Source organism: Megachile rotundata, chromosome 6 (assembly GCF_050947335.1).
Source record: "Megachile rotundata isolate GNS110a chromosome 6, iyMegRotu1, whole genome shotgun sequence".
Lineage (NCBI taxonomy): Eukaryota > Metazoa > Arthropoda > Insecta > Hymenoptera > Megachilidae > Megachile > Megachile rotundata.
This window is the reverse complement of record NC_134988.1, coordinates 11457706-11529794: the sequence shown is the minus strand read 5'-3', so window position 1 is coordinate 11529794 and position 72089 is coordinate 11457706. Positions and strand designations below refer to the sequence as shown.

The 72089-nt window shown below is 41.3% G+C and overlaps 1 protein-coding gene across 1 annotated transcript; it reads left to right on the top strand.

The window, feature by feature from the left end:
* The first annotated feature begins 30941 nt into the window (after window positions 1-30941).
* dpn (bHLH protein deadpan) lies at window positions 30942-38772 on the top strand. The gene is made up of 3 exons (XM_003703121.3): window positions 30942-31411; window positions 32255-32350; window positions 36855-38772. Exons 1-3 carry the CDS (start codon window positions 31319-31321, stop codon window positions 38019-38021), a joined length of 1356 nt encoding a protein of 451 aa, XP_003703169.2. The 5' UTR covers window positions 30942-31318; the 3' UTR covers window positions 38022-38772.
* The last annotated feature ends 33317 nt before the right edge of the window (window positions 38773-72089 follow it).

The following is a 72089-nucleotide window of genomic DNA, read 5'->3' as shown; positions in this document are numbered from 1 at the left end:
GGCGAAAAAGCGGGCAGCCGTGTAGACAGGAGGCTCGCGCGAACGGTAGAATGAGATTTGCATTTTTATGCGGCTGTACGCGCGATGTCGTCCGTCAAAAATCGGGACCTCGGCTTTTTATCATCGCTGGCCCGGGCCAATGGGTGAAAAACCCTTGGTACGGTCATTTTAAATTCATTAGGCGATTCTGAACGCGAGAGCAAGTGAAACGCAGCCGTCGCTGGCACGCAGGAAGACCGATTTACCGCCGCTTTCCGGCCCGCCCGGCGAGGAGGATTCTTTGTAATTATTTTTCAGCCTTGTTCCTTCGGTGCGGATCAAAGCGTGCGCGAACGGTGTGAAGTCTTCAATACCGGACTGCATAATGGCTCTAAAATTCGCTGGTAATTACCCGCCAGTTTTTCGGGGGGAGAAAAAATTTCAATTTGCGGAGAACGAGAAAAGACGATGTTGAAGGGTAATTGTTGCGATGGCGACTTTGCAACAAGGAATATTCGGGGAGCTTCCTTAAATGGGCTGTTAAAGGAAAGGTTTCAAAGAATTGCCTCTCAAATCCGAAAACCACCTTCAATTTTATAAGATACACGGGCTGATGTTCCAACTACACTGACATCAAGTAAACCAATATTAAACGAGCTGTCAATTCACAGATACCGTAATCATAAAATGTAAAATCTTCATTTTTAGTTACGTCAAGAAGACGTATTGTATAATCAAGCAATGTTACTTTCTATAAAAACGAGTGTACTATGATTTCAGAAGAGTCGAATCATTTGCATTTTGCAGAATTAATTCCGTTAACCGTATGCAATTAAGTGAACAAGCAACAGACAGCAAGATGGATCTGATAACAGTCCGATATAAAATGTTCGTGAGTAGAGTATAACGCAGTCAGCGTAAAACGTGAAAGCTCATGGACGCGTAATTGATTTAATGCCATCCCAAGGGACAGCAGATGTTGCAACGAAGCTTTCGTTCGCCATCTGTATTCACGGAACCGCGATCACCAAGGGAACGTTAATCGAGTCGACCTGGAGAATCCAAAGTACTGCTTTCTGCCGAACTTCCTAACGTTTTCCTCCGAAGAGTCCTCCTGGCATTCTTCACGAATGACGTTTCTTTCGCGCGTAATTCGCACACTAAAATTGCCCGTTCTGATTCCAGGATAATTGCTCTTTTCTGTTCCTTGAAAGCCACCGAGGTCCCCTTTGCATTCCGCTAAAACTGCGCTGGCCAATTAAACGCGGCCAAGGGGGACGCTAATTGAGACATAGTTATTTGAAGGAATTCGGAACAACCCCGTTATTACCGCGGCCAAATGCACTTATAATCGACCGATTTTAATTATCGCGTGGAACATCGGAGCTGGGCCGCGATTTATCATCTACGGATAACGTGTGATTCCGTTCGGATCCATTTTGAATCTCGGATACCATCTTCGAGCGGGGTTCGACTGCCATTAAGAGGTCAGACCACCTGGCGCTGGAGAACATTGCAAGCGACAATGGCTATATTTTAAGTTGGATTGTAGGAATGTAGTAATATAGAGATCTAGAGGTCTAGGTATCTATAATTTCAAAGATATGAAGTTCAAGTGAGTATAGGGGTTAAGATCTGTAGGTGTTTGGATCTACGGGAGTTTAAGCATCAAAGTATATAGACCTGTGGCAAGTTTATATGTAGAGAATTTAAGGATCTGGACATATAGGAACCTAGACCTACAGGTATGTAGACCTACAGGTTCTGGACCTATACACATGTGGACCTATAGGGATTTAGACACATATGAACCTGGGTCTACAAGAATTTGGAGATCCAAGAATTTGCAGCTATAGAGATCTGCGTCAATATGCTTCTGGAGCTATGAGGCCCTAAGTCCTATAAGTCTATAAGAGATACAGGTATACATAAATCTAGAAGCATTTGAAATATCCAGGAATCTAGGGTCTTCCGAATCTAGGTACATAAAATTCCAAAAATTTAGATCCTATGTCCCATACAACCGACACACATTTCACTATCATAGAACAAACTTTAAAAGAAAAAAATTTCAAACTACATGGAGTTCATCATTTTAATATCACATTCGGTTGAACTTACTCTTAGCCCGAAAGGCGGGCAATGACGCAACGAGAAACGTCATCTGCGAAACGTCGAGCAAGAAGATCGACTCCTGTGGTCTCCAAGTAAAAACTGTCCAAAGAAATTTCTCCGAATTGGTCCGCTTCTGCCCAGCGTCCATAGTTACATAAATCCGTTGATCCCCGCCGAAAGTTCGAGGCACGCCCGATATCGTAGTCCCGTGAGGATCATTTGTCTGCGTAACTCATTTTGGCAAGTTCCTTGTAGAGATTACGGCCGCGCGTATCGGAGCGTAGTCTGCGAGCGGAATCCGCGACGTGGTAGAAATTATACGGTCTGCAGGCGGCGTGGCGCGGTGGGCAGAAAAAGAAAAGGCGAGAGAAGGGGCGAGGGACAGTGATAAATCACAAATTGCACGAACTCGTTGCGGTCGAAGACAAATTGGCTCCGGAGTCATGAGCTACGCAGCGGGTAATAATATAATTATAGGACTGCCAGGCTCTTTCGACGTTTCAGTTTCAGCTTCTTGCCTCGGTCTACGCGAAACGCCGCGTCGGCCTGGCTCGCGTAAGCGCGTTTGATTTACGGCCGGTTCTTTTCTCGACAAGCCCCGCCGATGGATTTCAATAATATCCATATCGATGGTGACCGACTATCGAGGCTCGTCACGTTTCACGAGGGTGTAATAAGCGTGGAACTGGAGACGTAATTGTTCTGATCACTAGGCTCTTTCATTACCCCTGATTGGAGGGGTGAACGTGACAGGGTGGTTAGCTACTGATCAAGTGACTGAAGAACTTGATTGCTGGGTCAGGTAAAATCGAAGATGTTATACATGAAGTTACCCTGGTATTAGCAGCTGACAATGACATCGTCTCTTCCACTTTAACCACAATTTATGAACAACTAAGATTTTGATACCAAAGTATCAAAACATTTCAACATAGTGTCATAACATCAAAATTTACTCTGACTCAAAAGATATTCTTGTCCAAAGTAAACAATTAGATCAATCCCAAAATATGATCTCACCTGTGAAATTTCACATACCTCCCTCGTTTTGTATACTTAGAATTTCACATACTAAGAATTCGTTTCTAATTCAGACACCAAATGTCCAGATAACTATAATTATTACGAGTGTACCGGTTAAGTGCGATCGTAACGGGGAATGTGGGCAAGTTGGAGGCCGAAGATTGCCACACAGGAGGCTGCGTAGATAAGGGCCGAATGCAAAAGTGGATCATTACACGGGCATAAAGGCGAGGCAGCCGGGCTACCGGCAATAAATACTTCAATCAGTGGCCTCTAAGGCGTCAGTTAGCATCGCGGCGGTGCGTCGGAGACAGCAGCGCGGCGGCGACTCGCAAAGACCCTTGGATCCTTCCACTTTGGTCTCAACTGGTTAAAGTATGCCCGCCCTCTCTGACAGCCAGCTGCAGCCGTTCTCCAAACGGGCAACCCTTTGTCGACGATCTGCATAACTTTTGCCCGTCACGACTAGCCAAACGCCAATTTTGACGACGCGGAAACACCAGGTACTTGGGTGGGAGGCTAGCGTAAAAACTGGCCGGGTCCAAGTGATGCTGGACGTTTTTGTGAATTTTCTGAACCCTAGATCTTTTGGTGGTATCGAGTTTGGTTTGATGACTTTTTTCTGGGTTTTCAGTGGACATCTGGGTGAATGTGTATTGAAAGTGAATTTTAATGTTTGGATCAAACTTTGATTTTAACTGAAATAGGTACTTGAGGCACTTGGGTCAGACATGACATGTGTTCATTATCAGAATTATGACATATGTGTAACATAACCTATATGACTCTGAACCTGCAGTTCCCTGCGTGAAACTATCACCTTTCCTGTCATAAGCAATACGTTGTAAGGTTCTAAACGAATTTGCTAACTGATCATAAACAATAAACAAGTTGATTAAACTGCAGTCGACTTGACTTCAGAAATTAATCTACACCGCATGTGATAAGTGTATAAATAGCTCCCCAGTGTACTACAATACCAAGTCCATTACAACTGCTGCAAAGCGTATCTATCGTGCAACCAATCAAAGAACCGACCCGACAATGCACGCTGCCGATAAAGTGTACTATCGAGTAACCGCTAGAAACTCCCTAGGAGGATGGTATCGAGACCATAGCGAAGCTGCGGAGATAAGCTATCTGTGTCGATCACTCGCGTGACCGTTAAGATAGCACTGCCAGCCGATAAATCATGTCAATTATATATTGTTTATGATCCGTTCACCGTTGCTCGGAGGTTCGCGAAGCAAAAGGCAAGATCCGATCGGATCGTTGCGGTAGCTGGACTCATAGCGAAGAAAACGCTTCTCTGGGAGCAACGGACAAGAGGGCTAAGCTCGTTGTCAGGCCCGTTGATAATTGGGTGAGCAAAGCGACACGACACCCTTCGAGCACGCCGCTGGATCCGCTCCGTTGTTGCAGGACCAGCAGCAGCATCGTAAAGAGTGGCTGCCACCATCAGGGGCATCAGGATCCCTCAGTCAGGTCCTCGTCCGAACAATAAATCTGGCCGTTCGGTGGGTAATTGGGTTCACTCGGTGAGATCAATCCGATACTGTCTGCCTCGTGTCCGTCTGTCCATCCATTCGCCGCTTGGCTCTTCTCTTTCCTCCATTCTGTCGTTTTGTGGCTGCTCCTCTTCTTCTTCCCTCTGTTTCGCTGCCCAAACCGAGACCGCGTTTACGTGAACGCCGCGGCTGGAATTCCAGGCTGGTTGTCACCGGCCGTTCCTCGCGATTGTTTAATTATTTTTATTGGAGCAGGCCGGATTCAGCCTCCAACGTTTCGTCGCGATTAGAGGGAGAGCCCGAGGATTTAACGAGTTCGATAGGGTGCTTTCCATCGAACGTTTAAGCCACATAATGCTCGAATATCTCCGGGTTTTAGTCGAGGGATTATCGAAAGTCTGGAAACGTAGCGTGTTCGTGGTAGGAGATATCTGGGCTCGTTTGTTCCGAAAGATCAGAGACGCGTGTACCGTGCAAGAGGCGGGCACAATGCTACCGAGGCGAGTCGCTTGTTATGCGCCGCTTTCATTCGAATCGAAGCGAAGATCGTGTCGTATGCAAAACGTCGAATTTCCAGGCTTCTCTCTGACCACTTGAAGGGCTCTCGCGGCCACTCCACGACTCGCAAAGACCTGCCGATCTGTGGGAGTCAGCTCGAGTCTGGCTATAAATCTGAATAATAAATGAGTCCCGACGGCCTCTAAGAAGTCTCCGACTCAGCGAGAAGACGTTCCTGAGGGTTTAAAAGATGAATTTACGAGTGTACCGTTCATGAAGCCTCGATACGAAATAAAAAGCATCCTTCACTATCTCTCTCTATTTCTCTCTTGTTGCGAAAAAAGTTGCGATTCGATTCGAACATACCTCCCGGTGGCGTCCTATATTTTCAACTATTTTTCCCTTCTCAAATCGAATAAGTGAACTACATGCTAAATTAGCTGCACGTAATCTGAACAATTTAAATTCAACTGAAGATATAATCTTTCTAACACCGAAAGCAGATTTGCTACAATAAAAGAATGCTATATACCCTTCACGTTGCACCATGTAACCTTGATTAAATTACATCGACAAAATAAAAAACTAATACTGTAAATAATGATTACTATGTTACAGCAACATCTTCATATCAGAATGAAGCTACATTTCTACACATCGTTCTCCTGTTTCCCTTTTATCTCTGTTCTCGTTGCAGTATCAATGTCCACGGTCTGGTTAACCAGTGTTTCAAGGAATTCCCTGGATTCCACTAAACGAAAGACTTTCTCCTCAAAGATTCCCGAAATTCTAAATCTATCACAGAGCATATCGTTGTCTGAACCCAGCCGACACCTGCCTTCGAATGGGCGTGGAAGGATGTACGAATTTATTTATGCTCACGGACCTCCCTAATGAATTTTTGTGGACGGTGTGAAATTTCGTCGATTCCGTAATTGGCTCATTCATCTTCCCCGTTAAAATCGGCGAAAGTAAAAAGAGAGTTAGTCCATTATTCTCTATCCTCCTTTGAACTCCCTTTGACCCTCGTAGATCGTAATTAACCCTTTGCTAGAAGTGTAAAAATATTGGAGTCCCTGGAGAAAAATGACCTCGGGCAGGTGCAATTTAGTGGAGCTCGTCAAATGACGTAACCCTTTCTAGGTTTCTCTAATATTCGAGCTTGCACAAAATAATTACTCGTTCAGGCTTAATTATATCCATTCTTCTAGAACTTGCTGCAAATTGAATAATTTCTTAATTGTTGGTAGCATTTTTATTGTGGCAAAATATAAAATAATATTTAAAGAGTATGTTCACAAATTAAAGATTATATGACAATTAAAATTTACAGAGGATTAACAAGTACAGTTATCCAATATTATCAGAAAATCCTGTTACCAAACACGTTTATTCTAATAATGAATATTTTCCTGTATTAACGAAAGTTTCGCAATTCAAAAATCCCACTCGTCATCCTCCTCTCGTTACTCTCCTAAATATTCGTCGCATGCCGATCGAGACTCATCCCATCGCCATTATACTTCCAAATGTCGAACGAGCCCCTGTTTTTCCATTCAACCGGCAGCGTTTCCCGGCAAAACGAAACGCGGATCGATTGAAATTCATCCATAGCCATCGATCGGTCCGCGGTGAAATTCTCACGCGTGCAGCCCCAGGGGCGGAAAGTGTTCCATGGTGGCGGTAATACGTGCATGGCACATCGATCACGTTACACGCTTCCAAACTGAGGGTCACAGCCGTTTAACTTACTCTGTAATATTCTACCTTTGCAATTACACAAAACTATATATCCACACGAACATAATTTCACATATGATATACATGTGTGGACATAATCCCATTGGTCGATTAGGTACACTAAATAAGAAGAATGTTAATGTACCTTTCTCGTGTAGCTAATAAAAACGAAGGTCATAATCATCAAATAAAATTTTGGTCATCCTGACATAAATTACAAAACTTCTTTGTAACATAGATATGTTGAAACATTCATAGTCATACAGGTTATGTTGGTAGACCTAATATGGCGCTAGGAAGCCATATGTGATTCATGTGGACATGTTCCCAAGACGTGCATAGTTTCTGTTAATAAACTCAGCTAACAAGTACATATAAGGCACCGTTCTAAAGTAACATTTGGAAACCAAATCAGCAAAATTCTCGAAGTGAGAAAAGTTAACGCAAATTCGGACACCGCAAAGATTCCGAGTCCGGTGTAGGACGCGGTGTCGAGAGGCGCGAAAGAAACGAGAAGGCAAGGCCAGCTCGCAAGGTGTATAAATATGATGAAGCCGACGATACGGTGGCCATGGTGATCGTGCGGCATGGGGCTCCTGAAGCCGAGCATCAGCGTACTTTTGTCTTTCGCCGACAACGGTTACCCACGTAACTCACGTCACCGGTGTGTCCGCGATTAGATCTTCACCGTTCCTTCAGCTTTTTTCTCTCCTCTTACCGACCGTTTCTGTGAGGCCGGGAAACGCCGGCTAAGTCGCCTTCGTATACGTATGCCGCTGTTGTCGTTCGTCCTTGTAGATATTCATAAACGATCGACGATCTCGTAATGCATCGACAACGAGCGGTTTATTATTCCTGGCTGCCGCTAAATTCGAGCTCGTATTTTAGAGGATGCCGGGCTTCCGTGAATGGCAATCGAATGACGCATCGACAGGGGAGGAATTATGAAGCACGATTAGGTACGCTCAGGAATTTTTATAGATTCTACGTTCTTAAAATCTGGAATTACCTTATTTACAAATTTTGACATTTCTGAATTCTCTAATTGCACGAGCTTGGGTTATGAAATTAGATTTTTATAAAGATATAAATTTGAAAGTTTTCAGAATTTAAGAATTAATTTTATGAAATTGCGGTGAGTATTCTGGCCGTGAGTAATTCGTATAATTTCGGCACTCGGTTTATCGCACGGCAAACACGCCAGCAAAGCAACGGAAGTTATCTGTCCGATAATAAGCGGAATTAGCCTGGTGCTTTCATCCCGATCGCGAATACATAGTTACCTAACCCAATTAGTTAATCGAAGCGGGTGTAATCGTATCGTAAACCGGTAACCGAACGATATGGCGGATCGTACCGGCGCAAACGCGAAAGGATGAGCGTTGAAATCGAAACGTCATCGGGGCCAAGTATCGTTTCGCTGCGCATTTTCGCATTAACAAGCAAATGTTCAGTGACGGCAGGCATAACGATAACATTAACCGTGGTAATTGGCACAATTATCGCGATCGTTACCATTCTCATTAGTTGCTTCTTGGGAGCCTGGTACAAGCTCGAACATTAACGCGACAACGTTTATCGCATTTCGACCGAACCACCGGGATACCGAGTGCTGGCAAAAAGAAAACTCGAGGCCGATTTTGTTGCCGGGTTTCTACTCTTTTCACGGTCTTTGGATAGCGGCGAGGCGCTTTCTTGCGGAACCACGAATATCGCCGGCTCGTGCACGCCGCTGTTTTGCTCTTTAGGAATCATTAGCCTCGGCTTTCGCGGCTAATTCAAATTGCAATTCCCTGGCCGGTCGCTGTTCCCGCTCATCAAAATACCGGACACACAGCGAGCCGCGCCGTGGACCCGACAAAAAGGTCGAATTAACTTTTACTGCGGGAAAAAGCGAGCCGGGTCATTTTGCGCGCCGCATGCCTCCTCCGTGAACCAGTTACGGCTACCTACGGACCACGGCTAACCCTTTTTCATCGTTTATGTCGATACTTGCGGGTGAATGGAGTGGGCGTTTGCGAAAGTTCCAGCAATTTTATGCCTATTTGCAAGAATCTAGAATCATCAAATTTTTGTGAGGATCTTTATAATAATTATAACTATATACAGTTATGATATACCTCGTATAAGTTCATGAGACTGTACACTTTCATTATGTCCATATTAATTAAAAGTTCATGATTGTTTTTTGATAAATTCAATTCAGTTCATTGATACACTCCTAATGATGACAGGATGAAAGTATTAGAATGACCACCTCTGATTGTGCTCAAAGAAGAATCATTTGTTTAACTATTTTTATTATGTTCATCAAAATTGGTCCAAACTGTGCAATAATTATACTCGTATATTTTTTTATTAAATAAAGTGTCATATACTTCTCAAATTTTTAATAAGATCAAAGCATTCGTTTGCGGATCACTGTATGAAGATCACTAATGGTACAACAATCAAACTATGTATCTTTTCATATGTATATTTTACTGTATATATTTTCATAATAAAAATAATATGAAGTTCTTTTCGTGCACTCCTCAAGTTATTCACAGAATTAAATCTTCTATAAAATGTTCAAAATTTCTGGCACTTATTCATGGGATATCTTGTTTTCGCAATGAAATACAAATCTTTTGTTCTGAAAGTTGCGAAATGTCTTGATTAGTTTATGCAAATCCCAGCAGAGGGAGCCTGAAGAACGCGGTGAGTCCCAGTTCGGAGGGAAATGGATATCCCCACCATTTGGGCCCATCGGTGGTATCCCCACCAATAAATACCGGTACTCACGCGCGGCACGCTCTCCACACGTGGATCGTGCGCTTCCCGACTCGTCCGAGCTCGGTCCCTTTCGGACTTGCTCGTGAACCGATGCCTACCACGTGTTCCGCTCCATCGGAGCGAGTCCCACGCGTTCGTCCCGTGCGATCCTTGAACGAAGGTGGATGTACAGTCGATAGCAAATCTGGATTCCTTCAGCAAAAATATGACTAAAGAGTGGCGTAGGTTTTATTCATTTTTAGAGATTTTGAAGGTTTGATGATGGTTTTTGATGGTTTGATGATTTGGGGATTGGTTAAGTTGAGGTGCTTGGAATTTGGGAATAGATTAAGAAGTTGAGGTTCTTGAGATTTGGGTATAGAGCAACTAGTGATTCTATGGATTTGAAAATAAGGAACTTGGGGTTCGGATTTAAGGATAGGGTAAGAATTTCTTGAAATATGAGGACAGGGTAAAAAATCTAAATACTTGAAATTTGAGGGTAGGTTAAGTTGAGATCTTTGTGATTTGTAGACTTTAAAGTTTGACAATCTACAGATATAAAACTGTACATATCCAAGTACATGTAGCCCCAAAATACGAAACACTCAACGCTACATTAGTAAGTTTCGCATAATTATGCTACCTTAGGTGTTCTTTGTGCAAATCACAAACCGCAAGGCTAGCGATTTTTCAAGTTCCTGAAAGCAATTAACGACCTCTCGTTTTCTTTTTGAAGAGGTTCAATGCAGTCTATTAATTTCGTACGTGTCCATTTGACTAATGAACGATGGTAAGTCAGACCTAACAAGCTTCTTTATATTCAAGAACAGGTGAATGTGTTAGTCGATTAATCATTCGAATCCGAAGATCCAATATATACTTTGCCAACAACATTCCCTGCAATCATAAATTAACTTCTATACCCAGTAACAAATTTTACAACAACCAGCAGATTTCATATAACATTTGAACCCTTCATAATAAAAACACTTCAACAATACTTTTCAAAAAAACTTTCACATGGTAAGTTAAATAATATACAAAATTCTTAATAAATGCAATTAGTCTTCTTAATAAACGGAATTACATTTTCATGATAAATAAATCACATAACGATGTAAAATTCAAAATTGAAAAAAATTCATGTGCAAGCTGGGAACAGTAGATAACCACATAGTTGATGGTGCATTTTTGTTTGATTTTTTTCGGAACAACACGTAATATCAAGCAGTTTGTAATTTGCTCAGTTATTAGAATCAATTTCGTTGATTTGATAGCGCGGTTATGGGTCGGTTAGGGGTGCATGCTTCGTATAGTCGTAGTCCATAAAATCCAGGAACCAATGTAATTACCCTGAGCGGCGATGTTTTAAAGCATCGAAACCATGGTGGCGTAATTGCATCGGAATTACGAAAAATAACGGTTGTTGGGGCTAGATCGTAAAATTGAGCTAACGAGAAGCGAGCGGGCTGTTCATAGCACGCTATAAAAAAGGGGACCACGAGTGTGGCTAAACGCGATGGATATTCACCGTAGATGGAGATTATTATGTGTTTAATTTCCGACCACACACGTGCCGGTTACTTTGAGCTTCCGAGAACAGGGTGCGAGAGGTTCGCGTGATGCTTCGTGGAAAAAATTATGGGGACTTTATATTTAAGTGGAGAACGCTGTTACGTTCTTTTCCTTGTAACAAATTTATGGATTTGGGTACTTTTTGATTGAATTTTGGGAAGAAGGTTTGGGACTTTGGAAATTGAGGGCGAAGGAAGTTTGGGACTTCAGAATTTTAGGGATTTGGAGATTTGGGTGGTTTGAAAATTTAGGGCGAAGGAAATTTGGGATTTCAGAATTTTGGGGCGAAGGAAATTTGGGACTTTAGAAGTTTAAAGCTTTGGAACTTTGGTTAGCTTGAAAATTTAGGGCAAAGGAAATTTGGCACTTTGGAGTTTTGAGACAAAGGAAATTTGGGCCTTTAGAAATTTAAGGCTTTGGAATTTTGGATAGCTTAAAAATTTAGGGCAAAGGAAATTTGGCACTTTGGAGTTTTGAGACAAAGGAAATTTGGGACTTTAGAAGTTTAAGGCTTTGGAATTTTGGATAGCTTGAAAATTTGGGGCGAAGGAAATTTGGGACTTCAGAATTTTGGGATTTTAAAAATTAAGAACTATGGAATTCTAGTGCTTTGGAGATTTCGAAAGTTTGAAAATTTGGAACTTTAGGGTTTTGGGATTTTAGAATTCTGGTGCATCGGAGATTTGGAATGACTGAAAATTTGGTGGATGGGTATCTTTCATTTTATAAAGAATTAAAAACTACTGTTCTAAAGTTTACTGTAAAATACTATGATGCTATAAGAACAGCATAAAAGTGAAAATTTTTTAATTAGAAATTTGTCCATCACACCTGATTGGATAATAAAAATCCAACGGGGGTTGATAACGCTTAAGAAAACTACAATGAAAGAATTTAATATAGCGAACGAAATTTCAGAAAAAGCGTCCACTTCCTGCACACATGTCACAACATAATAGATTTCGATTACTAAAGGGATTACAGCAGGTGGAAGATTTCATAAGAACCTAACTGTATTGCATAACAGGACTTCGCTTCAAAGTGCATCCCGGAAATTGCAGCATGTTTTGAACGTGTTTTTACGTAAGCTATAAAGAACGGGTCGTTTCCGGTGTTGGAAGTTTCTATTTTCGCGTGTTTCTGGTTTAGGTGATTTGTAACGAGCCTTCAGGTATAAAAGTGCGAATTGAATGAGAATCTCTGGTATGAACTCGAGTCGACATCTATTGGAGCGTTCTTCAAGTTTGAAGAAGTTGTATTATGTGAGGTTCGGTGACTAAGAAAGGACACTGAATTATCGATAGAAGGCAAGACAGATATCTGTAAAAAATTTAATTTATATTATTTCATTTATTTGTGTATTAAATTTGTGAAAATGTAAACGTTCTCGAAATTGAAATGTTTCTTCAAATTAGTAAAATTTATATTATTGTAATGATATAAAATGTAGAATATTGTAGGACAAATGATAAATACATACTGAAAAAAATTTTTGGAACGCATTTATGCATTTTAGGCATTTTTTATCATGTGTTAGTAGTAGACATTGGAAGAGACTTTTCCTTGGTGTTTTAAAAAGCCCGCCACTAGAATTAAGTAGTACAGCCATCTAGTGATAGTCGTTCACAATTAACGATACTATCTATATACTTTTCTACTGTTTCACAAATCCTTTACCATATGAGAAGCATTAAATCAAGTTTACATACTATAATTTTCTCCTTATAATGACGTGAAAGTAAGGAGAAGAATGTATTATCAATTTCGAATTATAAAATGGCATTCTCTTTAAGAATAATTTTTTCTTTCATTAATTCCTTCGTTTACCTCTACATGGCGCTACTGGAATTATTTCCAAAGCGCGCGTTAATATGAAATAAAAAAAAAAGAACAATGAAACTTGTACTATTATTTGCTTCATTTTAAAAAATTACAGTGCATTGCAATTTTCTTTTGTACCACGTTGTACCATCTTATAAAAGTATTCAAATTATCAACTACCTACTGCACTTCAAAATAAAAAGCTTCAAGCTTCAGAATAAAAATTATCAACCCTGTTTCTCGTAAAAAAAGTAAGTTCAGAACAAGATTCCTATACTCAGAACAGATTCCTACACAAAATAATCGAAGATATTAAAAACCTATACTCGCTTCACGCATCATTATATCATTAAACAATAACGCTCCACTTCTAATAACATCTGTCACAACGAGTTAAACTATTTGCCATGTGCGTCACCGACCCACCGGACGTTATTAACAGACAATTATTGTCTACAAGAACGGACGTTTCAACACGCATTGCGACCGGATCTTGCCTTTTTCACGGACAAAACTTTTCCGACTGCGGTCGCATTCTGCCAGGTGTTGAGGCATCCATGGGAATTGTGCTGATAACTCATCACGCATTCTCACGGTGGTCCAACATACGACATCATATGTGAATGCGTAATTACTTCTCGTTAAACATAAATTAAAAGCCTGCCTGTTCCACCTGTGCTCATCAAACTGATATTTTTCATACTCTTCAATTACTTTCTGTACTTCAACTACTGATTCAAGCAACTGTACGTTACGGATTCTTATTTATGCATTTTTATTCAATGTTTAGGGGAGTTTCAAATTTTTAGTTTTAATTAGGAGTTTTAAACTACTACTTGTTTAGGAGTTTTAGGACTATCAGTTAGGACAAAATTGTTAGACTAGGTAGGACTACTAGGTAGGGCTACTAGGTAGGACTACTATTAGGTTCACTATTAGGCTACCTATGAGGCTAATTATTAGGCTAACTGTTAGGCTAACTTTATAGTCTATATTCAGATATTAAGTTCACTATTAAGTTCACTATTAAGCTACCTATTAGGCTACCTGTTAGACTAACTATTAGGCTAACTATTAGGCTAACTTTATGATTCATATGTAGGAACGTCGATTGTCCAAATTATTCACATAGTCCAATCAGTAATAAAATTTGGATTTTACCACCGCTCAAACTCATACCTCAACCCTAACCTTCATAACCTCAAATCAAATTATTCCAAGTCCAATTCATTCTACTTTTCATTATCCATTCCCTAAAAAGGGTCATAAAATGCAATTTATTTTTGGTCAAACCACATGTCAGATAACAGAAACAAAAGCGTTGCGTACAAGAATGGTATTCCCATAATGATAGCGTTGTAATCGCACATGTCACGTATACCGGTGGATAGCACCTGGAATTCATTTCTCATCGATTCCCACACATAACAACATACGGGCAAAACAGATCTTTCTATCATTATTATTTTCAATTTGTCTACTCTTTGGTAACATTTGGAAATAGTTCATTGCCAGTAGAGAATCTTCTAATTACTAGGCAAAGGACAAGACCTCGTCTTCAGATGCAAATGCATGTCCCACTTAAGCAAACTGCAGGACATTCCGGAATATTTTGCATAATCCTAAATTTAACAATAACAAGTCGGCTGCCACAGCTGCCGTGTGTATGTTGAACACTGCGGAAGATTAACCTAGTCTTGAAAAGTGCTAGGGCACGCTGAACAAGGTAAGACCTCAATAACCATGTAAGTAGCTGACCGCAATTTAATTGTTCGAGAAACGAGTACGCAGGGCACAATAAAATCTTTTAATAACTTTGTAGATCGTTATCTGGCATAGAACAGTATGGTCACGAGGCTAGTTTTTTATAATTTATTCCTAAGTTGCAAGGATGAAACGTTCGAAAATGATTTTAAGTTTGAAAGGTCTAATGTCCTACATTTTTGAATTTGCAAAGTGTTAACAAATCAAGGTTCAATATATTGAAATGCAAATTCGTAAAATTACAGAACTTTCATTTACAATTCTGATGTGTTAAGTGTCAAGGTTTGGAATTTTCAAAATTATCGAAGTCCCAAGAGTCCCAAATTTGTAAAATTACAGAACTTCCAATATTTTAAGAATGTCACAGTCCTGAATTGCTAAGTGTCAAGGTTTCAAATTCTCAAAATTGTCGAAGTCACAAAAATCCTAAAATCCAGTTCAATAAGTCCAGAAGTTCTAAGGTTCAAAAATCTCAAGATCCCAAGAATCACAAAGTTCTGAACTCCTTAGGCTCTAAAATCCCAATGTCCCAACGCTGCAAAGTCATAAACTCTAGGACTCCAAGATTTCAAAATTTCAAAACTTGCAAAATCCCAAGAATTCTAAAATCCTAAACTCTCAAGGTTCCACGATTTCAAAGTCGTCAAAGTCTCTAAATCCAGAAGTTCCAAGGTTCAAAAATCTCAAAATCCCAAGAATCATAAAGTTCTGATCTCCTTAGGCTCCAAAATTCCAAAGTCCCAACGCTGCAAAGTCCTAAACTCTAGGACTCCAAGATTTCAAAATCTCAAAACTCGCAAAATCCCAAGAATCTCAAAATCCTAAACTCTCAAGGTTCCACGATTTCAAAGTCGTCAAAATCTCAAAGTCCTAAGGTCCCAAGCTTCCAAATCCTCAAAGTCCCAAAATTTGCAGAGTCCCAAAAATCTGAACGTTCAGATATTTAAAAATTCCTTAATTCTAAAGTCCCCATCCCCAGAAGATCCAAAACTCCCGAACCTTCAAATTCCAAAAACCGATGTCTCATTAAATCGTTTAGCAGACTTGTGTCGCAAAATAATCGCACCCTACTCGAGAGCCCCCGTCTCTAAAAATACAGAAAAAGACACGGAAAGGATGAAAGGGAACAGGAACAAGAAACTCGTTCTCTTCTTTCATCCGTTCTTCCCGTCGTCCGCAAATCCCTAAATATTTCGATACCACACGCTTCCTTCGTGCACACACGTCCAGGAAAGCACTCGTCAAGAAACACACGTGCTCCTTTTGCATCTGTCGAAAGTTGCATCTGCAAATTTCACGATCCCACGACCCCCAGGACCATCCACAGGACGACTTACCTAAGGAAACAAAAAAAAAAAAAACAGGGAACAAGACAAGGAAGAAATCATTACCCCGTGCAACTTCCCCTTCTTTACGTCACGGGGGTTCCCGAGGCACATGCTCGTGACGTCACGAGATCCACACGTCATGGGACGTGACGTCGAGCCTCAAGGGGGCCGAAATATTGGGCGAAGCATCTGTAGGGTGCTTGAAGGGATCTTGAGGGAACTGGAAATGTTGTATACAGGGAGTGTCAAAAATAATAACTTAACTGAAATTAACTTGAAATTTTTTCAAAACGTATGGTGTATTTTAGAAGGACCTTATATGATATATTTTGCAAGGACCTTATATGGTACATTTTACGAGGACCTTATATGATACATTTTACAAGACAAGGACTTTATTGTACTCAGAAGCACTTTTATTGTTTCCTATTTGATGTTGTAATGATTTACAAAAGTTTCATGAAACTTGAGATTAATTTTCCTAATCCACATATTTGTCTTCACATATATTCTCTGCATCATACTACATAAAAAAAATTATACTAAAATACTATATTAAGAAGATGAACAATTAGAACCTCAAAGTATACCAAGAAGACCAGTAACTGTTCTATTAGAGTATCTTACAAAGTACACTATAAGACATCTTAAATTCAAAACCAAAATACATCATACAACAATTTGAAACTTTACAAAAGATAGTATCTCATAAGTAATTGATTTCTTTCTTCCAACAAATACACCTGAAAATTTTGTTAAGTAAAAAGGTTATAAAGTTATATTATATTTATTAAGTTACAAAGAGTCATAATCCACATAGTCCACATACAAAAATAAGTAGAAGTATAAATGAGACTAGCAGTGTTTATGGAACACAGCGTATACCAAATCGGAGGAGAAGATGAAGAAGAAGAATGGTAGTGGGGAATCATGCAAAGGAGAATGAAGTGGAATTACGCGGGACGCATGCGAAGAGGGGTGCACACGTGGGAAAACGGCACGCGTCCCTCTTGGCCCGGTGTCACTTACACCTGGAATTTTTCGGGCATTTATCAGCACGCCGTTCGACTTGCTGGAATTCCTTCGTGTGACTTCGCGTGGCGACCTAAAATCCCCGGGAATCGATCAAAGAAACGATTATTACGGTCCGCGAGGGACCCATTTAAAATGAGTCTTTCTTCTCTGACGCGGAAGAAATTTTGATGAAGCATCTGGAGAATTAATAGGGAAGGATGATATCATGGGGAGTCTGTTTTCCTTGTGATGTGAACATTAAGGTTGGGACTTGAAGTTAGGACTCAGGATAGGATTGAATCTCTCAGGATAGAACTCAGGATTGATTTTAAAATTTTATGTGCGTGAATTTGTTGATCGTTAGGTCGTTCATATTTGGACAATTTATATTTACAGAATTTACATTTGAGATTTCGAGGTTAATATCAAATCTGAAGACTTTGGAAGTTCAAGATGGAGACTTCAATATGGTACAAAGGAAACTTGTGCTCATTTTTGTTAAATATTGGTATATGAAATATTGCTAATAATTCCATTTGTGAATTCATGAAAAAAGTCAGTTTCGTCTGAACTTCTGCTACCATCCTCCACATTGGACCTCATACATTTCACTGTTCATACATTTCAACTTTCTAAATCATATTTGACCTAACACATCCTCCATCATTAATTCACTATTCAACTAAATCATAGAACGAATAATAATAAACTTACAAACCACTTTCCAATACACAAACCAATCTATCAAAACTCTTCAGGCAAGACACCAAGAAAGATCTCACATAAACCAAGATTGAACAAACTAAAAAAAGTCAAGCAGATTAACGTAACAAAAGATAACAAAGTAAAGAAACGTTTAATTAAACCGTTTGGAATATAGGTGACCCAGAAAGCAGTAAGTTCGAAAGCAAACAGGTAACAGGTGCACGGAAACGCCATCGATTCGAAGCGAAGCTAACACGAAATCACTCGGGTAGTGGCATAGAACGAGGAATCTCAACGTTTCTGCCATATGTCGCGGCAAAGATAACGACACGAAGGTGTCTCGGTCTGCTGATCGACTCAAGAAAGCACGACATTGCAGCTGCATACAAGAAAATCGATACAAGGACTTCAGTGGGTCGTAGAACGGGGCAGGTGACGTTGGTCGCGTGCCAAGCTCCCCTTCCTTAACCGGCAAGAAAAGCATTTTGCGCAAGCCATTGTCCTTCTTCCCTCCTTGCTCATGGCTTGTGGTCCCTTTAACATAGGCACCAAGAATGCCGGCACCCTTCAACAAACGTCGTCAAGGGATTTCCCTTCGGATCAGAATAAGACCGATCTAACCTTCCAGGGTATAATATCTGCTTCTTGAAATTATACCAGGGGCCTGCGCTTCACCTTGGAGTTTTAGCTAACTTTTTTATTTCGTGTGAGTTTAGAGGTTTTCATCTAAGTTCATAAATTGATGGACTGTTGAATTTCAAGATTCTGACGTTCCTAGATTCCAAAACTCTTAATCACCTGAATTTCTAGACTCTGACTCCTAAAACCCCAGATTTCCAGGTATGCAATTTTTTGGACCTCCTCCATTCAATTCTCAGATGCCTAATTTTTTCAGATCTTCACGTTTCTAGACCCTCAAGCTCTTACATCCCTAAGTATCAAAATCTTCAAGTTCTTAGATGCTTAATTTTTTCAGATCTTCACATTTCTACAACCTGAAGCTCTTAGATCCCCAAGTTCCTAGATCCTCAAGTTCTTAGACCCTCAAGTTTCTAGTAGATCTCCTGGTTCGTGGACCTCCAGGTTCCTAGATCACATTCCTAGATTCTGAAGTTCATAAATTCTCAGATTTCCACATTATTAAATTTCTAAACTTTCAATCTCTGAATACCCAAATTCTCAAATCTTCCAATTTTCCAAATTTTTTAATCCTGCAGTCCTCAAATCCAAATTTCCCAAATATGTAATGTCTGAAATTCCAAAGACGCAACAACTTGAAAATACGCGGCAACTAAAATATTTCAGTTTGTGACGCAATCGAACCTAGCCACCAGCTGCTTTCAGCAAATCGATAAATCGGTTGTAGACAGACGTTCGGCGCGTGCCGTTATTTCTGGCCATCAAAATCGAAGACCGCTTTAAGAAAGGCCCCCTACGATTCGTACTGGACCAATTCATTGTTCAACACCCCACTTCCAAACGTAGCACGAGCACATTTGCTCCAGCTGATGCAACGATCTTGGTATCAAGGTGCCCTTTCATTGTGTCATCTGTGCTAATGCATATCAAACAGAGTGTCTTCCAACAATGCAGAATAACGTTTCTACGAAACTGACGAGATTGTCATTTCTTTTAAGACGTTTCGCAAGTCACGATGCGGTAATAAAATGTGTTTTAATTAAGTATAAGGAAATATCATACTGTTTTCGTTGGGCGTTGATCATCGAGTTTCCTGTTACATATCGATTGATATTTCTTTTTGGAATACTTTCACTTTCATTTTAAGCGACATTGATGTCATCTCTGAATAAATTCGAAGAACTAATAAATATTCGAACCGCGGGTAAACACGGTGACGGAAAATCGGACCGCAGTTATATAATTTCTGAAAGGATTATGAATGGTACAGATTTGAAATTAAAATTATCCTATGTCGTATTTTTGCAGCTGAGAAAAACATTTTGATGGACTTCTAAAGATGACGATGTCAAAGTTATCTCTCAAACTCACAGTGAGAAGTTACTTCACATTAAAAAGCAATTAAAGCACAAAGAAATATAAAATATAAAGACAATCAATCTTACAATCAACCTTACAATATATTTATACAACCGTAATGTTAAATTTATCTCTCAAACTCACATTGAGGAGTTACCTCACATTAGAAAGCAATAAGAGCACAAAGAAATATAAAACATAAAGACAATCAATCTTACAATCAACCTTACAATATATTTATACAACCGTAATGTCAAATTTATCTCTCAAACTCAGATTGAAAAGTTACTTCACATTAAAGAGCAATAAGAGCACAAAGAAATATAAAACATAAAGACAATCAATCTTAAAATCACCTTACAATATATTTATACAACCGTGAGTTTAGTAGCTTTACCTTGACAAGATAAGGGTTGAAGACCATTTCCCAAAGACGTGCAAGCTATTGGACATAGTAGAGAATAAAAATAGACAAAGCGACTAGCTGAAATCAATAACTTCCGCACCTTTTCCTCTTCGAGCCTTCTCACGTCCAAAGCAAAGAGTAGACAATACCTTCCTAGTTGCGAAACAAGCAGCCGATTTCTTCCTGCTTAATAGCCGGTTTAGTCGCTCAAGGTAGCTTGTTGGAAGTGACAAATTTCACGAGAGGCACGGTGTTCCCCCAATGGGACCTCCAGGATATTTGCATAGAGCTGTGACGTGTTTTTCGAGACGATGTCGATCGTTCGAAAGAACCCATTGTTAGACATCTACGTCAATGAGAACGGCAGATGCAAGGAACCGTTCGATCGTGGACATCATTCGTTTTAATTGCCGGTTTGCCCGCTTCCTTTCCAAACGCGAATGACCAGGAAACATGGAATTACAATCCGTTCTTACCTAGGACTTTCGAACTTCCTTTTGCTGGATTAGGTAGGATTAGAATTCGTCGTAATCACTTTTCGAGAAAGTTAGGCTTTCCACGAAAGGCAACAAGCTATTACGGACTAATGATACGTTCCAATTGTGAGGGTCGCGTAAATTAAAATAGCTTCATATTCGTTCAATTGTTCTCCGTTAATAAACTTAACCATAAAAGTTCTTAGAAGCCGCGGAAGATATGTTAGAAGTTATTCAATGGGTTCCAGGTAAAACCAATAATTAGCCCACACTAGCTCCAGAATATTCCGCTCGAAAGAGCAGCATACTTAAACAAATTCATGCAACGACCTATAGGACCCCTCCGCATAAATTAGAAGCAAAGAGTGGGCAACAGTTCCTGTCGAAAGTTCATTACGACACCTCGACCTCTCCTCGGTGCGCTCTTCTGCAAACAGGGCCAAGCTGCCAATTTTCGGTAACAAAAGGGCCCACGAGGAGTTGGGCCTGATGCCGATATCGGGAGCGAAGTGCTAGCCGAACTCGGCCGAAGAGGTGGACGAAGATGGCCGAGGAGGATGGTGGGAACGCGTGGCGCGGAGTGTTCTCACCAGCTCGCACTCTCTCGAGGCGCCTAGCTGCGAGGAGAGCGCCTCTACCGAGCAAGGTTGCTTTGACATCGGCTTCTGCTTCGACCTGGTCGTTCCTGACGTCGATGCAACCTGCCGTTTCTTGCTACCGATTGCTGAAAGACTTCGTCCTTTGTCACCTCTCTTGTGCAACGAAATGCACCCTTTTCCTATCTTCTTACATCTCCAAATGTTCTTACACAATTCTGAAGAATAATGTTTTCATTTCTGTTAACGTTTTATCAAATAAGAAATCATTTTTGTTAACGTTTTATCAAAGAGAATGGTAAAAGACGGAGGCAATCAACCCTTAATTGAACAATCAAGTACTCTGTCCACCCATCTTCATTTAACATCATGCACATTTTAAATAAATTTTACTGAAAGTTATCATAAATTTGACTGAAGTTTAATATATAACTTGACCAAAATTTAACAAAAATTTCTATATGCATTTTAAAAATAGAAGCTAGATTATGATATTCTGAATATAAGGAATTATTAGAAACGTAGGAATGTGTACCCAATGGTCTGACAGACAGACAAGGGTTGCAGAGAAGCTATTAAAAATAGCAAAGACTTAAACACGTTTCCGGTGCACATTCCTCGACAGGAAAAGCTGATTTAGGCAACACGTGAAGGTAAACCCTTTGCTACAAGCAAATCACGACATTCCTTGAAACGGAGGCAATTAAGAGGACAATACAAAAACAATCCAGCCCCTATTACTCATGGATTACCGTTCTGTTTCTGAAACAAACGATCGATGGTCCCACGAAGGAACCGAATACTGCAGGGGTTCATTTCGAAGCACCGAAGACTAAACAGATCGTGTTTCCTAAAGATGGACCGCCGAATGATTTTAACGGACTTGTGAACAGATTTTAATACCGTTCGTCTCGCTACTTAACCCAGTGGACCCGGTTACCGGATGTGTCGAAAAGATTGAGTTACTGTATCTATAACAGTTGAGAAACTCTTCGTGAATTAATTCGAGAACTTTGATTCGAAGATGTTTATCGAAACAAACTATTTATGTGAAACTATTCGTTAAAATAGATAGAACTATTTGGTGTATAAGTATTTAATATCTTAACAAATATGTTTAACACTAAACCGACATGTAATGTACACTTGCTTTGAAATTAAAAATGAAGTTAAAGAATAAATATACAAATGAAAAATAAATTAGCACACACATTTATTCTTTATCTTGATGAAAATCAATGCTGATTTCAAGGAATGTACTTTAACAAAATGTGTACCTTACAATAAGAAACTTGTGGAGCATTTGACCGGTTTAGTAGCTTTAGTGTTCATATTGGATCATGTTAATATGGGACAATCTGAAGTCTGAAGTTAATTAAATTTATTTACAGATATTTCTTTCTATTAATCTTGAAGTAACAAGAGCATGGAGGTCGACAGACAATCATCAGATATAACCTTCAGATATTTTCAACTCACTAATTTGTTGTTTTAGATATAGTGAATTTATCAATATATTTAACTCATGATCACACTGTAGAAAAATAAAAAAAAATTAGAAACGTGAAGATCAAATCCCGAGTATACTAAAGAGCTGAAGGACAAGGCCCTAAAGAGCTGAAAGACATAAGCAGTAATCATAAAACAATAAAATGAAGTAATAGCGCGACCAGGTAAAGGGCTGCGTAGCTAAGCAGTGCCGTATAAAAGGAAGCCAGAGAAGCTTCCAACATTCAAAAGGAAACAGCGTATCTCGGATAGAAAATTTCAAGCTTTCTATGCAAATACGTACCTGCACGGGCCGACCGGGCCCGTTTTCTTTTTCCCTCGCCAATAAAACGTTCCCTATCGCGGAGTCCCTCGTGTGTCAGCCACGCGCACCTCCGTAGCGGTCAGGGCCCCATAATGGATGCACGAGGCACGGCTCGTTTTCTTTTCTTTCCACTTGCCTCCTTTCCTTCTCGCTTTCGGACCCTTTTTTCCATCGTGTGCGGCACTATGGGCACCGAATATCCACCGACGACCACGACGAACTTCGGCCACGACACGGAAAGGGTGAAGCGAAACGCGAATCGCAGAAACGTGGGAACCGTCGCCAGGTGATCCTTTTGCGCGACCCTGAGGAGGCAGGCAAAGAGGTCCGACACGAACTTCTGCGAGCTAACCAAGCCAACCGAGCTGAGCATTCGCCGGAAAAGGAAGGGGAAAGAATGGGGTGGCTACTTGGTGCACCTTGTTCGAAAGGGGTACGCAACTGCGTCGATAGAGCTGGACCAAACGGGACTCGATAGGCTTTGATCGGTCTTCTTGACACATGTGTTGGGAACATTGCAACGGGATATGTTGCCACCTCTCTTCGAATTGACGGGTTATTGTTCGGGTAATGGGTATTTTAACAGATGTGTGATTGATGCCTTCGTCCTCAGCCTTGCATCTTTAGTTATGGAGAGGTTATAGAATTTATTTATTTATAGGTTGGAGGTTTTTATATTTTCAAATTTTTATATTCGTAAGTTCCCAAATTTGTATGTACTGAAATTTTAGATCATTAAACACTTCTGATCCTCCAGACTCTTGCCTAACTCCTCAAGCCAAAGTTTCCTCTTCTGATTCCTAAATTATCAAATTTCCAAATTTTTACATCTTGAAACTTCCAAACCTACGAATCCTGCTACGAATCTCCAAATTCATAAATTGCCAAGTTCTCAAATCTCCAAACCTCCAATTAGAGTAATTAATTCAGGAAGAACGAATCGTGTTCCCGACACGTGTGTCCCATATCTCCAATGATTTCGAAGATAGCATTACCAAGAATTACCTGAGCATTCGCCATTGTGATCGTTCTCCTTACGTGTGTCCAGCACACGACCCGATTCCCAGCGGAGTGGCACACTGACCCAATTTGGCTGAATAGGGTACCTCCAATTTACGATCGGGTTTTTAAAAGCATCGAATCTTCAAGTTACCTCTCAACACATCGGGCTACCTAAGGTATAAACTTTCTATCGTTCAACCTTCGCCTTCCTTTGAACCCCTAAACGGTATCTCAGAATCTTTACCGTACTCTCCATATAATCCCGAAACAAACATCTCACAAATGTAACATCTTTCACAAAGTGCAAAAAATTTGAAGCAGTCCTTGTTATTTATGATATGTACGTATGTGGAATTTTGAATAAGAAGTGGATTTATAAGCTTGAGCCAGAGTATGCGGAGGAAGAATTTTTTTTAATGAGGAAGTTCATGGGAATTTTACCCCCTGCTAGAAACAAATAGCCCGCGGTTATAAATGGCACCGTCTGCTGCGCGAACGAGACATTTTTTCACTGAACTCCCACGAAAACGAGTTACATTTTCCTGTATTCTACAATCCAGGTGCCTCCCTGCGACGACAATCCAGATGGCGGCTAAAAAACGACCCCACGCACGAATTTTTTTAGACAGACCCTGTACCGCGTTACTAAAATTCTTCTGTCGTAACAAAATACATTCATGTTTTCTGTGTAATGCATTACTAATACATTTTTGTTTTAATTAATGAGATCTGGACTCTGTACTCTTTAAGGATATCGACATGTACATGTACTTTTAGTCTTCTGTAATTCAGTAATATATGGTCACATATGTATTTGTAGTGTTTTGTAAGACAATACTATATGGTCACATATGTACTTCTACTGTTTTGTAGTTCAATATATGGTCACATATGTATTTCGAGTTCTTTGTAATTCAGTACTATCTGGTCACATATGTACTTTTAGTATTTTGTAATTCAGTATATGGTCACATATGTATTTCAAGTCTTTAGCAATTCAGTAATGTATAGTCACATATGTATTTCTAGTCTTTTGTAATTCAATGTATGGTCACATATGTATTTCGAGGCTTTTATAATTCAGTAATGTATGATCACATATGTACTTCTAGTGTTTTGTAATTCAATACATGGTTACATATGTATTTCGAGTCTTTTGTAATGCAGTAATGTATGATCACATATGTACTTCTAGTGTTTTGTAATTCAATATATGGTCACATATGTATTTCAAATCTTTTGTAAATCAATCATATATGGTCACATATGTACTTTTAGTCTTTTGTGAATCAATACGTGCTCACATATGTACTTCGAGTCCTTTATAATGTAGTAATATATGGTCACATATATACTTCTAGTTTTTTGTAATTTAATAAATGGTCACATATGTACTTCTACTCTTTTATAATTCAATAAGTGGTTACATAAGTACATCTAGTCTTTTGTAATTCAATAACGAACAGTCACATATGCACCTTTGGTCCCATACACATATATGTATTCTTTCTTCCCTGCACATCGTTAACTATTTCACAAGTCCTCCTTTAATTATTATCCAAATAAAATAAGGAAACTATAATGAGATACATAAATGTGTCTTTTTCTAACCTCAAAAGAGACCTCGTGAAGATCCATTCACCGTTTACAGTTCCCCAAAGCTCGAAACCATTCACGCCTCCGTATCTCCCATATTAGAACGATATTTATCACGGGATAACTATAGGTTCGGGCAGCATTAACCGTGCGAGAGTAAATTAATTTCAGTCAAGCCGAGGGAACCGTCTCGAGAAGAGTCGATTAGGAGGTTCCCTCGAGAAACTAGGAAGCCTGTATCGACCAAATCTTCTCGCCAGCGCGGTGCAGCGGAAGCGAAGATTTCAAGATTCAGGGGATAGCGTTTCCTTCCTGTCTGACGGATCTCATGGTGAGCTGCAGGTGTATCCCAAGATCGATTCCCGCGACAGAGGGTGGGCGTTCCAAATTTAGACTCGCCTTCTTCATCTTACGAGAGAGTTTTGTGGTCAAGCGACCTACGGCTCCCTCGGTTTTCTCAGGGTTAATGAGAAGGTCGCGACATCTGACCGAACGCCTTCCGTCGTGACAGTCAGCTCGAATATTTATGGGAAATTGTGGATCATGGGAATAACTCGGAAGCTACGGAATTATGAGAAGTTTTTTAATCAGTCGCTCTCGAGGAGCCTTTGGTTAATTGATGAAATTGGGTCACTGGAAATTACTACTTCTTCTGCTAGTCATTTTCTAGCTCTTCGATGTAGAAATTTAAGATACGATTTGAAGGTTTAGAAGCTTGGGAAGATTTGAAAATTTGAGAAATCGGGACTTGAACGTGGATTTGTAGAAATTTGACAATTTGAGAATTCGGTAATTTGGAAATTTGGGAAATGAGGATTTGGACATCTACAGATTTCCAGATTCGGAAATTTAAGAATGTGAGAATTCGAATGCATAGAGATTCGGTGATTCCTACATTTTGGGGTGTGAGAGGTTGGATATGTAGAGATTAGGGGTTGCGTGAAATTGGAAATTCGAGAATTCGAACACTTAGAAATTTGAGAAACCATAAGTTTAAAAATTTAGAAATTCCAGAAGTCAAAAATCCAAAGATGTAGAAATCAAATATGGAAATTTGAAATAATGGAATTTGGATGTTTGGGAACTTGACTCCAAGTTTCAAAACTATCAGAACTCCACAACCTCAAATTCAGTAATTTCGGAGAAACTGCAATCATACTTCAACTGACATCAAATCATACTTCCTAAGTATCTACCAATATCCGAAACACCTTGAAGCAATTACTCCAAGTTTGTCCAAGGGTTTAATCTCAAGATAAAATCTCGCAAAATTTGAAAAGTAAAATAAGCTGGCAATAAGTGTTAACTACGCAGGTATAGAACGTTAACGGTGAACGATGATCGGTGCGCCAAGAGGGGCGATAAGTTAAAAACAAAATTCAAGGCCGCCTGTTTTATTGTAGAAGTCCAGTCTGTACCCTCGTCGGAACTTCCGAGTCCAGAACTTTACAGATGCAGAAGCAAGAAGGGGCCTCGAGGTCTCTTGCCCTCTTGTAGCTCAGGGGGTCCTCCATGGCTACGCAATAATATACCAGTCCCAGGGACAAAGCTGCAGTTTAGCGTAGCACATTATGCATTTACTGATGGTAGGTACCCGAAATAAAATCATAAAGTACCTAGCTTTACGGGGGCCTATCCTTTTTCAGGAATGTAACGGACTCGTTGGATCAAAATTATCGCTGTTAGTTTTCAAAATACAAAATTATTGGAAATATTTAACTTTGAATGCTTGTTTTACTTTTTGTTGTTTCACTTTGGTCACAGTTTGACAAATAACTGAATCAATACGGTGGTAGTTTTTTAAACAACCGAATTCTGTGTTTATTTATTCCGGGTACAATATTGGTACAGAACGAGGATTAAATTCTGTAGTTTAATAAAAGAGTACATACAAAGAATAAATGCAATATTTTTCAATGTAACTGTAAAATATAATGAATGTAAGAATATGTACCAAAGAAAATGAACTCTTCAATTAATATCGACATTGAAATATTAAGAGCACATAAAAAAATAAATGCAATAATTTTCAATATAACTGTACGTAAAATAATGAACGTAAAAATGTAAAGAGTGCTAAAGAAAATTAACTCTACAATTAATATCGTCATTGAGATATTAAGAGCACATAAAAAAATAAATGCAATATTTTTCAATATAACAGTAAAATATAATGAACGTAAAAATGTAAAGAGTGCTAAAGAAAATTAACTCTACATTTAATATCGTCACCGAGTCTTTGATCAAAATTTTTCTCCACAAAGATTCACGTGTGCGAACCGGAAACCCTCGACTATCGAGCCTAATCGCATTACAATAAACAATTCGATAACGATCGATCCGTCCTGCCCCACGAAATTTGCAAACCATAGAAGTTCAATGTTTTCCCCTTTGACTCGTTTATCGAATCAATCTGAAGAGCTATCCGGGAACAACTCGATCAGAGAAAGAGTGAGAAACAAGGGGTGGCTACCCTTGCTCAAAGAAACGTCTGCCCTTACTCGATCGTCTGGCTCGAGGTTGGATCTTGATTTTTCGAGCTGAAACTACGCGTAAGAGCTTTCGGATTGTCGGTATACGTGCATCTGCCTTGCATGCGTCAACATAATGCAACCAGAGAGCAATGTTAACGCGGAAGTTTTGAGGCACAGCTGTTTCCAGCCTCGATTTATCGCGAATCGCAGGCCAGTCACATTGTGACGCAATCATGCCACGTGAAATTATTTCAGCTGTTGCGATAAATTGCGATAAACTCATTAAGAAACTTCTTACGGTCATTTTGGAGCATTGGACTCTAGGGTTAATTTGGATATTATTCATTTATTTAATTATTAAGTTTTTGATATTATTATATAATTCGTTAGTAGATGATTTTGGGGTAGGATATGTTTGGTTTTATTTTATTTTAAGTTTCATTTCATTTTTAGGTAATGGTCATTGAGGATTGATATTCAAGTATTCTTAAAGTTTTTTAAATAAATAAAATATTGCAGATTTTCATAAATAGAAGAATTGATGGACAGAATTGGATAAAATGGACCTCGTCTTAGAACAAAGACCCTATGAACAAGATTGCATATTAGATTATGATAAACATCTAGCTCCAATTCTATTTTTGCAAAAATATAAAGTTACATTGATGACAGACATATTTTATTTATACTACCTCATTCACTACTACACTATGACTTTTCCAATAAACATCAATTTCAAAAAACACGAACTTTAACTTTTAAAGCTAACATGGATACAACGTCAACAGAAATTAACATCATCATTTCTTAAAAAAAATACATTTAAATGAAGATGTTCAGACATTAAGTATAATTTCAATCATCAATTCTAAAGAAGAGTTCTTGTTCAGTCCAGAGAGTTCTTGCTCACTCAAGAGAGTTCTTAGCCAATTAACCCGTTGCAACGAAAAGACAAGAATAATTAATTTCCATCAACATAACGGAGATAGTTATCGTTTGTCCCGAAATCATGGAAGATTACCTGACCAGAGGCGGTGAAATAAATCAACGGGTCAACAGGGACGTTTACGTAGTATAAAGTCGGGAACACTGGCCCCGTCACGCTACGGTCCCCTAAAAGTAAAAGTCCGGTGCAATAATCACGGGTCATAAAGGTTTATCTGTTTATTGCGGCCGCCATTGCCTCTTGAAATGGGCTGTAACTGATTTTGTCAACAAAACAAACGTCCAGCATTTATTGTCTCGCGTATAGCGTGCTGCAGTTTCGTAAACGCACTACGATCCCTGTAAAACGTCTTTATTTTTTATAGTTTTACACGTTTATTGACAAGGTGTTAGAAGCGTGCCGCTCGAATTCGAGAATATTCAATGATTCACTGTTGGATGCTGTAAATTGTCGGAGAATTATGTTGGAATTTGGAGCAAGATTTATTGCCGGAAATTATTGCAAATTAATTGGTACTTTAGTAGGAATTTCTGGGTTATATTTTAGGGGTGTAATAGCTTCAAAAAAGCTATGGTTACGTGCTTGACTTTTGGGTTTTTAAAAATTTTTTATAATTAGAATTTTTTTAATTTTATAAGAGAGATATACTTGTGGGGATTCAAATAGGGGGTGGAAGATTTAGCCACTTAAGGGTTTGATCAATTTTTGCCACTCAAGGGTTTGATCAATTTTTGCCATTCAAGGGCTTTATCAATATACAAAGATTTATGTACCGTATGTCAGTAGAATAATGAACAATTATGAGATATTTCGCAAAGTAACGACGATAAAAAGTATGAACAAGATTCAATAGTTTTTATGGATGCCTCGAATCAGTTTCGCATTTTCCCATAGGGTTGCGTGCATTCGGCTCGTTTCTTCTCGTCGGCGTTGCGTAAAAGAAAGAGTTCATTGATGAAACGGTCGAGCAGAACATTGCGGTGCCGAGTAAACACTATTTAACGTTTCAGAAGAATTCCCACACAAGCCCTGACGTCCCTCCCGTATGCATCGTTGGCATCGTATCGCGTTGCGCGCGCCAGCCACACTTATGACGTACGTACACACGTCCGGCACACGGTGTGTTTGCCCTCCTCCGTCTATCGTATGCTTTCGCTGTGTATGGCTGGGGTCGTACGTGGCTCCCTGTGATCGTGTAATCAGCCTGCTTCTCGCAAACCCTCTTTGGAATATTCAGTCTTTTGTTTTCGTGCTCGAAATATTTATCGCTGTTGTTTTACCACTGATTCGAACACTATTTCTCCGTGCTGACTCAAAATACTAAACTTCTCCTTTAGCATTTTTAACTTCAGCTCATTAAAATTCTTTTGAATGAGTCACTTTATTATTTGAGTTTTAAAAAATTTTTTGTACTTCTGAAGATTTGAATGAATATAACGTTGAATTCTTTTTACATTATATATATGTATGATCTTCGAAAATATTCTTAAATGCTCAAACAGTTAATTGGAGACTTTTTCAAATTTTATTATTACCCGTACTTTTAATGATCTGAGAATTAATTTAATGATCTGAGTAGCTACTTGAGGAACATCTTGAATTTTGGCTTAATGTAAGGAGCGAAACAGGAAATGAATTGTTCGACTTTCATCCCCACGATCGATGAAATTTCATAAGGTTCCCGCGTGGAGAAAGAAAATGGAAAGAAAAACAGCGTGCGAAGCGACGAAAGGAGTGGCAGAAGGAGAGACTCAAATTTCGAGGCAGACTATATCGGCGAGTCCTGGGGGACGGCGTGAATTCCCACACATCAACAGGTCTCAGGAGGACCGAGGACCTCCCCTCTCCAAAGGTATCCGGGCAGCCCCACTCCAGGACACGTTTCACCCCACTCCAGAGCCGGTGAGTGCATCGGCATGCGGTCTTCGAAATCGAAAACGTCAAACAGTTACCCTCCACACCCCAAGCGGGACGTCGCCGGTAGCGGCGATCATCCCCTTTCCGATGCCAGCGAAATTTCCCTCTTCGATTTCATTGGTGTATGTGGAAAAATTGCGAGGATTCGTGTGATTTTATGGAACAGTGCAGACATTCTACGTTCACGTGTCAGTGATCTTGGAACGGTTTTGGAGAACATTTCGAAGGTGTTGTGGTTTTTGACAGTGATACGATATTGGTGCATAAATGGTGGATTATTATAATTACAAGATGTCAGGCAGCGAGGAGGAACCCGAGTCGCACTCGCAGTCGGGGATGACCAAGGCTGAATTGCGGAGGGTAATTTTAAAATTTGTAATTAAGGGAAATTTGTCAGGATTTATTTTTTTCATTTTGATCTTTGGGAAGAATGGTGGCAAAGCACGTGGTGTTCATAGCGGAGACTTGATATCTTGCTTCTTTGAATACAATTGAATTTTAAAACACATGTGCTCATTTTTATTGAATCCATTATGATTCAAGTAAGTACAAATTTTCATGATATTTCGGACAACACGTTTAACAAATTTTTATTAGTAGAAAGTACATGTTTTTTTAATAGAGTAGATGTAGGAGATTTGTTAGTAAAATGTTCCCCATTAACAAGATAAGATTTGTTAGAAATATCTGATGATACTTTGAATAGTTTCGAGATTGTCAAAATATTATCAGTATTAATTTATTTAATATTGTGCAAGATCGTTGTAATGATTTTCACGTGGCACAGCATTGAAACAGCAAACTTTTATCCTTCAAATAGACTGTTCCGTTAAATACCATTTTCTTATGGTTCAAGTTCAGGTCGTAACTGATTCTACCCTTCGTTGGTCACATTTTACAATCCCAAACGATAAATTATCATAAATATTCATTGCCTGAGGAGCAACACATTGACTGCACATGAGATATCAACAATGATGTTGCTAATAAATTATCAATATAAATGTTAATACTAACAATACTCTCCACAATACATTACTACTAACAATACTAATACAATCCCCAAAATTGATCAAATAAATAAAATCACACCGTTAACCACGTGTTGCACATCCATTCGATCCCAAGATGACTTCCCAGAACTCAAAAGCTAGAATTCGAGCTATTTGTGAAAAGTCCTTGAAATCAGCTCTTTCCTTTTAGAGTAACAAGCCGATCATGGAGAAACGAAGGCGTGCTCGGATTAATCAATGTCTGGACGAATTGAAGAGTTTGATACTCGAGGCGATGAAAAAAGACGTGAGTATATCCAAGCTTGTTGAACCTGTTATCGGTAGAACGCGTGATAGCGGTTGATCTTCCACAATCGATTGACCAGCTCGATTGTGACGGACAGATTGCCCTGGGATATTAATCTCTTAATCTCGTGACACGATGTAACGAGGAATTCTTGACGGAACGGTCGCATCAGCAAAGCTCCGCGAGGACGATAGCAGAAGCGTGCGCCTATACGCGTGATTTCAGGCCGGTACTCATGGAATCCACGTTGTCGCCGGCGCCCGAAACGTGCCATGGTAAAACGTGACCTGTGCACGATTTATCTAGCAACGTGAGCCGAGTTTACGAGAGATAACGCGAAAATATGCGCAAGCTCTCTCATCAAGAGTCTCCAAGAATGAACGAGCTACGTTCTTCTTCTCGATGACGTACGGAATGTTCTTTTCGATGGAGGAATCTTGAAAATTTGCAGATCATTCACTTTTCAGAGATTCCCATGTTCATGAATTTCAGAACAAATTAGAGGTCCAAGATCGGAGGTCTAAGACTGTTTTTGAATTTCCAAGTTTCTAGCTTTATGAGGTTCTGAACTTTTAGATTGCTAAATTTTCAAACTCCTAAGTTTTCAAATTCCTAAAGTTCCAAATTCCTTAAATTCCAAATTCCTATATTATCAAGTACCTAGAATTCCAAATTTTTAAATGACCAAAATCCCCAATTCTCTACGCTCCAAATTCCCAAATCTCCCGATCCCAAAATCCCTAACTTCCATTTCCCCAGAATTCCCAAATCTCCCGATCCCAAAATCCCCAACTTCCATTTCCCCAGAATTCCCAAATCCCCCGATCCTAAAATCCCCAACTTCCATTTCCCCAGAATTCCCAAATCCCCCGATCCTAAAATCCCCAACTTCCAATTCCCCCAAATTCTCAAATCTCCCGATTCCAAAATCCCCAACTTCCATTTCCCCGAAATTTCCAAATCTCCCGATCCCAAAATCCCCAACTTCCATTTCCTCCAAATTCCCAAATCTCCCGATCCCAAAATCCCCAACTTCCATTTCCCCGAAATTCCCAAATCTCCCGATCCCAAAATCCCCAACTTCCATTTTCCCAAAATTCCCAAATCTCCCGATCCCAAAATCCCCAACTTCCATTTCCCCAAAATTCCCAAATTTCCGGATCCTAAAATCCCGAATCCTCTACGTTGCAAATTCCCAAATCTCCCGATCCCAAAATCCCCAACTTCCATTTCCCCAAAATTCCCAAATCTCCCGACCCCAACTTCCCTTCCCCGAAATTCCCAAGCTACCTCTGACCTTCCAGATCCACAATTCCCCAAATATCCCTCCCATCATATCCAATTCTCCTCCACAATCAGTACCCTGCAATAATGCACATCTAAATAGCTTAAAAATGCTGCTACAGCGCAACAAAAATTGTTCCAATCAAATATCTTCATTCTTCTCCACTCAAGTTCATTCGATAGCCATCGAAACGGTAATTGGTCGGAATCATAATTCGTCGGATGAGCCATATGGATCAGCCATGGAGGATCGTTTCGGTACTCACTGTATAAAGGTCAAGAGTCGATCTTTTAATTAAACTGATACGAATAGCCTGACAGAGCGGATGTTGGTTAGGTTAGAAACGTTTGATCAGACCGTCTCCTTTTTCTGCTCGCCGCCTTCTTCAACTGCGACACGATTTGTTTTTCGACCGTAAAATCGGGACTAGTAGCACGAGGTGGACGGGTTTTGTTTTAGCGTTTTAGATGCCTTGCCGTGGGAACGGATGGTGGAAGCCCTCTGCCAACACGTAATCTCCGCTGTAGACTCTACAATGGCACTTCAGTTCGTCCGAACGAGTGCCAAGCCAGTGTTGGGCACATTCCACTTGATCCCTCTTTCAAATGAATCGCATTTCGTTGCACGAGCTTTTGCTGGAGCTAACAATTAAGTTAGGAAGTTTCTACTGGGGACTAAAGATTCACACATCTATGTGGAACGGGGCTGAACTCTCATATGATCGTTTACTATTTCATTTCATACATTTTAATAATTTATTCATAGTCAGTTATTAGGCCCCTAACAATCAAATATAGATACATCTACAAATTTTGTATTAATAATTTGGTGAGTGCACATTTTGTGCAATACTGTTGCAATTTTCAACATGGTGTTGAATGTGCTTATGACACATGTGGTTATTAATTGAACTCAAGGTTTATTTTTGATTTCGTCAAACATTCGACAATAAATGCTTCAAGCACAATTATATGTTTGAACAAAGATTTCATTCGATTTCTAATTAGGTTGAGAAACACTGTAAATGTATAAAATTAATTCAATATACGGAATTAAAAAACAAGATTCTGTTTTCATTATCAGTTCACTGAATCATAGTCTAAAAATAACGTATACTAGCATTTTCTAAAAATAGAACACTTCACTCTGTCACCTCCCTTGTGTCAGCAATTTGATGACTAGTTCATATTTCTGAAATCACAGATGACAGCACGTTGTACATCCTGAGACGTGCAGGAAGAAACGATTTAGATTCCAGACCCTAAGATGGCTGCCTTCTATTTACTGAAAAGGGATGTTGAGTTTGGGAGTTAATTTTAATTTGGAAACTTGGAAATCTTATCTTTATGGATTTAGAAATTTAAGGACTTGGTTAATTTCAAACTTGCAAAGTTTGGATTTGGTCATTTGCAAACTTGAAGATTTGTAATAAATATTAGTTTGTATAAGTGTCGACTTCCTCTGTCGACATTTTTCACTAGGACTTTCCCTGGGAAAAGGGTACAAAGCCTTCATCCACACAATAACTATAATATAGTCTGTAATAGTATGACTACTACGTATCAAAAATATAATCTTAAGGTAGACTGAGCTTGCAAGATTTTCAAAAGAAAAAGAGGAGTTTCATCTCCGTTCCCGCGATTTTCACGCAACGACAGAGGACTCCCGATCGCGTAATACGATCCAGCGAGATTGATTTCTCAGGCAAGAGCGTGTAGCAAGAGAAGCGAGTCGCTCTCACCGTTCTCTCCTCCTCGTCCAGATGACTTCCGCTACCTGCTCGCTCCAGTGTCCGTCCCGTTCGCCCGTACGAAACGCCCCCCGCGTTCGTGGGAACCTCGAAATAATTATTACGAGGAGAAAAAAAAAGAATCTCATCTCGGGTTGCAGTCTCCCTTTGTTGACCGTATCATCTTTAAGGATCCAGCTTCGCGAGGACGGCGCCGATCGTCCTAAAAAAGGAAGAGGACGCTCTTGCCTTCTTCAGTTGCTCCTTCAGCAGGTGTCCGTTCTTCGGTGTCGCGGGAAAATCGATTTCCGCATCGAGTCCCGTTGTTTGCCCACCGACATCGATACTTTTCAAAACAACGACTCTGTGTTTCTGGCTTTGATTCTTGTTTGTCGAATTGTCACGCACTCGCTTCGTCGAGAAGTTGTTGAGCTTCAATGACCTGCGTAAGCGATCTCTTCGACTCCCACGCTTATTTGGAAGGTGACCGCTGATTTACCATGAAAATGCACTGGCCTGATCCAGGGACTAGAAATGTAGCGTAGCACAATGGGATTTCGAGGCTCTAGAACTGTATTGAGCGATTGATCCCTGAAAGGTTTGTGGGAAGTGTAAGGAATATTGAAAGGGCTGTAGCACACGAAAAAAGCTGAGGGAAACTCGGGAGATCACTCCGTTCCCACGAACTGCTTTCGTTTTTTCGTCTTACTACTTTTTTCGAGATTAGGTACTCGCGAGGATGGACTTCCACATCACTGTCCTCGCCAGAAAGAAAGACCCACCACTAAACTTCCACATTTCGTAAATTTCTCAATTTCATGGAAGGACACTGATAGAAAAATCCTCTTCACTTGTCCTCAAATGTAGTGCAAATCGCAGCCGAGTCTCACGGTTACTTAGAACTGTATTTCTGACTACAGCAATTATTATTCCGCTGGTTCTTCTTGTCATTACCCAAGAAACAATTTGCATGCAACCGACGGTTAGTTCATAGAAATTACGAATGGAAATTAGTAAAAAAAATTCATGTAGAATGCCACGCGTAGCCTCCGGCTGACTATAAAATTGCCCGCACTAGCTACCGAAGTTGCTGGCCTGTTATTAAGGTAACTGAACGTATCAAGCCAATTACGTGGGCGTTACCGAGGCGTCACAGACTTCTTGAACGCACGATCGGTATTCATACTTCATCCTCAAGTGTATCCTAGGGGCATCATTTGATTACTGAGCTTTGAACAAGGTGAGAACGATTTTACCGTTGGGTAAAACGTATCTCTGTTTTATCATCGATCGGTAAGTTAGGAAATCTCTTATCAACCGAGTCAGGTTAGGTTATAGTTACCTATATTACCGACTGTGTAAAAGTTTTTATCCCAGGGTAAAGATCCTGTTACACCGAATTATACAAATTTTCGACACAAAAGCTAGATTTTAGAATCGTAAAATGTTTTTCAAACAGTGAATTATAAACGGTTCTTTTTCTGTTTCAGCCAACGAGGCATTCGAAACTCGAGAAAGCTGATATCCTCGAGATGACGGTGAAGCATTTACAAGCGGTACAGCGTCAGCAATTGAGCACAGCGGTCGCTACCGACCCGGCGGTGCTAACGAAATTCCGTTCCGGATTTTCCGAATGTGCCACCGAAGTATCGCGGTACGTCAGCCACCTCGAGAACGTCGACCCTGTTGTGAAGCAACGACTGGTATCACATTTGAACAATTGCGTTAGCAATCTCCAGCAAATGGCGCCATTCTACAGCCACTACGTGCCCTACATGCCGGAACGCCTCTACCCGGAGGTGAAGGTCGGTTTCCAGAGCGATTTCCAGAATGGCGACGAGAATAATAATGGAAGTGCCAGGATACAGATACCGAACGGTGTTCAGCTGATACCCAGCAGACTACCTACGGGAGAGTTGGCGCTTCTGGTACCCCAGTCAGCGGCCATTTCGGCAACTTTTCCTTTCTTTCCCCCGGCTCCAGAGTCTACCTCCAAAATCGGACAGTCTTCAGCTTTCACGTCTGTCCATAGATCGCAGAGTCCATTGTTGAGTCCGTCTACGTCCACCTCCAGCTACGGAGAGGAGAATCATCAGTCTGAACACTATGCGATTGCCTCGCCTAATCGTCAGCATCGGTTTAAAATCCCCGAACAAAGTCCAGCCTCCTTGAAGAGTTTCTCTTCTTCTCCAGAAACACAGAAGCCACAAATCAGTTCTAGCAGCGACAGGAAATCACCAATGCCCGTCTTCATGGAACCCAAGGAAACGAACTATGCGTCCAGAAAGGAGGCTGATTCCTCGGAAACTCTGAACAGCAACGGGTCGGCTCACAATTTGCGACAACCGCTTTCGGTCATCACAGATAAAACCTACAATCGTGCCAGTTCACTGGCTACCAAGAAGGAGACTCTCAAGAGGCATAACTCTGATGGACTACTTGTGATCTCTGATAAAAGACCAAGGTACCAGGACAACGCTGGCACCTCGGTTCACCTGAATTCTTCTAACGCGAAACCTGAAGATCAAGCGGTCTCCGTGGATGATCTGTCTGGAAGAGCGACCTGCTCCACTAATAGAAATTCTAATTCTAATCCTGTCAAGTTCGCTGTGGCTGGTCCTTCGGGCGCTAACGGGGATATGTGGAGACCGTGGTGATTCGCAAACGTGTTCTTGTTTAATTGCTTTCGAATTGATTAAGATGTTTTAACACGATATTGTAAGAAATTCTCAATCAAAAGGGTCTCCAATTGTACCTCTACGTGGATTAAAATAGTGCCTTAACGTTGTGCGTTATCTTCAACAATTGTAACTCGTTTTATTTTACATATGATGCATGTTTTACGATAAGTATTGTTATATTTATTGTTAGTGTAAGACTTAGGTAAGATTAGTAAATCGATTAGGGTAGCGGGTAGGACAATGATGAGCGACTGCGTCAGGTAGGACATAGGTAGTTAATTTTTCGATATAAAATTTCGAAGTTTTAGTTTCTAAACTTTTACATTTGCAAATTGCTATATTTTCACGTTTGAAGATTTGAGAATTTGATAAACTTCGAAATTTTACGATTGATTAATCTGCCATTTAGGAAAGAATGTTAAGAATTTAAGTGTACCGTCGACGACCACCTCGATAACAGGAACGGCCAACTCAGTATCCTCGCATGTGAAGACTTCCAAGCTTTAAGTACAATAAGTTAGCCATTGTGAATAATTTTGTAAATAATCGTCGATCTTATTTAATGTAACGGTTAGACGTAGTAGCTTAAAGTGATTTTGTCGGTAAGTTAAGTTGATGTTGCCAGTTTGCGATTAGGTTAAATAAATGTGAAACGGACATTGTGATCAGTCTTCGTTGTACCTGTTTTATTTCTTGTCGAAAGTCAATAAAGCCTGTCGTAAGGAAACGAATCTCGTTGGGATGTATAAAGTTCGTTGAAAGAGAGAGGAAAAAAGAAAAGCGAAAAAGATCTCCTGGTTGTGGTCTCTGTCGATATGTCCCGTGGTCGCGTGAAAGGCTCGGCAATTTCCCTTGCTGAAAAAAGCCGTCGGGGCCGCTTTATCCTTTTAAGAAGCGTTAAACGCGCCCCGATTCATAAACTGGAACTTATTCTTTCCTTTTTTGCCGATAAAGGAGCAAAAAGGCGCGGCGAATGAGAATTTCAACCACCTGTTACACCGCAAAACCACCCCCTTTCTCATCGACTGAATGCTTAAACTGATTTATCGACAGACACCGTGAAATTTGTTGAATGCCCTTAGCGTTATTCGACGGACGCTCGATTCACCTTCTAGTCGTTGAAATTCTTAATTTCGACGTTGATTTATGGTCTTAAAATGGAGCACCGTAATTTCCTCCAATATCCATCGACTATGCCACATTATTATGCATGCACCCGGTCTAAACACTCATTAGTTTCGGCTTATCGTAATCCTTCAGCAATATTGATTCTACGTTAATCAGGGTGGAACGGGTACAGCTATTTGGGAAAAAATTGACACATTTTTTTTTAGCCCTAGAAGTTCCTTTGTGGTTCGTTAGATGGCAGCACGGTAGCTTTGGAAACAATGGTGGCGAAGTTTTTAGAAACTTCGTGAAAATTCCCTGAGTAGACATTCAAGTTTTTTAAGGACTTATAATTTAGGCTTTTGTATAATGATTTTTTATAAAATTATTTTTCTGTATTTCGTGTGGGTATTCGTATTCAATATTTGTTCACTTATTCTAAAGATAATGTAAGATGTTAAATTAGTATTTGGAAATGTTCGTCTGAATTCTGCGATTGAGGTTTCATATAAGTCATTATTATTAATTTGTACTCTGTATACATAGTTTTGTAAAATAATATAAAATCAGTCTGTTTCTTGTTCGTGTTTTATTTACCCATGAACAACGTAATTACACACTACTTCTAATTCAATCATATTAAATAAAAATGCTAGTACGGATACGTAACTTTATAAGTAGTAAATAAAAGTAATTTATTTAAGTCAAGAAATATTTCAATTATTAATAAAAACTGTAACTTAAACTGTAATCTTAATATAATAAAACCGAACAACTCTAATATCACTGTATCAGATTTATATCCTTTAATCGATTCAGTACGTTCTTTTTACCTTTTACTGATCACAAGTTGTCAACGATTTGTATTACAATGTGTTCCAGCCCGTACTTCAATTTTCAATATGGTAGTCAACCGGTAGACGATTAATAGCTGTCAAGATCGCACGATTCGTATCCTTCTCTTCCAGCATAAAGATTAAATAGGTTTTCAGAGAAAGATTCATTTGTAAAGAACGAATTCGAACGAGTCGAGAGATTTTTCCTGGTGGCGTAGATTCCGTCTTGTGTCTAGCGCGAAGCATCGAAGTCGCCGATTCGTCGGCGCGCGTCGCGAGATTAATATCGCGAGGACCTTTTCGATATTCACGCTTACAATTATAACAGTCGAGATAGAGAATACTCGTGGCCGGAATAACCATGGCCGCAGCCATCTATACTCTATATCACGTGTATAAATAATTACTCCGGCGCGCAGCAATTACTATAAGTTATGGCCTAGCCGGCACAATTTGCAATGTCAAGACATAAACACTGCTACCGCTTACATTTGAATACATTAAAGTGGCACGGGACGCCCTGATTGGTCGATCGGGAGTGGCTCAAGCCCCGTATCGGTACGTGAGCTACGATCTGGTTGACGATTTTTATTACGGAAACGATCATCTCGTTGGCTCCGGGCATTCGATGCCTTTTCTGCTCCGCACTTGCACTGCCCTTTTACTATTGCCTCTCCGCTGATGGATGCCCATTCCCATTCCGTTCTCGATCGTTCGCTAAACTGGATTTGCGATTCCCGATCGATCTTGAAGTATTTACGACACTCCCGTTCCGATAATTCCATTGGTCAATTGTTTTATGACAATACAAGAAGAGCGACGTACCAGCCGATGCTGCTGCGTACCGCTGTTACTTTAGCCTGATTCGGATGAACTTTTGTTAATGTATGGATGAAGAACGCTAGTGAATACGAAGGCAGATTACGAGGCTGCGAACGAGTTTCAGAAGTCGTAGTTTACGTGAGTTTCTCCAATTAGAGACGAGGGATACGATTTTTCTTCGCGGAGTAATTGATGAGATGTCCAGCTTTGTTCTCAAGGGAAACTTGTTTTTCGTTGGTCTTCAAGATTCATGAACACGCTTCTTGCAAATTTTTATTTGGGTCAGAACAGCAATTCGATACTGTGAAATCGATCTATAACTCGATGAAAACAATTATTCTAAAATGTTTCAAATTAGCTGAGTTTGAAATTGCAGCTCGGTAAAACATGTTTATTACCTTCACTTAAAACATGTTTATTTACCTTCATTTTTCTGGTGAAATTGTTACAAAAGGTGGTGTTTCTCCACAAAATTCGAGTTATACGAGATCATATTATATTTGAATCGATAGCCGTTGACCACATCCATCAATATCCCAAAAATCTCCCTCGCAAAAGAAGCAAGCAAAACCGAACCGCCGGTCCGTCCTCAAGGAACGACCTGACCACACACCGTGATCCATAATTGAATCTGTCGTGCAACACCAAAAAATATCACGATTTCGAAACAAGTCGACGCGTCCTCCGAACGAGAGTAGCTAGCGGCGATCGATTTTGAAGCGGATGGCGAAATCACCGGTGAAAATCATCGGTGCAACTCGTTTCCGTTACACAGTGGTCAACCGAGGGCGAGTGTCTCGGGCGGTGGATATAGCAATCGTGGAGTGTTTTTCGCGTTGTTATATCTCGGGTCGGTTCCGATCGCGAGCACGACAGAGACGCGTAGACCCTGCAGGACCAAGAGAGGAGGAGGAGCGGTTTCGTCCGCGCGTATAGTGCGGCTGCCAGGCCATTTGCCTCTGCGGTCTCTTGATTCCTAGCGACTAAATTTTCATCTGTACTCATTCAAGTTTTAATGTGTTTTTGCGGCATCAGTCATTCAAACTTAATCAACAACCAGTTACGCGCTGGTTCAGGCGCGCGCGCGCGCGTTCATTTCTCGTCCCAGCGATCGTGCACACACGTGTACACGTAGGGTTGTCGGTTCTCGTGTTCGTGTCAGTGTGGAAGAGTGTGTGGGCGCGACGGAATATTGGTCGGCCGCTCTGTGACGAGAGCGTATTAATTATAACTCTGGTCAGAGGAACGTCAAGAGATGCTTTTGCAGATACCTACGATAAATTGTCGGTTTACCAGCAAATCTCATTTCCAAACCCCGCCATTTTTCCGCTCGTTTGTCCACGCCCATCGGCCAGAGAACAACGCTATGCCCGCGCCTAGCGATCGCGGTATTCCCTTCCTTTCCTTCGCCGTTTATGTACCTATAGGTATCTACGTACACGTGTGTACACACGTCCGACACCGGTCGTGCGCGACTGTCGCGTGCACAAGAGTGCAATGACAGCGAAAGGGAGAACGCTTTTATCCAATAAACTTGATACGGGTAATAGGAATGTCGGCATTGACTGTCTTGTCGCGCGTTAACGGCCCGACTCTTCCCTTATCAGCCCGACCGGACCAAACTACGCTCGAGTTTTTTAGGGGACATGCATCTCGTCATTTGGGAAATTGCGAACAACGAAGGGGACTTGTTCTGCATATTGGACTAATTGACGATTCGAATGGTCGCTTTTTAGTCACTTTTACTTAATCTCAATCTCCAAATTGATGGAAGAGGTATCACATTCAAATTGATACACGTACTGACTTTAAATTTGGACTTCAGCTTCAAATGCATCTATTACAAGTTCTGTCTTGTAATGGAGGCGTATGTATGCCTTGAAACTACTAGTTAGAGAGTTACTAGTTAGAGTAATTGATAGCCAGGTGTTTTGTGCAAAAGAAAATCATGAAATCTTTATACAATCATTTTGATCAGAATTCAAGCTTTAAATTGATATATCATACCTTCTATTTTGTCACATTTTTATGACATTAAATTCATCATACAGGTCTCCAATTGCTATCACTAATTGATAAACAGTCGTGTTGTATAAAAGAAAATTGGTGAAACGTTCGTACAGCCATTTTCGAGAGGCATGTGTGAACAATGCAATATTTTTACGTCATCACATCAGACTTCGTACATTTGGACCATCTGATACTCAACAACCTAATGAACAAATCTCCCCTGTTCTTCAAACAACTGCAGATTACGGTGTGCCATCAGAACGGATCAAAATTTTAATTACAAAGTTCCATTTGAAAAATCAGATTTCGCTTAAACAGTTTCAATTACCGGAACGCGCGTCTCTAACCGAGCACCGGCAAGAGTCACCCCTCAGAGTCTGCAAAGCGTGTGACGAGGCAAAAGAGAAACGGAAATAAAATCCGAACCAATTGTCCAATCTCCAAACACATTCCCCGGTTGGGGCCTGGTTTACGAAGTTTTACCGTGTACACGCGTGCCGAATTAGCCGAGTGTGGCAGAGAGAAGTGTCGGGGCAAGTAGTAGGAGAGACATTTATTTGCCTGTCGCTGGACCAGTTGGAAAGTTGTGCCGCTACCGAAGGGAGGGCAACAAGATCGACGTTATCCCCGCAAGTGGTAGGGGAACGTTAAAAAGACGAGGAAGAAACAACCCCGTCGCTTAGAGGGGAGCGGAGAATGGAAGGACTCGTTCACGATGCGGTACAAAACTCGAGAGAGAAACGAGGACGGCGCTGAAGGTGTTGAAGCGTGACCAAGGGAAAAAGAAGAGGACGGGGGGAAAAGGAAAACAGAACGGGCGAGCGTAAGCGTTGGATTTGTGTAAAGGCGTCCGTGTGTAATCCGTGATCGTGTGCCGGTGAGGGCAAACCGAGTAAGGGGTCCCTGGCACGCTGAGGGAGGTCCGAAGAGCAGGGAGGAGCGAGCATGTTTTATTAAGTGCGTCGCGCGTGGAAAAAGCGCGAGGCAATTTTCAGGTGCTAAAGGGAACGCTGATAACGCGAGACCACATTTGAAACAGTCCGTTACACTTTTCGACTCGTTATTTTCTGCCATCTCGCGTTCGCCCACGGACTTCTACTTAACGCCCTCGGATAACGACCTCGTGGCCTTCGAGGGTGAAATTTGATTTTTCCTGTTTTCCCTACTACGACCTTCCACCTGGCTTATTCACGGTTGACACCCGCGATGCTCAAATCACCTGCATGGACAGCTTTCGAACGATTCCTTTAAACCCAATTATCATTTGCCCTCATTTTTAAATAATTATGTGCAACAAAAGTACAATTCCTTTTAATTGAATATTAATGTCCTCTTAATATTGTACATTACCGAGTATGATAAATGCGCAAATCCGTGTTTCGTAGCTGCACTTAAATAACCGCGCAAATTATGGAAGAAATCTTCTCGTGGAAAGTTCTGTTTAAAATTAAATTCGAGTGATATTTCATCGGAAATTATAAATTCACTGTGTTCACGTAAAAGCGGAAGGAAAAGAAAGAAGAATAGGAGCGTGCGGATGTTCATGCGCCATCGGTTCATCCGGATTCACCCTCTTTCCTCTGATCAGCGTATCAAACATTTTCCCCGGTCCTTAGCGGTATTAACGTTGTCCGAAAGACAAAAAAGGATTGCATACATCGTTAACGCGTACCTATACGTACCGAGGAAGCAAGCCATCTATTATTTCACCCGTCAATGAGATGTGTCAGCGGTGACGGGTATACGTCATCCGCGGTGTTCGTCCAGCGGCGGACGAGTCCGCACGGGTTTCGCACAGATAACCAGACAGGAGGAACGGAGATGGATGGACGGGTAGACAGTGGGACAGAGAAGGAGGCAGATCACCGGGCCGAGAAAGGGAGAACGAAAAAAAAATAGCCGGGGAAAGTGGAGAGGCGTCGACAAAGTGAGAATTAATATTCAATCGCATTAACGAATCGTCGCTGGCGACGCCATCGTTATACCAGAAACGTACGCGTACGGTGGCTCGAGGAACGGCGGGAGAGATGTGGGGGAGTCACAGAAAACGGGCTAGCTGAAACAACCCCCTTTGGCCTCCAACCCCAGCGAGAGCGTCGCTCCATCTCGCTCGAAGCGCGACGCCAAATGAAAATACCGAAGGACAATGGAAATACTAATGATTGATTGGATACGAAAAAGAATTATAATTGAAAAAAACGCGGAGTGCTGACCAAAAAAAAAGGGGGGTGAGCACTGGCACGGGATGGTTGAAGCGAGACGAAACGACGGACGAAGACAACGGCAATCTGAACGCGGCCGGAGAAACAGAGAAGGCGAACGAACTATTGGGAATAATATATCAATACCCATCGAAGCCACGCATACGAATGCGACGATACCGTGGAGCCGTTTCGGAGGCAAGGGGCGAAGGGGCTCGACGGAGACCTGGGTAACGGTGTACACGGGGTAAGGGGTCGAAAGGGTGGCCGTTCGGAAAGAGTAAAAAATATTACACCCTCACACACTGGCGCCGACTCGCGGATGAAACGGGCACTAACCAATACCAATAACGGGCGGCACAAAAGAACGACCGGTCGGTGTGCGAAAAACAGACCCACACCAGCGGCGATCACGATGCCTAGCTGGCATTATAGCTTTTCACGTACCCGGTGGCTTCTCGATACCATACCCGGCCAATCTGTGGCTGTTCTACTGTCTCGTTGCCGCACGATTTGCTTACCTTAATGTACCACGGTGTTTGCGAAATACTCTTTGCACCATTGAACTTGCTACCAGCATTTGCAATAGGATTAACATTAAGTACATTGATCTGATACTTTCTGGTATTTAACAATTGTCATTCTGTGGTTGAGGTACAATATTACATAGATTGATATCACATATTACATAGATTGATTTGGACCAAATGTAATTTCATATCATTAGTGTTTAAGGGTAAGTGAAATTTTATCTGGTATACTAAAATCATAGGGTGCACTTCTGGTACAGTTCTATGTAATTTAACTGTAAGATCATTTTGAGACTCTGACTATTACATAACTAATTTGTCACTTTAATGTTTGCTGATTGACTGAACATAAATAATATTTGCAAGAGCAGTTGAATTAATATTAGATAGATCAATTTAATACAGTACTTAAATGATGACATCATTCTGTGGCTGAGCACTGTACCATAACGATGCAGCTAATTTTGGTTGGGCTATTATAATGTTTCAGAGTGTTTTAGTTGTAGCAGTAGTTTACAAGTAGTTTGTTGTAGTAGTATTACATTTGCAGTAGTTCAAAATGTTTCTCAGGAATTTGACACTGTAGAAATTCTACGCTTATAAATACTTAGGAGGATAAATGTGCAGGTTCCTTATTAAGTGTAGCAGATCGAATGCAACCTTGCCATCTCATCATATATAATGTACGAGTTATTGAGCTCATTCCATAATTTCTTAAAATATTTATTTAGCAAACTGTTTCATCTCAAGTATCCAGAAGAAGGAATTGTACATCGCAGCAGAACTTTCTAACCAATCGATCACATCCAATCTAAATGCCTCTAACTACAACTTTAGCAAAATATGCTATTTGTCTATCAGTACCTTTTTAGTCTCCGATTAGCTAAATAAATGAAGTAAACCATAAGACCTTATCCCAGTGTAAAATCATGTTTAACATGTTTATCAAACACGGTTATTCTTACAATAGAAAGAATGAGCAGTGGTCCCGGGCCGGGCGTCGCGACGCTTCACGGTGACAGTCCGTCGACTTTGTCGTTGAGGGCGACCCTGTAGATGCCACATAGCGTGGCACACGGGATGGGTGGGCACGAAGCGCGCGTTTAGCATTTGAAAAAAGCCCTCGACGGCTGACCGCCTCGCCCGAATCTCCCATACACACCCGCACAAACAAAAGGCTGCTACATTTAGCATTAAAAAAGCACGCGGACCAGCTCGACTGTGGGCTACTACCTGGCCAGAGGGTGAGAACGGTAGGTGGAGGCGAAGGAGGTGGAGGAACGATGCAGCCCGATGCCAGTTACTCTCATCTCCGTGGCCGGACATGCGGCCCTCTTCCACTATTGTGCTACTATACGCACAGTAGTCGACGAACCGACAGAGAAAGATACTATGCTCGTTGACGCTGGCGGAACAGAGAGACACCAGGAGCGAACGCGAAACGTACGGGACGATGGTGTGGGCAGCCTGGATCGGGACAGAAGTGGTTGATGCATTGGGACAAACACATTTGGCATTAAAAAAAGCTCCGACGGTACGTGTGTTCCGCGGAAACGGCATTCCTCCATCCGACAGCCGTCTCGTGTAAGCGAACGGAGGGTTGCACCGTGGGGGGTGAGTTCTCTGCATGTGTGCGTGTGTGAATTTGAGCGAAAGAAAACGGACATGGGTGAAACGTTTCCGTTTGCACCGTGCATCGTCCTCGTAATGTCTTTTGTCCAACTTCTGTTACGTTGTTTATGCGTTGCTGATCCACATTCTTTTGCATTGCTTTTGGAAGGATGTTGAAATTAAATAGATGACTAGTTTTAGGAAATGATGATTCATGGATTATATTGATCTCCAGATCATTATACTCTTCACTGATCTCTAGATTTATTAGATTTTAATATTTATAGATTTCTGGAACTTTTCGGTTCCAACATTAAGATCACTATACTTCCAGATCTCTAGCTTCCTCGGTTCCAATACTCTAGGGTCTCTATACTCCTAGATCTCAATGCTCCTAGAGTCCAATACTCCTAGGATATCTACACTCTCAGATTTTTATCTCCTTCGATTCCAATACTCTAGGGTCCTTATACTTCTAGATCTCAGTACTCCTAGGTCTCTATACTCCTAGATCTCAATACTCCTAGGTCCCTATACTTCTAGATCTCAATACTCCTAGGTTCCTATACTCTTAGATCTCAGTACGCCTAGGTCTCTAAACTCCTAGGTTCCTATCTTTCTCGAGTCCCATATTCTTGGGGTCTCTCTGCTTTTATATCTCAATGCTTCTAGATCCCCATACTTCTAGATCTCAATACTCCTAGGTCTCCATCTTTCTCAACTCCAATACTCCCAGGTTTCCATCTTTCTCTAGTCCAATACTCCTAGGGTCGCTACTGTTCAAAATGTTAATACTCCCAGGACCCTATCTTCCTCAGCCCCAGTACTCCTATGATCCCTATACTCTTAAGCACCTCCACCCCTACTTCTTCACATTTCAGTATCTTCACATTCCACTATCCACACATGTCCACATGCATAAACCCTTACCAACCAACGTATTAAGCTATTTATAAAATAGCTAAACGAAGAAAGTGTCATTGTCAGATTTTTACGCGTTCGGTTTACGCCCGCAACGTGTCCTCGCCTCGTCACCAGCCTTCGTCCTCCTGGTCGTCCAAATGCCGTTGCACGGTCCGGGGTTTCCATCATTTTTTTGTCGATGTTACTGCACTTCTATTTTCATTCCGCCTCACGTTCCGGAGGCCCGCTCGTGGTGGAGGAGAAAAAAAATGCGTTCCCCGAACACGATTGATAGGTATGAGCACACGGGCGTGCGGCTACGCACGCCTGTATTCGTGTATCCGTAGAAGATGACAGAGAAGTTGCGCGACCAGAGGAAGCGAGAGAAGTTGCAAAAATAGTGGCAACCGAGCAGAGTGTAAAGGGGTAGTCGTTGAAGCTACCTGTTCCTGTGATTCAGCCTGGTTTTCTACCAGACAGAAATAGTTATTAGGTGTAGTTTATTAGTTATGGAACGTGCGCGCGTTATTAGACATTTTCGGGGGGAGTTTTGTGGAACGATGAGGAAGAATGGAGGGTTGAAACGAATGCTGAGTAACTGGCCTTTTTTCCCTGGGATTTTGGTGGATCATCTGACAATTTAATTATGTTGATTTGTAATGGCTCGGTTAATTATGTCTTGTAAATCAATCCTGTGATTAAGGTCACAGCTTGAAATTTAATTACCTGATGAGAAATTCAGGTTTTACCATAAAAAATTGAACTTCTTTGTTGTAAAAAGTAGTGATTATAATTGTACAACTATCACTAATTGAATTCTTGGCTGTAACGAAATACTGCTACAAAAATTAGAAGATATTTCGCAACAGCAGATTTCAATTTATTTGATGTAACTTCGTCAAATATTGCACCGGTAAAACAGTAAACAGTTTGAAACGATGAACGAATGCTTTATACTTTATAAGTTCGGGAGAGAATTTGTATGATGCGCGTGGAGTCAGTAAACATTCATGTGGGAATTTAATGTGCTGGTTGTTTCGATACACCTTGCTTGCAAACGACAATTTTAAATATTGCTGTGTGAATATGCGAAGTCAAATACAGCCAGGTGCCCGAGGGATTAAGGCGGCTCGGTCGGGATAAACATAAAGTCTCGTGAACGAAATTTGCAAATCACGCGATCGAATTTAATCACGTGTACTTTAAATGCAACAACGAGATCGTGCAAACATTGCACGCGCGGGAAAGATTCTGTCGATCCCGCCAATTGAATGACAAAAACAATTCTATGTAATGATTGTGGACTTTATCGGTAGATCGACTGCATTGTCAGAGATATACATTGCGCATGAGTAGACTGATAAATTATGTACAAGTACGGAATTCTGGAACAATTAGAATATTTATTCCTTCGTTCCTTTTACTAATAAAATTATTTAGTAAATTTGAATGAGTAAGATGTTTCAAATGAGCAATTTTTACGGTGTATCATCATGTATTTGGATATGTTTGAAATAATTTAGTGACGCCGATGGAACGTGGATGAAAGTAGAAGTATAATTCGCCAGGTAACACAGTGTATTTCATCGTGCACAATTTGTATCAAAGAAATTCATCGACCAAGCAGGAGCAGCATCGAGTAATAAAGTATGGTCGATCGAGAGGGGGATCGAAGAAATCGCAAAAAACAACAGCAACGAGGATAAAAAGACGGGAGGAAGAATCGAAGGTACGTGGACGGGGTTGATCGGTTGCCCGCCCCTCTCTCGTCCAGCGGATAATTAAAAATAGTCCCCGCGGCCCTTTACTCCTTTTTCGCGGCTCATTAAATCGACTATAAATTATGCATCGAAAATTACGGCCAGGCCATCCGAATATCGGTACGAACCCCGCACCCCCGGTGGCAGCGTCACGGCATAATAAGCAATTTGTAATCAAGAGGCGTCGTACGGGTGTTATAGTTAGTAAGAAATCCCATGGAAGCCCCTCGTCCCGTCCGTGGACCGAGCCACGACTGAAGCACAACCCGAAGGGGCTGGAGCGTGGTGGAACGCGTAAAAAGAATTGCAAATTGCGAATTAGCATTATGCACCGTCTACTCAAATCGTTATTATCCAACGGAGTTCTACTCGTCGCTGCTGCTCGGTTCGACCCTGCCCCTGGGGATGCGCTTTGTCGCGATACTCCGCTGCCCAAATCGGATTCACGTCGTTTCGAGCACCGACGCAACCGGTTATTACGCAGGAACAGGAAAATTAAATATCGTGCCTCCGTGTGCTCCCTCGAAAAATACCTGATAAACCGGGAAAGGACCGCATTGTTTCGGATATGGATGCTGCGATTCCCACCTGTTTTTACTCCACGCATCAGCCTTTTTGGACGAAACGACAATTTTTACTCATTTCATGTGCAATTTAAGTCTACGCTCTTCTAAACCTTTGGTTCTCCTAGTTTCCCTATAGGTACACCCTTGTAGGTTCTTAGATATTCTTCTTACAGCCACGATCACTTATGGAGAGACATCTCTCCGCTCAGTTAACGAGACTTTACTATCTACCTACTACATATCAAAATTAAAATTTGACCTCATAATTTAGTTTTATCAAAAGTGACTATTAGTTGCGTTTTTATGTAAAAATTAATTTACGTACAGGATAAATACAAATTATGTGTTTGCTACATAAATTAGTACCTACACAAAGTAATATAGGAAATCATTTAAGTATATTTTTTTAATTATAAAATTATGAATTTTTAGAAAAAAAGAAAGTCAGTAAACAGCCTTGTGTTACAGCTTCGTAGATTACATGGATGTAACCCATCGAAATCGATGTTAACTTTGAAAAATAACATTTTAAAACGGTGACACGGAAATTCGATGGACGGAAGTCTTGGTGGTGGCGCGTGTCCGCCACGTTCCGCCACCGAATTTAAATAGTGGCCCGGTCGTAATATTGCATTAATAAATGGAATTAGCGAAACAGTAAAGTGCTTTTAACGGGCTGTGTCTATCCTGACTCCTCTAATATGACAAATACACCATGGCGGTGCTGGCGGTTTCGGCGTTCTTGCATTCATTAAATGACGCCGACAATGCGGCCCGCGCGATTATTAATGGCACCGTATCAAAATCAATTTTCATTTGTTGAATACTTATGTACGTTGCAATCCAATTTGCACGAGCGTCCTGTGTCCCCTCGTTCCCCTCGACATCGCCAGTTTTACCGTAATTGAAAGTCCTCCAGCATTCCAACTGCATGCCAAGATGTAACGCGAGAAACTGCGAAATCGTGGCAGCTTTTCGTTGAATAATTATTAAGTCTGTCCGATTATAACGTTTCTCGTCCACTGCTATTTTTCTCGCCATTTATAACCGCTCGAGGAACGCTCACTGACCTCGTTTTTATCGTCTCCATTGCCGCCACCAAATTGGACGAATTTTCTGAATTGATCGTTAATACCCGATCGGACCGATAATATATTGCTTGATTATTTTTTATTAATATAGATGGTAGAAAGAGATATCACAAATTCAATTAAATAATTTGAAAGTGAATACGAAAGGAATGCATTAATTTGTCTGAGCTCTTTTTATTTAACGATGTTTGAAATTTATCATTAATTATGTTTGTTTATTATTTTATATCAGATAGAGAATTTGCTCTCCTATTTTCCCGACAAAATTTATCGGACAGAAATATATCATAGTGTCAAGTAATTTATGTACACTTCGAAATATTGCATCGCGTTTCGCCATCATATCCCATCGCATTGTTCTTCCATCTTCTTTTACGGCCCTCCACCTTCCTCTCAGTCTTAACGGCGATCGCGCAAAAGTAGTTTCATCCGAAAGCGGCGAGTTAATTAGGTTTCTTCGAGATCTCTTGCCGCTTCGTTGATCTCGGTTCGCAGTATTATTACCGGCCGGACCTTTATTTCGTCAACGGCCCGTAACTTCCGGCCAAGAAATCCCTCCTCAAGATGCGTTTCCACTCCTTCCAAGTCTTTCGAGTGTTTTTCTTCGACTACTTGTTCGCTATCTGCTCGTTACCGTGCTCGTTAATCGATCGATCGGTCGCGTGGATGATGTTTCGTTATTATTTTCATCGCAGTCTCCCCGATGGAGGAACTGTGACAGTTCACGAATCAAACTACCCGCACGAAATTTACATTGGAATTGTAATGCAAAAATATCTGGTGAGGTTTAAACGACTGAATAAATTGCATGTCGAAAAACCGATAAAATTGTTCGAAGGCTTTCACGGAATATTCATTTTCTGGATATTGCGGCACTGCTCTTCATGATGCCGAAGATTAGTCGAAATTGCGCTGGAATTATGCGCTGAAGAATAGTCATAAACTTTTGTATGCTGGACAATTTTCGATTCATTGTACTCGCATGGAACTTTTTTATTAAAGAAATTAATTGCACATCATTAAAGGGTAAATTTCTATCGACTTCAATATCTGTAAAATTATTTTTCTAAAAAAAAAGGATTCATAAATATTCAATATAAAAATATAAAAATTCTTAAGTATTAAGTAGTAGTTAAGGTTTCGTTGTACAAATCCTCGAGTCGGATATTAAATGTACCTGTTCACACTTTTTCGCGGAACACGCCACTGTGCGAAGAACAGAAAGGTCCGAGTAAGAAAAAGACGAACAGAAGGCAGACACAGCGAGAAAGGGACGAGAGAAAGAAAATCAACGAGTTCGGACGAGTAGGGAGTTGAAAAGAGAAGTAGTAGGTGCAAGGGTGAGCGTGGTTGGGCTCGAAACTACCAAACTACTTTTCAAGCTGCCCCCGCGGCCCTGGCAAGATTATAATTAAAACGTCGCGCTGCGCTGGATAATAAATTAATGCATAATTAACATAGCTAATTATAATACCGGCTGAAATTTTTCTCGTAACTCGCAACACACTGGTACCTCGCATGCGGAGGCAGTGCAGCCTGGTAATTTATGATCGGACATGAAAAATTACCGTCTCGGGGGGGAGGTTTAATCATCCTCGAAACACCCCTCTCCCCCGTCAACCTGCACCGTATTCGTCGACCTTTTGCCAACCGACGAACACACGTTCGTGGCATCCTCCAACCTGCGGACGGACTTAATAACTTATTATAATTCGACGCAACGTCTTCGACAGCCTAAATCGACAGGTTGCAAAAGTTTAGGGTGTTCTGACAAACTGAAAGATTCTATATAGGTAAATCATTTATGGGGTGTGTCTTGAGTGGTAGTTATTTAAAGGTACCCTTTAAATTTTCCAGCAAAATTAGACAGTACACAAATTTGTTCGCGAATGTGTACAAGAAAGATTTTACTGGTGGAGCATGTTTGACCCGGCATTCGCGGCGCGTACGATCGCATCGTCCGTTACCCGAGGGTTAATATTGATTGATGGTGTAGCCTGATAACTGGATAATGCGTTAGTCAGGGACACGCAAAAATCGAACGAAAGCTGGTTCCCGTGATTTGTAACAAATAAGTGACAAAATGGGGGATGGAAAGCAGGGGTCGCGCCGGGAGAAAGAGGGGTTGGAAAGAAGCTTATCCAGTTAGGGAATGATGAATTTTAAAGGGAGTGAATTTGCACGTGATGCTTAAGATTCTATTTCTGTAGGCCAGTAATTGGAGCCTCTCTGGAATTTTTGGATACTCAACTTGTTGAATTTTGAGACTGAAATTTATTTACAGACAAGAAGTATTTTATTAATATTTTTCTGAACTATAGTATAAATCATATTGAATAGAATAAAAATGTCTGAACACCGGTGGCAAAAAGTTGCAATCAGCTTTTCACTTCGAAAACGAAGACATCGACTAATCAGATTACGAACGAATAAAAACTGTTTCTAAAAGTGTGTCTTGTCCCATAAAAGTTTGAGTAACCCTGTCACAAGAAGCAATGCTTTTATTATTAAAAGACAAAGACTGTTTTCACAAACAATATCCTCCATCCATCAGCGTTTAAATTGAGCATAATAATTCACTTACAATTCCATCATACCCAACTCTCGAGTTTCCGCGTTCACCTTTTTCGCTCGGTTAAATCCGCCTCATCACGGAAGTGCAGCGATCGGACTGGACCGTTTAAAAACTTTGTCGCGGCCGCAGTTACCCTCGCAGAAAATTACACGAACTTGCATGAAACAGCAAGTTCGAATCGGCCAGGGTAATTCGCGTGCATCGGAAGATGAAAAGTTCCGTACGTCGAGGTAATAGAATACGAACCGTCCGCTAATTGACTTATAAAAAGCTTAAATAATTAAATTGGCATTAAAAGCCGTCGCGAAGTCGAAACCCTGCCGGGTATCCCATAATTCAACATTGTGCTTTATTTCCGCGGCGGTGGCAGCAACGAAAGCTGCCGGCGGACTTTTTCAAAGCGGACACACCGCCACGCGCGTTAATTCATTAGTCCTCGCTACACATCGTTCTCGCGGAAACTTGGCCGGTTTTTAGATTCCCTCTGTCACGGCTTTTCAAGCGATCCGATCCCCTCCAAGCACCGTTTTCTACGGTAATAATTTACACTCCACACGAGCCGCTACTTTCTCCCCCGCTCTTTGATGTTATTTAGGCGCGGCGGTAAACCGTGGAAGTAATAAGCGGAGCCTTTTTATTCCATAAATATTTAGACCGTCGGCCGACTCCGCTCCGTTCAACTATCCATAAATCGATATACCCGTGGATCGATGATTTCGAAACGTAGACAACCTCGCCTCCTATCTATGAAAATTTATAGAAAACTTCCGAGTTATTAGCGGACGTGCCAAACGTATTCCATAGGTCAGTGATGGCCAATTGAGTCTCCACCGGCCATTGAACGCCATCCGTCAAGTCGGACAGCAAAGACGAAAATGAAGACAACACTTGTGCAATGCAAGAAGTCCAGCGAGACCTACAGATAAGTTACTCAAGGAAATTTTTCTATAGTTACACTATCAAAATAAATTTATGCAGTTGTTCTTCGACTGAACAACAGTTAACATTGACAGAGGTATCTTAATTTTTTTAAATTTACAAGGAATCTAATAATTGAGAGTAACGTGAAGAGGGTTAGGTGCGCCCTTCAGGAAATAAGAAAGAAAAGACAGTGTTTGAAGCGAATGGCGAGTTACAATATGGGTATCAGTGGCATAGGCGAATATCGTATCCGGCAAGCGCGTAACGGTCCGGTAACAAAATACTCCCCCAGCGAGCGGCATATAACTTTGCTGGGACAACGTGGGTCGCATCGTTTGTCGAAAAAATCTACAAAATCGCCGGCCGTTAGCCGGTTAAAATCGCGCAACACGACGATCGCTTAGGCACGACACGCCACGAATGCACTAGCGTCGTAGTAATTTGTCCGCGTTATACGAACCGGTCATGGGGCCGTCCGACCACCCTGGCCCCCTCCGGCCCTCTATCTCTCGCCCCTCGCGGCGCTGGATGTCCAAGGGGGCTGCAGGCGACGGGCAGCACGGCGAAAATGCAGACAAATGAGTTAAAAAACGCAGGTTGCATCGCCGTAGCCGGCGTCGGTAGAGCCGGCGTTGCCGGCGATTTGACATTGTCGAAAGTTAATCAATGCCCCGGTGGCGGGTTGCAGAGAGAGCCGCGAGGGGCGCGGGGCAAACCGACAAGAGGGAGAAAGAGACCGAGCCGGAAGGAGGGAGACGCGGAACGGTGCGGCCCCGCCCGTGCGCCGTTTCGTCAATTTTTTAAAATTAAATCACTATCTGTCCTTGTTAAATGCATTTCCCGAAACCACCCCCCTCCGACGGGCCGCTCTCTGGCCGCCGCCACCACCCTCTCGTAGCGGAGCTGGTCGCGCGTTCGCGCGCGCTATTGTGCCACTCTTCCCCGTCGATCCACGTGCTGCGCCTAATGACAGACAGTTGGCCGCGAAAAAAAGTGTGTAAATCTGCTGGAACGAGGCAGACAGAGATACACGGATCGAAGTGCGGCGATCGTCCGTCCGTGGACGGGGAGCGTCGGGATGGCGCGGGGGCGGCGGGGTGGAAAGAGAGGCAGAGCGTGGACGAGTGCCGTAAGAGAGAGGAACGGCCGCGATGGTGAGGAACGAAAAGGGGATGGGTACGAAAGAGATAGGAACAACGCCATCGCGGACTCATATATAGATGGCGGGTACGTCCTGGTCTGGCGGAGCGCGGCCATTCCGGTAAAACGCACCGGAATAAAAATAATGGCTGGAAATGGACACGAAGGGGGGTACACCGGCACCTCGTCATTTTTTTCTATTAGCCGAAACTTACAAACACCCGGGGCTTCCGGCCATTTCGGACCGCGCTGTCCACCGCCAAACTGCTCCGCCGACCGTGTCCCTGGTTATGCCACGTCGAAGCTCGAAACGCCACGCGGATCGTTCCCCCGCCTCGTGCCTGGCTTACAAAAATCGTGGCCATATTTTTGTTTCAGACTTTCCTGTAACCTTTTTTTTTTCGCTCCATTTCTTTCTGTCCGACGCGTTGTTTTTCGGTTTTTGTTGCCACCGTTCGCTCGCACGCGATGGAAACATTGAAGGAGCTGAAGCGGCGCGATTAAAACGTCATCCGCGCGGTGCAAATGACGACACTTTTTTTTCGCGCGGACGGTTTCGAGGGTGGGCGGCCGAGCACGGCCGCGAATAATTCAGTCGCTTCATTGTTGTTATTAATTTCGCGGGGAAAAAAAATGCCACGGCACGGTGTTCCGAATGGGCTCAACTTATGCCGCTCGAAGAGCGCGCGTCGCGCTGACCGTTGCATAGCGTGGATATTGTCGCACCCGACCCCACTTCCGGCCCGTTCAAGGGAAAACCAGGAAGATGAATGGCGAACGGTCTGTGCTCCTGAATCGGGGGAGCGCTTTCCGAGATGCATGGTGTTGCGTGGGTCAGGGACTGAGAAGAACCTAATAGGCTTGTCCATGTTACGGTTCCTCTCTCTGACTATCTATGTCTGTATTGTTTGCTCATAGATATTAAATTCTGAAAGATAGATGCTGAGAAATGGAAATACTTTTATGAAGTACTGTAAGAGAATTATTTAACTGTAACCGGTTAGTATTAGAATTATTGGTTGATTAAGAGAAGTAACATCTGTTTAATGTTTCCAGTTCAAGAAGGTGTTCAAAATATCAATCACCTATGATTTGCATATTGTGTGTCCTATAAAATCTCCAATAAAACATAAAAATCTCCCAAATGTTCCAGTGTAAGTTAAAGTAAAAAAATCCCAAAATTCCCGACCCTTTTGTACTTATAAGAAAGCAGAGGTAGCAGTAAATTTATAACCGAGCTGGTTGCAGAATATATTATACTTCAACTCCGAAAGATGTAATACTATAAATTTCGTCATAAGAAGGAATGTAAATTGAAGTAACAAAAGCATCTGGTACAATATAACCCCTGAAAACAGCTTGGTTAAACAATAAGGATACGGAGCCAGAAAGGATCCAAAGTTTGTCCCCTTTGTTCCGAGATCGAGTTCGAACTCATTCGTATGCGGGCCGAAAAGCCCTAAGACGTAACGTACGCGTTTCGTTAAAGCGGATCAGGCGAAGGGCACGCAGAAAATTATGCGCAATTAACGTCAGTCAACTATACTTATGTTACCGTCGCGAGGCCGGACATTTATGTACACCGCGCGTACGCAATTTTATGTGCGCGGATACATCTTCCGGTAATCATATACGGCGAAGTTGCCCTTAAACGGAGACATTAGGGCGGTCGGACTCGAATGAAATTAACGAGGTTCCAGCGGAATGTGATCCATCTCTCGATTCGTATTCGACGATTATTGTGTCCCTGTGTTCTCCGTCCAATTGTAATTCGAACGGTGTGTAACTATCGTGGATTAACTGCCGGAGTCCATCATTGTTCGTATTTTGGTTAAAGTGACTCATCAGCAGGAAACTGTGCACCGATGACCATACTCTTACCTCCGAATCGCTGTTAATATTGCCGGCCACGAACGCAATCAACCAACATAATAACCGCTTCAAATAGCTGATAGATTTTCGATTCGCGGGAGAATAATACGCTCTCGCAAAAGTTGGGTTTGTGGTCGCTTTATGGTAACTCGATTTGTATCTCAGCTTCGTGCGATTGGTAATTTTCCTATGGATCGGTTCGGAGACCTATAATTTGAATTTAATCTTAAGTTGTGTCCACCCTGAAGCGAGATACATTTTGCTGCCAGCTGTGCTGTCGTGTTTCAAAAAGCCTCTGCTTTGATACCAGTTGTTACTGTCATGTTTCAAAAAACGTATAACAGTTTTGCTACCAGTTGTTGCTGTCGTGTTTCAAAAACTGCCGTAGCTGTGTCCTCGTTGTAGCAATTAGGAGGTACATTTTATTACCGAGGAACAGTTGGCTACAAGCTACATTTTCGAAAAACACGAACCAAAAGTTTGCTGCTTCATTGAACACTTTTGGGCTTAAGAAAACCTTCGTCAACGAGAAATAAAGCAAAAAGGGAATTCGAAATTTAAGAAGAAAATTTGATATTTAAATAAACGCAAAATGGAGAAATAATTCTAAAGTTAAAATATAAAAAAGCTGATCTCGTTTCTCATGATCAGATATCGTGAAAATAAAATATTAAGCATTAATGGCTGTACGGAATAAGCGCGTAATTTCGAGCTGTAAGAGTGTTAAGTATAATATTATCGTTTAAGTATAATAATAAAATCTCTTTACCAAGTATCATAAACATTACACTTCACGGGGCTTAATAAAATCAGCTTACAATTCTGTAATGCATATAGACAAGCATTATCCCGTGGGGAATGCATTAACTCGTTTATTCAAACGGCTTAGGTCACTTAATCAAAGAAACACTTCGGCCAGACAACTTTCCCGATCGAATTACGATGCACATTAGATCAACAACCCCTTTATTGATCGAGAAAATCCGCGTATCAGCCAGACTCGCAAATCTCATGAAACGTTCGAGGTAGTTGAAAACCGGTCCGAAAGCTGTGCATACTTGCTGTTCATTCGCACTGGAGAATCCTTCTGATCCTTTTTCAATCCATTTAAAACCGGTGTCTTATTATAAAACGATCCACAGAAGCTTTAATCCTTTTTTCCAGTTCTACCGTGTCTTCTTATCGAGGTACATCTTGCAATTGATACACGTTGGTTTTGATGGTACTTTGATGTGGTGCGGAATTGATAAACGAGCATGTTCGTTATATTGCCACGTGTTGCAATATAGAGTTGGATTGCAATGTGTTGGATTGCCGTGTGCGGTATCACCACGCATTGTGTCGCCACGCGATGCATATTCCACGCGTTGTATTACCACGCTTGGAATTACCACGCGATGCATCTTCAACGCGTTGTATTACCACGCTTGGAATTACCACGCGATGCATCAACCACACTTGGAATTACCATGCATTGTATTACCACGCTTGGAATTACCACGCGTTGGATTACCACGCTTGGAATTATCACGCGTTGTACTACTACGCTTGGAATTACCACGCGTTGTATTACCACGCTTGGAATTATCACGCTTGGAATTACCACGCGTTGCATTACCACGCTTGGAATTACCACGCATTGTATTACCATGCTTGCAATTACCACGCGTTGTATTACCACGCTTGGAATTACTACGCGATGCATCTACCAAGTGTTGTATTACCACGCTTGGAATTACCACGCGTTGTACTACTACGCTTGGAATTACCACGCGTTGTATTGCCACGCTTGGAATTACCACGCGTTGGATTACCACGCTTGGAATTACCACGCGTTGTACTACTACGCTTGGAATTACCACGCGTTGTATTACCACGCTTGGAATTATCACGCTTGGAATTACCACGCGTTGCATTACCACGCTTGGAATTACCACGCATTGTATTACCATGCTTGCAATTACCACGCGTTGTATTACCACGCTTGGAATTACTACGCGATGCATCTACCAAGCGTTGTATTACCACGCTTGGAATTACCACGCGTTGTACTACTACGCTTGGAATTACCACGCGTTGTATTACCACACTTGGAATTATCACGCTTGGAATTACCACGCGTTGTATTACCACGCTTGGAATCACCACGCGATGCATCTTTCACGCGTTGTATTACCACATGTAGTATCACAATCTTTTATTCCTACCATGTGTTATATTTTCGCGCTTTGTACCGCTACGTTTGATATCACTATGTTATATCTACTACGCGTGTATACCTTATGCGTTACAACTGCGTTGTATAACCACGAGTTATATCCACTACTTCTCTATAAAGCAAATCCAATTTTTCCACATCTTCCAGTACGTTATCTCAGTACATAATTAGCAATGGTAATTATCAATGACCCTCAAGTTATATTAAAAACTAACTCGTTCAATGCGACATCGATTAGCAAATCAATATTATCAGTTTCTGAATAACCGGAGTTGAATAAGTAAGAACGTGAAACGTTGATCTGAAACCCGTTAAAGTCGATTCTAGCGAACCTTCTCGAATTGTCCTTTTGTTCTGCATCGTCCATGTTCGGGGCTGGGAAGGCCATCGCGAAACCGAAAGGCGTTAATTATAATTAGCAGAGGCGAGATTAGTAATTAACACTTGGGGGTAATCGCAAGCGTTGCGTGAAGATACAACATCGTCGACCGTGTGTGCCATTCGTTTTACTGTATGTGTATGAGTGTGTATGTGTGTAGTTGTTCATTCAAGTGTGTGAATGCGGATAATAACGCCTGGGCTCGAGAAGCCGGCCGAGGCAGGTCGCCCGATTTATAACGCAGATAATAATTGCGGGCCGAACTTAATATTCATGAGCCAATCAGATTTGCACTCCGAGTCGACGGGACTCTTGCAGCCTCCGCGGGCCCTCTCGGAGATTCATTGTAGTGTGGTACTGCGACGTGGTTGCCACCAGTGCATCCTGGATCATTGATATGGATTCTTGATCCTGTTTCGTGGGATCAACGTTATGGTCCTGATATATAGGCTCGTTCTATAACAACGATGAGCTGATCCACTGCTCGACGATCGACTCACCGACGATGTCAACGATCGGCTGTTTCAGATTTAGGGTTATTTCAAGTTTTAGGGTTATTTCGAATTCCTTGAATTTCTGATGTGGCAATTTACAGTTTGAAAATTTCAGAGCTTGTTAAGTTAGGTTTATGAGAACTTGGGAGCTTGAGAGTTTGAAGTTTGAAGTGGCGATCTGAAGTTTTGTGAATTGGGGGATTTGGGAATTTAATGATATAAGAATTTGGATGATTGAGAATTTGGGGATTCGAATTTGGAGAAGTGTGAACTTCAGGGCTTGCGAATATCACTAAAATAAATATACCAAATTTGAAAAAGACTACATAGATCAAATGAAAAAACCATATCTCACGCAGAGCGTGCGTTCCATCATAGCTCCTCCTTCCACATATGGAACAGTACACGTGCTGCAGGATATTTTCCAAATGTCAAACAACAGTAGGGCGATTGTTTGACGCGCCGACACCGGCATTTTCGCCGTTAGGCTCCCCATGTCGCATTATCATCGGCATTTGAGGCTGCCGTTGGCCAGGGTAAACCGAGGGCTACCTGCTCCCGTCGCGTTGCATCGTCCAGCTCCCGGGGCACTCTACGCCCAGCGCCTCATTAAAATATGCAAATACACAGCTCTCGGCTTGTCCGTTCCGTTTCCTTGCTTCCCCCTCGCTCCAGCTCGAACGCGCGAGCGTACGCGTCGAAATGTTTACGATCACGGCGAAATTAAAAGTACCGCTAAAATATTGCCTCTAATACGTATGTGGTGGCCGCTCTGTCTCCGATTCGACTCTTTAAAGCCTACTGTTCGAACGGCTAGCACGCAACACGTGAAACGATCGCATTCGATACGCTGCACTTCAAACGGCGTGAACATCTCGGACAGTTCACTTAAGGGACTCGGAAACCGTTTAACTTTGTTGCTTCGCCGCCTCGTTTACTCTGCATTCGACACAATGGAATGTTGCTGCTGACTTTCTGCTACGGGAATTCTTCGTCTTTCGATCATACGCTTTCTCTCGTGATTCGTGGATGCTGAATAATGATCAACCTCTTCGGGTTGCAGGTATGTGAACATTCAGTGTGTTTTTTAAATTCGTTCGCCAAAAGTCACATATGAACATGTGGATGGGTGTAGCAGTGTTTTATAAATTTATGGAAAATTTGTTTATATAATTACAGTAAAATATTGCATACAAAAATTGAATTATTGTTGTAGTGGTTTACATGTATCTCAAAAACCTTTCATATGTCATATACATATACACCTAAGTACATGTATGTACACTTTAGATGAGGTCAGTTCTTATGCCACCTTTTTTTCTTGTGTCAGTCTTTACCGCGTCAAAATCTAAATCTTGTCGATGTATGATTATGTGATTGTTGATTATATTTCACAATTTTTTATAAAATTTGTCAAATGTAATTAACCATGAACATAACCTCGCATTAATCATCGATCAAATTACTGTTCGCTGGGTACCAGATACGTCAGATATCCCATTGTTTGCTCAACTTAGTATCAGAGTACAAAATATGACAGGTACGGTGGCACTGTTTGCCCACCTCGATACCAGATGTGTCAGATATGCTACTGTTTGCTCAATTTAGTACCAGAGTACAAAATACGTTAAATATGATGCTCGCTCAACTTGTTACCAGGGTACAAGATACGTCAGATACGGTAGCAGCATGCAACGAATACGGTATAAACTCCTTTTTCAATTTACAAAGTACAGTAATGATTGCAGAGGGACTCGAGCAATTCAGCACGATCCAAGACGTCGATATTTCCGACTCATCAGCGGCGTTGACCGTCGTCAGGCGATCCGGCAGATAATCCTTAACAACGAGCAGGAGTTAAGGACTTAGTCGCGTCCAGGTGACGGGCAATCGCGATAAACAAGTTCCTATGGATTTACGGAAGAGGTGTGTGGGTCCCGTGAAGCTCGGGTTCCCCTTGACGAGCAAAACGAGCTGCTTTCGGACAGCTCCGGGCGGAGTTTCGCCTGTGGGGCCCACAAAGCGGTACCTCTCGTCTCGTCGCGACAGCATTCGGCCCGATTGGCTGACAACCCCGTGTGCATGCCCGTTCGCGCTTAACCGCGATGATTTTTACGAGCCAGATCCGCTAACGAGTATCCCCGTGCCTATTTCCATCGGGTCTTATGCGGCGATAATTCTTCATTATCGTACATTGTTGCGACCAGTTCGTCCGCGCCGGACGTTTCACGTTGCTCGTCTAAGTCATCGGACGATCTATCTGGTCTTTTTACGGTACACCATCGGGCCCGGGTAATCAGGGTGCGTTTTAATTGCCCGCGTTTTTGCCCCCGCTAATTTTGACGTTTACGAGAGGATACGCGACGACTAATCAGCCAACAATGTAGTCGATTCGAATTCGGCATTCGTTACATTGTGGCGTTTCATATTGCTGGCTCGTTATGGGACGGGGCCGGAGTATGGGGTTGTATTCGAATTATCCCACGGACGGTCGATTAATGCGCCAGCAAAACATCGACGTCTGGCTTGATCGTTCGACGTGATAACGTCTTCTAATTGCCGTAATCGCAGGGGCTGTCCTCTCGGTGCTGTAGTTATTAACCTTTAACTCGGTAATGTCGACAATGTGGCCGGTGTTCGATTAGCGTTTCGACCGCTCGTTTCTTGCTGATAACGTTTGATAGTTGCTTCAGGAACTGATAAGCGACTCTTCGTGTGCGTATTGCTGCTGCTTGAGTGCTTGGTAATTATTTTCCTTGCATTTTAAGCCGTTTGTAGATAAAATGACCTCGATATATTTGATTTTCCTCGATAAAGATCTTCGAAAATATTGAAAATTAATAGAATCCCGTTTGTTGCCACCGTTTCAGACTACGGGGAACATCGGTGAAAAAATGAACGAGGCGGTGGAACGTCTCGGACGCGGAAATTAATTACACCGTGGAAGTTAACCGTGCACGGCCTACTTCGGCCAAGTATTTTATTTATTAATGAACACGGAACGAATTTCTAAAGGTGTGGTCCGAGGACAGCTGACCGTACTTTCCGCGTTACGTTTACGAGCATGATTTATTGCCCGGCAACTCCCGTGCGCATAATTCCCCATCGTCAGGTAATGGTATCCACTGTGGAGGATCGTTGCAGCTTGCAAACGCGGACAAAGAAGAGCTCCTCCGACGTGCTAATTATGCGAGCCCGGCGCAAACCTTCTTCGTGTAACATTGGAACGGTTCACTTGGACGGGTTCCCAATTGCTTCGGCGATATAAACGCCGCGACAGGCCGCGACAGAACGATATGAAGCATGGCTGAACATTCGTTACGTTAATGCGCGATTTTATTACCGGCTCCATTTTTAATTGTACCCTTAATGACGCAGCAAAGTATTTCTGTGACGCCATATAAGTCTCCCAACCTTTGGTCCTTTTATTGCATCGATGAAATGACTTTTTCGCTGCCTTTTTTCGACTTGTACACTTATGTTTCAAGTTTAATTACTTTGTGAAACGTGTCATTAATTCTAGAAAGACGGTACACGCTTAACACAGTAGTTAACTCGACGAATACATCAAATACTAAAGACACATTTAATATTAAATATAACCAGGCGCATTTCTCATAATATAAAATTATAATCATCACGAATACAATTTTTACAATTCTTCCAAAACTTACTCAAACATTTCTGTAGCTTGACAATAAAAGTCATCATTTGTGTTCTCTCTACATTTACACCTTAATATGCAATATTTTATTCGCAATAATTATTCGACGTGAAACGAGCTAGAAGTAAATGTCATCGTCCAGCAATGAATGCAGAGAGTTAATATACGAAGAAACATCGAACGTACAATTTTCACGAACAGAAGCGTTTAGCTTTGTCACGCTATAACGCTATTACATGACACCTGAATGGTTTAAGGAGGACGTAAGCGTAATGATGCACCCTCCGGTGATTTTATTTGTACGTACACTGGCCGGTCTTTCGCATCATTTGGATGCCAGGTAATCATCCGTTTGGCGTGATAGGGCCGAGGCTACTGGGCGTGGATAAATCTGTAAGCTCAATAAGGCTAACTGTGATTAAGTGCTTTCGCGGCTGCACAAGACGCCTCGCGGCACTGCAACGACGACAAAGATTTATATCGCCACCGTGAAAACTGCGATCGGCGGAAGACCGCCGGATCTTTTCGTGAAAACGCACCTTTACGGAGTGTCCTGTTAATTACGTTGCGCGGCTACGTGTTAATTCGTTTTCGTCAGTCTGGTTCACCTTGCACGGACATGGAATACGAAGTCGCTTCGATGTTCTTTCTTTTATCGCCATAATTTATCAGGAAAGGCCAGGATTTTTTATTGCTCCTAACGGGAATTTTTGCCCGGGACGTGATGCATTAAAGTGTTTCGCGTAGGGTGGGTATTCGGTGCTTCGCGAAGTATGTAAATTGAGAGGTGTCTTCGATGCGCCGTTCGGCTGATGGGATGCTGCGTGTAATAATTTCTTAATTACGGATGAATACTTTTGCCGATACTTTGTTTTTCGTTATAGATCAGTGTTGCGGGGATCGAGTGATCGATGACGGGCAGCTGGGATGGGGATTTCCGGTGAATTCTAATTTTTTCGTTGAATTTGGAGATTTTGGACGTTGGAAATTTTTAGGGTACATTGGGGGATCTGGAGGCTTCGACTTCTGGAGGGGCTTTGGAGTTCGATGTCTGCAAATTAGGTGATTTGGGGATTTAGAATTTGGTTATTTGTAGAATCACATGTACAAAAATGTCAGGATTTATGAAATTGAAACTGCTTGTATAAACTTGAAGAAGAACATAAAGACAGTTGTAGTAAGTTTAAAATGTCCAGATAAAGTCTGGAGAAATAAAGTCAAATACAGAGATCTAAAGGATAAACTAAGAACATTCTAAAGATGCCTCTAAATAAATATTAAAAATGTACAGACAAGAATAATAATTGTTAAAGAATTCTTCCTAGATTCCTCCAAAAGAAAGATTGCTAATTACAGATAATTTTATCAATGCCGTAAGGGTGATGATGAAGTAGAATCAGGTAATAGTAAAATGGCATCCCGTCTAGCGGCTTGAAAATCGGAATTAATATTGCGTTACCATTCATCTTATCTCCGGGCAATTTATCCCCCTCCAGTTGTACGGGTAGATCTCGAGCCGGGGTGGATTTTTGTTAATGCGTAATTGAATTTACGAAGCGTGTCTACTAGATTGTATCTCTGGCCTATAGATTTCAGTCGGACGATAACCTTGGGAAGGCGTGGACGGTGGTTCGATTCAATTCCCATTTATAACACCGTCACATCGAAAGTGGCCGCCGTAAGTATCTGCAGCCGACTGTAAATACACACCTGTACCCGACGACTGCCACACTCGTCTGCATTTCTATATACACGTACGTGCACCGAGTACACGTTGCCGCGGTAAAATTCAATCAACTTCTTGCTTTTTTTTCCCCTATCGTCGCCCTTCCACCAGATCCTGGGACAACTCCAGATCCCTCGTCAAATACTCACGAATACCTGTTCGGTGATCGTGCGAAAGCAGAAGCGTTACGTTGTCTCGGTTGCTTGGTCACTCATTAATATTCGTCCTCTAATTGATACGTATCGATACCGATCACGGTACCGAGGTGATCCAGTCCGGTAAGAGCTAATAATTCTCGATAATTCGTTGGACTTAACTTTTCGTAATGAGAGAGAGAGAGTTTGATCATGGCCGGGCAGTAATAACTCGTGATCTTTGGCTTGGGAAAAAAGAAAACTACCGGTCTCCGTGAACCACTGTCGGCGAATTAATTCCATGCGAAATTAACGGGTGCATCGTGGCATGAAACGCAGGAAAAATAAATTCTCTCTAATCATTATCAGGCCTCCGAGATATTTTTTTACGTTAAGCGTACCATTACCGCGCGATACGTTATCGATACCAGACCGTATCATTATGCAATTTAGTTGCCACTATGAACTCGACAATTTATGAATGTGCCCGGAATATGACGGTTAACCGTCCTCTGCCATGGAAATCAATTCGTTGTATTATAATTGGGCTGTTGCAACGCGGTTGTTACGCAGCACTGATTTTATGCGATTTTGGTAAGCAGCGGTTAATTCTTGCAAATTATTTTGTTGATATATCTGCCGCCGCTTCGCGGCTGCCCTTTCATTATCGTCCACGCGTTGACTTTAGTTTATGCGGTTTCATTAAGTTATAAGTTTTCATTAATGACGGTGGTTTTATTGACAGGAAAGATTATCTTTTTAATACACTCGACTAAAGGCTTTTCTTTGATAATTGATATCTGATCTTGGCAATTTTTTAACTCTTCCTATTAACACATTTTACAAACTTTATAATTAAAAACATTTTTAATTTACTCGATTTAATCAATTTTTATATTTCACAATTTTTGAATCTCTTCAATCAACCATTATGAAATATCATCCCCATTTGCCACATTTCCCCTAAGGAAGTCAAATTGTTACAACTCATAAAGCCACGTAAAATATTAAGATTGATCCACCCATAACGCGTCTCTCATTTATCCGATTCACCCTAATCGACTTTTCAATATAATTCTCATCCTTCCACCATCATTTGAAGTACAAACGTAATAGCAACGGACATCTAGCAAGATTGCCCGATAATTCAAGTCAACGCCTTCGATTGTCACTTAACGAGGTAACAGCCCTCGGGCAAATTGTTAGGGCCAATCGGACGAGCGTGTTAAGCGTTATGCGTAGCTCCGTAACGCGATAGCGCGTGGGCAGCGCAACACGAATGTTAATTGTTTACCGATGATACTTTATGAACAACATGACTCAGCAACTCCCTGTTTGTAAGCTATATGTTCGAACATCGATTCGACATTTTCTAACGAGCACCTACCTCACATAGGGCGCGAGCTATCCGAGGAGCCAGAACCAATTCGTAGCCCGAGGATGTATTATTTCAAAATCTCAGCCGATTCGGATGCTACCGATCTGTTTATCTTTCTTGCTGGTAATCTGATCGTGATCACTGTTACCGGGATGGCTCATTCAATTTCAATTATTAATTTAATTCGGGTTAGCTGTAGTTTTTAAGGTGGGTGGATGTTGGATAGGGGTTATGTTCTATGGGGGTGGATGGATTAGATGTTTTGTGGATTAGATTTTGGAAGGTTAGGTGTGATTTGGACAGTTTTCAAGTATTTTTGGATTCACAGATTTTTAAATGTTCAGATGTTCAGATATTCACATGTCTACATGTCCACATGTCCACATGTCCACATGTTCAAATGTCCAAGTTTCTAAATTTCCAAATTGTCAAGTTTCTAACCTTCAAGCTTTGCAAACTTCCAAGTTCCCAAATTTGCAAGTATCTACACTTCTAAATTTCCATATCCTCGAACCCCAAATTTCTACATTCCTAGTCCTCAAATTTACGAATCCCCAAATTCTCAAACTCTCCACTATTCCAAACTCCTAATTCCCCAATTATCCAGCCACGAATCCGCAAATTCCCACAATTACAATTTTCCAAACCAAATCGTAATTCCTTAAACCAAATCCTTGACATCTCAAACCCTAACTACCCCAAGTCCCCAAACTTCCGAACCCAAATTTCCTTAAGCATGAATCCACCCAAAAATCTCTAAAACCCTCGAGAGTAGTTGTATCTTTCCTTGTAAACACCCAGCATCGTTCATAATCGTCTTCCCCTGCAGCATAGCGATCGATAGTTAACCGGTAGCGATTACTTTCGTTGGAAATGCTTGTAGCTTATTCCGATGTCCGTACCGGCACGTCCCTGAAGAGACGTACAAGAGGTCGAACGTGTTATTCTTCGGATGACCTGAAACACTTCCTTATACAAACGAAGAGAAGTTCGGTACGGCGTTACCCAGATCTCGGGTCGCTGGCTGATGGCCATAATCTGAGCGGGCTGCCGTTGGAGTTGGCCCCCGCAGAGAGGGGCAGGGGGTTAACTTATAATAACAGAAGTTGCTCGAGAGTTCAGTGACTGGACAGTACCTAGAAGCTCGGACAGCTACGACAGGGATGAGGGATGGGTCGTCGCCAAGTGTCCGGCCAACAGAATGTGAGCTATAGTACAGGGTACAAGACGTGAGACCTGGTCTCGCGTGACCACCGGCAAACTAACCGTGGCGTATGCTGCACAAACAGTGTCGAACTTTGACGCAAATCGTGAATTTAGAACTTCGATATGTCTTGGTGATACTGCTTGGTAAATTGGCCGCTGCGTCGGAACGAATTTCTTCGGTGCATATACACGATCCTCTCGCGTTTCCTATCGACTCTGTCGATTATCTGATTGCACCTATTCGCCGCAAGATTTATTTGCTCCAACTTGAGTTTCAATCGCATAGGAATTTTAGATATCTTTTTGCTTGTCTGCAGGAATTCATTTTTTCTCTTCAGTGTATATTCTTTTTGTAGACATAAATTTGTTGTGATAAGGCTGTGTGAAGGATTTTTGAGAGTGGATACTTTTGTAAGTAGTTGCTTCTTGTAGATTCAAGGCTCTAATTTCTTAAGGTTTCAATTTTCTACAGGTTCTAATTTCTCAAATTTTAATCTTGCAAGGTTGGAAATTTTTAAGGTTCCAATTTTCAGAAGGTTGTCCCTCAAAGTTCCAAAAAGTTCTAAATTCCAATCTTGTACATTCTAGTCTCCCAATTCCAATTTTGCAAAGTTCAAATTGTTCCAGGTTCCACTCTTCCGAAGTCCAAATTTCTCAAATACCAATTTTGCGGAGTTGAAATTTCTCAAGGTCCCACTCTTCCGAAGTCCAAATCTCTCAAATCCCAATTTTGCAGAGTTGAAATTTCTTAAGGTCCCACTCTTCCGAAGTCCAAATTTCTCAAATCCCAATTTTGCAGAGTTGAAATTTCTCAAGATCCCACACTTCCGAATTCCAAATTTCCCAAATTCCAATTTTGCAGAGTTGAAATTTCTCAACGTCCTCTCAAAGGTCCCAATCTCTCAAATTCCAATCTTCCTAACTTCTGACATTTCAAAGTTTCGATCTCTCAAACTCCAATCTTGCAAATCCCACTCTATCAAGTTCCAATCATCCCTAGCTCTAATTTCTCAATGTCCCATTTCCCAAGGTCTCAATCTCTCAAAAATTCAATCCTCCAAATCCCAATCACCCAAAGTCCCAATTTTCCCAAGGTCTCAATCTCTCAAAGAACCAATCTTCCAAATCCCAATCACTCAAAGTCCCAATTTTCCCAAGGTCCCAACCATCAAATCCGAATTCAAGTCCCAACATCAAAAATTGCAACTTGCTAAATTCCAAAGTACCAAACCCCCTAAAATCCTCCAAAATTCCAAAACCCCTAAAATCCACAAAATTTGCAACAACTCAAAAAATTCTTAAGTCTCCACCTTGCAAAATTTCAACAATCCGAAATATAGGTAAAATTTGAGAACGCAAAAATTGTAAAATTCCACCCCACGAAAATGATAATAAAATTCCGTGACACGTTAGCACCAAAGGAATCCTATTATCCGTTCAACTGGCGTGCCTTTACACAGGCCCGTAATTACGTTGACGCTAACGATGTTTTGTTTGAGGTGGTAGGATCAGAAGGAATTATTCCAAGTAATCTACAGCGTTAAAAAGCAGCGAATGCGTTCAAGCCTCGAAAGACGGGACGTTTTTCAAGACAGAGAAGACAGAGAGAAAGAGAACGAAGCAGCTTTACGAGAGCGGAAAGTTGCTCCGGAGATATAAAGCAACCGCGTCACGTATAACTTACAATCAGCCACGTTCGTTCGGCCACCTTTTCGTTTCACTTCTAGTCCTCTTCTCGATCCAGCTACTGCACGCCTTCTCACCTTGAACCCATGGGATCACGGTTCGACTTAGCGACCAAATTTACGATTGAACGGCTGCCTAATTTAATGGATTCCGCTATTTACGAGTCGCGAGACGAGATTTTGATAAACCATGGGGATATGCGGACGTTTGTTGAAGAATCAAATATTCTTGCGGTTGTTACGGTATTGTTGCGATTAATGTCAAGTGTCTTTCGGCTAATAGACGATATTGATTTAGGAGCAAATGTCGGAGACTCGGTGGCTGCGAATGGGGACTCGTTTATTATGGACTTTGAAAATTGGAATTTTTACTCTTATGAGATTTTCTGTTCTTATGTGGGATTTTAGATATTTACAATTCATTTATTTTGGTAATTTTTACCGAGTTACGAATTTTCGAATTTTTCTGAATTATTTCTCCATTCTTCCATTGTCTTTTAAATTTTCAATTGTCATTTTCTAATTTTTCTGTAGTCCCATATGCTCATTTTTTTGTTTCCACTCAAATAGTTTTCAAGCTTCCAATTTCCTAATTATTTAGTTTTCATATTTTTCTATTTTTCAGTTAGCTAGTTTTCCATTTCCCAAATTTCTAGTTGTCTTGTCTCTCCATTTCCAAATTTTTCAATCGCCATTTTCTCCAACTTCCTAACCTCCAAACTTCTTAATTCTTCAATCACAGTACTCTCTATTTTTCAAACACATCACTCTTAATTTTTTAATTAGTACTCCTAATCTAGTTTTCACATTTTCCTATTTTTCAGTTGCTTAGTTTTCCATTTCCCAATTTTCTAGTTGACGAGTCTCTCTATTCCAAATTTTTCAATCGTCATTTTCTCCAACTTCCTAACCTCCAAACTTCATAATTCTTCAATCACAGTACTCTCTACTTTTCAAACACAGCACTCTTAATTTTTTACTTAATACTCTTAATCTAGTTTTCACATTTTCCTATTTTTCAGTTGCTTAGTTTTCCATTTCCCAATTTTCTGGTTGTCTAGTCTCTCCATTCCCAAATTTTTCAATCGCCATTTTCTGCAACTTCCTAACCTCCAAACTCCTTAATTCTTCAATCACAATCTCTATTTTTCAAACACAGTACTCTTAACTTTTCAAACACAGAAATTAAAAAACTGCCATAATTACACTCACTAC

What these genes read in the sequence shown, in the direction of transcription:
- dpn (XM_003703121.3), top strand. Translation starts at nt 31,319, where the DNA reads ATGGTGGATTATTATAATTACAAGATGTCAGGCAGCGAGGAGGAACCC. An exon ending in CCAAGGCTGAATTGCGGAGG is followed by an intron (nt 31,412 to 32,254) that starts GTAATTTTAAAA and finishes CTTTCCTTTTAG; the next exon opens with AGTAACAAGCCGATCATGGA. An exon ending in TCGAGGCGATGAAAAAAGAC is followed by an intron (nt 32,351 to 36,854) that starts GTGAGTATATCC and finishes TTTCTGTTTCAG; the next exon opens with CCAACGAGGCATTCGAAACT.